The 68,969-nt window shown below is 31.5% G+C and overlaps 1 protein-coding gene and 2 long non-coding RNA genes across 3 annotated transcripts; 1 reads left to right on the forward strand and 2 right to left on the reverse strand.

Moving 5' to 3' along the window:
• Positions 1 to 28,014: 28,014 nt before the first annotated feature.
• Positions 28,015 to 33,976, reverse strand: LOC118205988 (uncharacterized). Its single transcript, XM_035378267.2, has one exon. It carries the CDS (start codon positions 33,164 to 33,166, stop codon positions 32,366 to 32,368), a length of 801 nt encoding a protein of 266 aa, XP_035234158.1. The 5' UTR covers positions 33,167 to 33,976; the 3' UTR covers positions 28,015 to 32,365.
• Positions 33,977 to 37,033: 3,057 nt separating this feature from the next.
• LOC146999351 (uncharacterized) lies at positions 37,034 to 47,530 on the forward strand. Its single transcript, XR_015042728.1, has 2 exons — positions 37,034 to 41,238; positions 47,311 to 47,530. It is a non-coding gene; the product is annotated as an uncharacterized LOC146999351 (long non-coding RNA).
• Positions 47,531 to 54,332: 6,802 nt separating this feature from the next.
• Positions 54,333 to 60,385, reverse strand: LOC146999352 (uncharacterized). The gene is made up of 2 exons (XR_015039647.1): positions 59,946 to 60,385; positions 54,333 to 54,495 (listed from the first exon to the last, which is right to left on the reverse strand). It is a non-coding gene; the product is annotated as an uncharacterized LOC146999352 (long non-coding RNA).
• Positions 60,386 to 68,969: the final 8,584 nt, after the last annotated feature.

Genomic DNA, 68,969 nt, shown 5'->3' on the forward strand with positions numbered 1-68,969 from the left:
AAATCATCGTACAAAATCTGTTCTTATCTTAGAGGACGCGTCTAATAGCAGAGAATGCCAGGCCGTCAACGGAGGCAGTTACAGCAGAATTTAAGAGGGGCATGGTGATCGGACTGAGAAAGGCAGGTTGGTCCATACGGCAAATCTCAGCTGACACACACCTTGATGCGTCCACAGTACCAGCTGTGGCAACGATGGTTGGAACAAGGAAATGTGCCAAGTTCGACGGGTGCCGGTGCAGCCAGAGTGACGTCAGCACGTATGGACCGACGCATTCGACGACAGGAGGTGGTGCACTCGCAAGTCACTTCTACCTCCATTCTGCAGCATGTTCAAGACAACCTGCATGCTCCAATATCGACCAGAGGTATTTGCCGTCGATTGGTGGCTAGTGGCCTGCATTCGTCGCGTCCGCTAAGAAACTGCAATTGACCCCACATCATACACTCCAACGTCTGCAATGGTGCCGTGCTCGAGTGATGTGGACGACGGAATGGCACAAAGGTCGTGTTCTCAGGACGAGACAAGCTTCTGTTTCTCCAATGATAGTCTCCGCGTACGAGTGTGGCGTCGATGTGGAGACAGGTTCAATGCCGGCAGCAATTGTGGAACGCTCCACTGCGCGACATCATATTTTGGGGCCAACTGCTTACGATTCTAGGTCACCTCTAGTTCGTATTCAAGGCACTATGACGGCCCAATGATACGTGGATCATGTGCTGCGGCTGCTGACACTTCTGTACCTTCAGGGAGTGGCCAATGCCCTCTGTCAGCAGTACAACGCCGGACCACACACTGCTCGCATGAGCCAACGTATTCTGGAAGGTATCTTTTTGTTAGTCAAATTGCGCTTTGCGACGCTGCCAACGGGCTCACAGGCCACAGAACAACCCTCTTTTCGGCCTGTGTTATTGAAGTAAATCCACTTTTCATCACAAGTGACGATCCGGTCCAGAATTTTGTCCTTGCGTTGATATTCGAGCAGATTAGTGCAGGCCCGAACACGTATATCCTTATCTTTTTTAGACAGTTCATGTGGCACCCAGCGATTGAACTTATACGTCAAGTTTATGCGACGTATAGCGCGGCTAATGGATATGGGACTAACGTCTAACTCCTTAGCAAGCTCTCGATGAGTTCTATACTGATTTTCTTCTACAAGTTCTCGCAAGTGGGCCTCATCAACGTCAGTAGGCCTGCCAGAGCGCTCTGCTTTTGAGCCCAGTCCTTGTGTTTGAACTTTCGGTTCCAAACCTTCACAGTGTCATATGTTACGACATTAGTACCTAAAGTTGTAGCACATGATTTGGTGACATTTTGTAGCTGATTTTTTGAAACAGAATTGGAAGTAAATGATGGTTCTAATCTGGTAGCGTGATAGTTTTATTTCAGACACCTTGTACTTAATAGTAACGATAATTTTTTACAAATTTCACATCACAGTGTATAAGCTAGTTCTCCCGCCTTATTAGCATGCATTCGCAGTTTAGTGGTCAGCACGCTGGGCGCGTATTCCATAGGTCCGTGGTTCGATTACCGGCGAAGGTGTTGCTCATTTTTAACTTCTTTTGCTCCCAAAACATACCTAATATCTCTACAGTGGCGCCCGAACTAAAAGGGTGGTTGATGATGATTCTCCACACCCAGGATTTGGCGATTGGGTCCCCTAAAACCCCAGACGCCCTTTAAAAGGGAGAGTATATAAAGAATTTCTCCTGCCTTCGTAGTGTAGTGGTCAGCACACTCGGCGAGTATTCTAGAGGTCTGTGGTTTGATTCCCGGCCAAGGTGCTTGCTAATTTTTCCCTTGTTCTGCTTCCAAAAAATACCTAATATCTCTATGAGTGTTCTAAAACAAATCTCTTTTTTTTCAAATGCCAAAAACCATTTGACAAAATATGATTAAACACGCCAGCGTATTATGTTTGCGAAGACGATATTTGCGGTGGCGGGAAAGTTTCGCTAAAACCCAATATATATGTATGTTATTATGATTCCCCTTAAAAAGTCGGGATCTGTCCATGGAATCAGCAATAATTCTTCTGCTTTACTCTACTATTTAGTTTTTATTTACACTGCTGTACCTTTATTTATAATCTGGTAGCTTATATTCAAATCTAAAAATGCTTTCTTAATTGCCAATTATTACCACAATAGCCCACTTTTGCATTCTAAATTTCATTTCGAATTTCCCAGGAGAAAATTTCCTTTATTTTGCTTTGTTATTCTTCCTCCTTTCAGCATGCCTTCGTGATGTAACGGTTAGCACACTCGTTTCGTATTCGAAAGGACGAGGTTCGAGTCCTGACGAGGGTATTTCTCATTTCCCATATCCTCTTGCTCGAAAATAACCTAATGACTCTACAGTGGCCCCGACCTAAAAGATGGTGCATGATGATTCTTCGCCATCAGGATTTGGCGATTGGGTTCCCTAAGGTATTTTCCCCCCTCATTTCTGCATGCTTTCGTGGTGTAATGGTAGTACACTCGGTGCGTATTCGAGAGGTCTAGGTTCGAGTCCCGGCGAAGGCATTGCTAATTTTTCACATCTCCCATATCAAAGAAATCCTGACAATCTACAACTGAATTGAATTATTTATATAAATATAAAAAAGAGGGATTGTCATTGATTAGAATGAAGACATAAAATTATTTCTGAAAACATTTTTTAGAAATTAGTTATTTAGCTTTAAATATAAGTAACCTAATCTGAAGAGAAGGTGAAAATGTAATAAATTGATAAAAGAACTAATTTTGTAGGGGGGGGGGGAATTCTCGTAGTAGAAATGAAAGAAGTAATATACGTTTTAATCTTACAACAACAACAAACAAAAAAAAAAAAAAAACTGAGATATGTAAATTTAACGAGTTATCTTTTGACTTTCATTTTCTAATCAGTAATAAAATTTAAGCTATCCAAGTGAAGAAGCTTATAATTTAGCATTTAAATACCTAAATGATATACAAATAAAAATTTCATCACAACTTTCTAGCTTTAAAAACCAGTTATTTGGACAGTAAGACTGCTTTAAATCTTTTGAAGATAATTCTCTAATTACAGCCTAGTTCAATCATAATGAAATTTGAAGCTGAAATAAGGCTAATATTCCCAGTTACTGTTGCTGATGGTAAGAGAAGCTTCTATAATATTAAAATAATAAAAAATTATGAAACATCTTCATCTATTCTCTGTATAGAATATGAATTAAGCTATCAAATTCCTTCTGGAAAAAATATTGATGCTTTTGTTCTATAAAGGTAACGAGAATTAAATTATATACAGTCAAAAGTCTTTATTCCGGACGCGTCGGGAATTCGGCGATTCCGGATTATCGATTTTTCCAGATTATAGATCATCAGTTTAAATCTGGTAAGATGGCATGCAGAAGTTATAAAATTAAAAATATGAAACCGTACTTTATGAAATAAAGAACAATTATGATCTAAAGGATATCAAAATTTACAAAAAAAAAAAAAAAGCTTAATATTTATTTGTTTTTTTTTTTTTTTATTAAACATTTCTTTCAATGTAAGTTGTTTAAGTTGCTTTGTTTTATGTGATAATACTTTCTCTTTAATTCTATAAACAGACATAATTTCTTCTTCAGTTACAAAGTTCCGCTGGTCAAGTCCTATAATAGCTGTGTCGAGAATACCGACTAATTTGTCAATCGAAATTTTTTCGTTTTCAATAACCTCTGTGTCACTTTCTTCACTATCGGAAGCGAATTATAACGAGGAGAAATTTGATTTAAATCATATCAAAGACGGAGTACATCGAGATAAAATACTACATTTAGTAAAGAATTATAAGACAAATAAAATAAAAACATCTGCCCTGAAGATAAGGATAGTGCTGACAGATAAACTTCTAATTCATTGCGCGCCGTGTCGTTTCCCTCCCCCGCAGAGCAGCGTGAAATTGATAAACATATTTCGGAATGATTAGATAATCAAAGGATATGCCTTTATCCATTTTTTGCAGCAATTCCACTTTTGGTTTAATGGACTTCGAAACATACTTTCGCTTTGTAGATCCTTTACATATTAGTAAATATATATCGGAAATTCTATTTGACATAATCGAAAGTTCAAGCTTACTTTTATAAAATTGCTGTCACAGTCTGCAAAAAATAATAAGCCGGATCCAATTCGAAGATTAAGGAACAACGCAATCTGCAACATTACCTGAATTAGACAATTTCAGCTTAGCTTATACCATCCGTTATACATTAAACGCGCTTGCGTAAACGTATTATGCGCATGCGCACACGCATATTCGCAGCCGTAAAGTCTTACGCGCATGCGTCAAAACGACGCATGCGCAGAAAGTTTGTAGATTTGAGGTCCGGATTATAGATCATTCCGGATTATGGGTGTCCGAATTAACGACTTTTGACTGTATTATCTAAAAATATGTCGCATTACTTAGCATTCCTGACTGCATAACTTTTCTTCTGTTTTATCTTCTCAGAAACAAAATAAATCATTATATTTTAATGCTTTTCTGCATAAATTATTTTCTTTTATTTAGTCCCAGAAATAAAATAAACCAACTTACTTTAATGTTTTTTTCTGAAATAATTTAAAGTAGTCTTTTAGATATTTTCAGTAACAATTTGGATATAAAAGTTCAGCTGAACTTTGGGAAGTGGCCATTACATGTTTTGCTATGCTTTTGTACACTAAAGCCTACATTTAATAATTTTATTCCATCGAATCTACTGTCTCTCATTTTAGATTACAAGTGAATCATTTCTTATGGGATTCACGATTAGGCCTTTTCAACACTAGATTTTTTTCCCACTTGTTGTAATCTCAACTATTTCTAAATGTTAGGTTAGGTTATTTAACTATGGCAAAGCCTTGAAGGCTATCTGCCTAAGGGGAGGGATGCCTTTGTGGAGGACTTTCTAAGGGAAACTGGCTCGTATACACGTTACACATGGGTAAAACCACGAATTCGGCCATGCAGCCAACCCATTTGCGGGATTCGAACCTTGGACCGAACTACCAGTGTTTAGCGACTTTACCGCTCGGCCGCTGGTGGGCCCCTATTTCTAAATAATGTCATCTGGTGTGACCGCACAGATTCTAGTGCCAGCTCTCATGAGGTTTCAGGTGGTTTATAGACGTCTTTTATTTCCTTTCAGAGGGAGATGTAAATGCTCCAAGTCCTTATATGCATCATAAGAGAGTGATTTTTTATTACTGAAAAACAGCTAAAACAGAAGCAAAATGCATGGTCTTTTTCTTCACTATGATTAATTAATTATGATCTCCATTGTTCAAGTCCCTGATGCAATGATTTGGTGAATATTTTCTAAAATAAAATAATTATCCCCTTTCTCTAGCAGATCTTTCAGTTCTTTAGCATCACTTACAGAAGGATTCTATCTTATCACATCAATGTTGAAGTACATTACTCAATTTCTTTTATGAAGAGAAAAATGCTAAAGCAATGCAATTATTGCTCTCATTATTACTAATGTCAAAATTACTAGGATAACACGTCCTGATTTTGGTGGGACAGTCCTGCTTTTTGGAGGACTATCCCGTGCCCCACAGATTTTTAAAAATGTCCCGCTTTTTTAGAAAACATCTGCATTTCTTATTTTAAATGCACTGTTGAAATATATTACCTATTATTTATTAATTATTATAGTAAATATAAAGAAATAAAAAATACATAAATAAAAAAAACACATAAAATGTATGCAGAGTACACTAAAATAGGCGATGTAACGAGTTAGATTTACTCAGTGGTGTTCGATCATTGTCGTTACGTCTCGTCAAGGAATATCTATTGTTAATGGAGGAACAGCTAGCATTAGCTCAAGGGCTATTTGCTTTCCACACTATAAACCACAATCAAAGTTTCAGATCAATTGATTGTACATCGTAAATGATCAAAACATTGTACGACAAAAAATTTGCAGAAGCAACGACAAAACCTGAAGCAATTATTTGTAATGTTTTTTCACTATATTCGTTTTCACATTTGCAGAAACAATTAGATTTTAAATGCACATTTATATCCATATATTATGATGCTTCCAACCACAAAAATTTAAAATTATTTTCCACAATTGTTAAACTTTTTGATCTAGAAACAGAAATTAAAATTAGAATATTAGATTTTATTTCACTGCCGGGTGAAACTTCAGAAATAATTTTTGATTCAATAAGTACTATTTTAAAAAATAATAATTTGAACTATAAAATCATTGCCTATTGTGAGGATAACACTAATGCAAATTTTGGTGGAAAAGCTAGAAGAAGCATCAATAACGTTTTTACGAACTTAACGAACATTTGAACCACAAAATTATTAGAGTAGCTTGTTGGAAAGAAGGAATGGAAGACACTCAGATGTATCCCCAGGGGTGTTCTCTATCAAAATTTGGATGGCTGCAGCATTAGCGCAGTGGAATTATACCTGTATGACCAACAGTTTAATTCGCATATTCCACCACATGATGAAATGATGCTTGGTACTGAATTTGGAAAGAAATGAAGGTCAGAAGATATGCTTCTAGTTCCATATAATATTAGTCTAACACTGACATACAGTGTGTTCATTTTAAAGCAGGTAAGAAACAAAATCATTATTTCAGTCTTGTATCTCTATTATTACAGTTGTTTTAAAGGGAGAATCAAGTAATAGAAAATAAAATAAAAAATAGAAATGCAAAACTCAAATAATGATTTTTTTAAATGATCTGTCTTATAATAAATGCACTGTGTTATGAATAACACAACATATTGCATTACACTTTACTCATATCTCATCACAAGCAACTTCAGTCCCGTCTTCCCTAGGATACTATGTTCAGCTGTTTCTTTGTAATATACATGTCAACAACCTTATATTTATGTTAGAAGATAGGGATGTAAATGTATTGATGTATGCTGAAAATTTGGTGACATGGTCTTCCATCCTCAAAAAAGGTACACAGAAATAGTTAATTAAATGATGTCATGAAGACTTGAGTACTTGGTGCCAATTAAATAACATGCATAGAAATAGAAAAGCCTGCCTGTATAACTTTTGTATTGTGTCACAAGCCTTTTGACTTGGAGTTTTATATAATAATATCCATGTGCCTCAATACTAAACTTTTAACTAAATGGGAATTGTCCTAAATAGAAATTTGTCTTGGAATTAATGGATTGGAGGAATTATGATTGAAATCATTGTTTCTAAACTTTTAACTACAATTAATTGTCTTAAATAGGAATTGGTCTTGGAATTAATAGGTAGAGGAACTAACGTTAAGGATAAATAATTTTTTCAATGTAATTAAACAACAGGAGTAAGGTGGGGATATGCGACTTCCACTTTATTTACAACTTACAAACCTACTTACTGTTATGAAATATTCCAGCACTCAATTAATAACTGCCTTTGAGGATTTGAAGAACAAATTGGAACAAATGCAAAATCAGATTCTTCGCCTTGACTGGCATTGAAAAAAACAACCCTAAGAGTTACTTTTATACTGAACTGGACAACTGTGCATGTCTCATGAGATACAAATTTCCAACTCAAGTTTCAACAACATTCTTAGACTTTCATAGATGTCTCAGATAAACTTTGAGCCACGAAGCTTAAAATTCAGCAGGGTTTTTTTTAATTTACATTGAGGGAAAAACAAGGATTTTGATGATTTACTAGACTGGTGCCCTTGTGAAGATACAATAGTTGTGTTTTGATTAGCAGTGGAATATCATTGCTGGGCTGTCCACATGAGTAAGACTGGAATTTTTAATAGTCTTGATTATCTCTGCCATTCTGGCTTTATGGATAGTGATCACTTCCTTCTTTGTCCTGCTCTAACAAAGAATTCTCTACTTAAACATAATTGGGAAGCTCGAAATAACATGAGACTTTTTTCACACTATTTTAAACTTTAGTAATTTAAATTTAGCATTTTAAACTTTAGTAATTTAAATTCTGGCTTGGCTATTGAATTCTAATTTTATGCTTATATGCTATATTTTAATATTGTTTTATCACCTAAGGACAAATTTTCAAAGGTTTTTCTTTTTAAGTATATAGTTTACGAAATTTAACTCATAATATCCTAAAATATGATTTCAACTAACAAGGAATAAATAACATTTTTATGACTTGAGTATCAAGTATAATAACTGAAATTCAAATATTTCTTATTCGTAACATATTTTACTTCTATTCACTATCAAACATGCCAAACTTGAATAACACTGAATCTTGAAGGATCTTAATATCCAGTACTGTAAGCCTGAATACAGATGATACTGTAAGCAGCTTCTGTTTTATTACTTGATAAATACAAAGTTCTACGATTAAAAACGAGGAAAAAAAAAAAAAAAAAAGATTAAAAACCTAGGAATTGAAATACCACAACATAGAGTTAAATAAGCATGTAACTAAAAAAATAAGAAAACTGTAGCATGTTTTTCTTTAGTACTACTACTTTAATACATTTTATTACCTGTTACAACAAGTTTGATTGTTATGGCATTTGGATTTACAAAGTAGATCAGCTGATTTGCACAAACAGATGTTCGTAGTACACTTTTTTTAACAGCTGCATTTTCTAAGTCCTTGTTCCCCAACTAAAGAATTTTTTTTTTTTTTCCTACTATTTCACATACACTTACTTCTTCTATACCAACTTCTTCAATGTTCAAAAAATTTTTCTTTATAAAAAATAAACTGCTTTCCTGTTTACAACGATTTTAATTTACCGAACTTACTATCAAAAACATAAAAACTCATCATCTTAAATATCTCTAATAATGGCTATTATTGATTTTGGATCCATTTTTGATCTATCAATATCAGGTACTTTTATTTTAACATTTTTCCAAAAGTATTTGTCCAAATGTAGGTTTCGGAAAGTTTTTAGTAGACACAGTCTTCATCTTCTTTGCCTGCTTCTGAAGTCCTTCCTTAACTGTCTCTCGAAACACTTTCACATTTTGAGTTTTCTTGATACTTGCACCCGTTGTGTCAGAGCATATATCTGGTTCTTTCATTTCAATTCAAACTTTAGTATCTGCTTCCATTGTTATGTCTGATTATTTTTCATATGCATTATTATTATCTTGCAATTCTAAATCAACTGTTGATTCGAGATTAGTTTTCCCATTTTCTGTATTAACCACACATTCATTAGTAATACATACTTATAACTTTTTTCTAAATCCTGTTCAGTGGTCATGTTACTAATCAAATTATGTGGCAAAACTGAGTTAGCAAGTCCTAGCTTCATAAGACAACTTTGCAGGACATCACAGGATAGCTTCATTAAGATGAACATTTGAATCCCTCCTGATATGCTTTGTTTTTTTATTTTTGAACAAATTTTAATCCTTCTGACCAATTTCCTATCTTATTTGTTTCCAACATGTTCTCAACATCTTGGTTCGACGACAGAACTTTGTGACTGACTGTGTCTCGGTTTTCAGTGAGCTATTTTTATATCACTCCACATTTCACATAAACTGTTTATGATTTGATTTGGTTGCAAAATTCCCTCCTATTATCAGAATGAAGAATGCTCAGGGCTTCAAAAGCTATGAAAATATCCAGAAAGTGATATGCTACTTCAACAATTCTTTTACTGTGTAAAATTCGGAGTAGGACAAATTGTGTAAGATGATCTTGATGCACTCAAATGAATTTCATATCATGATCAGTATTGGACTGCATATCTATTACGTTGACTTGGCATCGAGAATTCATTTCACTATAACATAACTGATTTAATTACAATCCCATCTTTCACAGTTTTTTTGTTTCTTCTGACATGGTTCGCATAGTCTTAAATATGTGAAAATAGGTTCTACTGTTACATTCTTGTACTTACAATTCAGTTCTTTAATCATGCAAGTTCTTTCACCATGGCCAATTGCAATATGAGTGCTGTGTTGAAGCCTTCATCACTTGTAACATAATATAGGATTTTTGCAAATAGTGATATTATAAGTTTGTCCTTTCCTCCAATTAGAATACGACAGTGTTTCAACCTTCTGTAATGAACTGTTTGTTTCTCCATCACATATTTCTCACTTGTTAAATAAAAGCAGTTATCAGGCTTATTTTTTACAAATTCAGACAAAATGTCATAATCTTTTTCCGCATAACATCACTCATTTCCCATCAGCAAAATAAAAAAAGCAAAGTATGTAAAAATGGAAACAAACTTCAGGGAAAGTGCAGAATCACCCCTGCTTAGCGCATTTCTCAAAATCGCCAACTTGAAAATAACAAGTCTAAGAATTGCACAAACTCAGTGTCCATGTACACAACGACCTATTTTTGCTTAAAATAACATCAGAGAATTACACAAACTTGGCACTACGCACTCCCTTGACTTTGTCCATGTGAACATCGATAAGTGGGCGATTCTGCACTTGCGCCCAAACTTCTTCTTTTTTAGATCGTAGCTGCTTACATTTGTTTAAATTATGTCCAAGTTAGACTGCGAATGGTGCAAATAAGGAGAGGCAGGAACAGAAAAGTGTCATGACGGAATTTGTGTGCGGAGGCTTATTCAAGGTTGATTTAAATCCCTCGTTTCAGGATTTTACCAGAAGGCATTGGTAGCTCCTCGGTTTTACCTCAAAGGCTGAAGTGGAATCATATTAAAGCATACTTCGAGCTTTTAACAAGCTACTTTGGTAAAAGCTAGGTTTTACTGGTAAAACCTAGGATTTACCAGACTTTAGGATCTTACAGTAACATATCTTCATTCATACTGCGTATAATATTTTACTTGTAAAATGTATACGATTCTTTTATATTCTTATATATATTGATTCAAATAATGAATAAAACGTAAATGCAATAATGAAAAACAAGTGCAAATGATTTTTTAAAAAGTACGTAGCTTTTTCATAATATTTAATACATTATAAAATGAACAAATATAATTTTTTCACAATTTTTATTTATTAAATTATAAAATGAACAAATATCATTATTTCACAATTCACAAAATTACACATATATACAATAGTTAATATATATTATTAGTAATCTTCCTTTTACTTACTGTTTATTCCTAACCTACTTTTTTTTCCCCTTTATTACAGATACTTTAATAATCCCATTAAAATATTCTCGTGCTTTCATGAAAAGCAGTATTCAGCAGAATTACTAGATTTTATTTTAAATGATTTTATTTTAAATGATGTTATGATCATCAGTTATGTTATGATCATGTTATCAAAAACAGCAGTAATATTAAAGAATATGAAGATTTAAAAATTCAGACAAAATGTCATAAAAAAAAATCTTCCGGATTCTACAATTCTGAAGTTTTAGTTACATGCTCCATTACATAACGCATTTGTAATCTATGTTTGTTTTATTTGGTTATTAATGCAGTTATATGTAATCATGTCGAAACATTTATCAATACGTAATGGATGTAGTTACCAAGTAATTTTTTGCCATCGGTGTTTGTTTACATCATGATATTAAGGATTTTCTATAAATTAAACTTCTCGAAATTCACATAAAAAAGTGGAAAACAGCCAATTATAGTAAAACCCAGACAAATAGTTTGTGACGTATTGTTGCCACCAGTCACGTGAGACCCGCTAACTTCCGTAAACCGTCAGCGTTTGTAGTCGCATAATTGTAACGGACTTAGTTACTGGTGGGGGAGTAGTGTAGTGGCCCAGTTAGTGCATGAGAAATAATTATTTTTTATTTCATATATTTGTTCATATATTTAATTATTTTATAAAATTAACTTTAATATTTTGTTAATATTCATATTTATATTTAAATTTATGCTGAATGGCAACTAGTTCTAGTTCTGATTCATGATTGCTAGGTTTTGGTTTCAAAACGTTGCTCGTAGCGTCGCATTTCGATAGCTGGAAAATAAAATGCAATAACTTAGCTATTTGTTTATAATTCATGCTGTTACTAGTCATAAATTAATTTTAAACATTAGTAGCCAAGGCTACAGCTTTCAGCATTGACAAACTTACCACATTCATTGATTCTTTTGTCGAGCAGTGGATGGAAAATCCAAATATGCCCATTAAAATACGGAATGTACATGGACAGCATCATAGGACAAGTAATTCTGTTGAAAGGTGGAATTCTAAATTAAACACAATCACTGGCAGAAACCAGCCTATTGTGCACTTATTAATTAAAATACTAAAAGAAGAAACACAAAAAAGTGTCTTTTAATTTGAAAGCCAGAGAATTAGGCTGAAATAACAAGGAAAAAAGCATATGTAAAATTGGATGAAAGAATTAAAAACATCCTAAAAGAATTCGAAACATCAAACAATTTAGAAAAATGTCTAAAATCTTTAAGTTTTGTAACTAGGTTGGACTAAATTGTAAATTATATTTATGCCTTTATAATAAAGGATAGCTAGTATTTATTTACTAGTATCTGTTTTGTATATTTTACTTCTAATATTTATTTTTACTTACATTAATGCAGCTAATTAATTTTATGGTAACTGCACCTGTTCTAATATTTGACTCTAAAATACAGTTTTCCACAAAATCCCTGAAATTTTTATTTTTATTACATTTTATATTTACACAAAAGTTTTTATTTTTATTACATTTCGCTATGTTTAAAATGCATTCGCACTATAATATCATAACAATTTAAATACATATAAATAATTAAATATTATTGGCAAAAATGTATTTATCATTGTAATTCGATAATCGAGTGCAAAAAGAGAAAACGTCGGTAAAAGAGATTTGCCACTTAAAATACTGTTTTAAATTATATTTGCGATTTTTAAAAGTATTTATTTATTTATTTATCTACACCCTTTATCTGTTCTAAGATGGGGAAAAGATGTGCAGCTCTAACCACGATGAGTTTCGAAGTGTCCGCTCTGATCGCGAAATTGTATGTGTTCGCTCTGGCAACGTCCGCTGTAGCCACACCACCTGTTCACAAATGTGACAATAGATTACTGGCGAAAACTCTAAACTGACTATTAGCTCATTAGTATAATATAGTTACTGAAAAATGTAAATATCATAGCAGATGTATCTTATATACTAAAAACTAATGGAATAAAAAAAGTATCTTTAAATTTACAAATATGCCTATACAGTAGATTAGTAAGAAATATGATACTTAATTTAACAATAAGAAAAACAATTACAAATATCAGGTTACTTAAATATAGATAATTAATCACTTTTATATAAATATTTAATATGCTGTTCATAAATACAAGAGAAAACAATTTACCATAATTTTAAATCAGGCAAAATATTAATCTTAGTTTCATCTAGATTTTGAATCACACTTCAGCATTTTCAAGGTCCCTCTTCTTCAAGAGAATTATCCAAATTTATATTAAAAGCAGTTGACAGAGAAACACAAACATTGCACCATTCAGATAAAACAGTAATGAAACAAATTAAGATATTAGAATTATAAATGTGTTAATTCCTTCATAACACATTTAGAATTATAATATCTTGGTTTTACATGCTTCATTATTATTTTCCACAGCAGACAGTGTTACTTTCAACTTTACTTTGCTCTACCCACTCCTTCCATTTTGCAAAAGTTTTGTACTCCTGAAGAGATACCTGTGTCTGTCCTCAAAGCTGATAATTTTATTTAAAATCTATGCAAATTAAGTCTGCTGTTAAGCCTAATTTTAAATTTCACACTCGCGTGTTTCTCTCCCAATCTGAATTTTCCATGAATGATTTTCATTATCAACTTCATTAATATTAAAATTCATTCACTTTTGGAATTTTGAACCACCTGTATATTAATGACAGCTGGAAAGGCTCCAACTGCATAAGTAATTATAGTTTTATTTAAGAGAAATTAATACAATCAAAATACGGTCTAATACATAACTTGCCAGCTATGCTTTGCTTTTCTTGTTTAGGAATAGGGAGATGACAAAGGGATTTTTCATGCTTGTAATGTTCTTTAAAATATACAGCTTCAAAACGATTGCCAAAATCTTTTAATATGACAGTAGCTGTGCAAGAGAAACCTGTTTTGGAAGTCCCTTGTGCTTTTAGCTGTCTTTCACCTTTGCCTTTTGCTTTGTATGTCCCACTTCTATTACAGCAAAACAGCGTCCTGGTGTAATTTTTATGTTTCTGCCCAGATGAATCTACCACAAAATGAGTCTTTGTTTTTCTTTCTCCATCCGATAGCCACGAATAAAAGTCTAATAAATAAATAAATGTATAAATTTTCATAATAAGGGCATCTAATTAGTAAATAAAAATATGCAGATTGCAGCCACACAGAAAAATAATCTTAATTGTTAAAACTATAGTGTTCTGAAATTATGTTTCAAAGTAATTAATTTGTTAATTTTTTTCAAATAAATGCATATTTGTGTGCTGAAACAGCTTAAATTAATACTACCATATATATGGTGTTTCTTCAAATAAATGTATTGCTGAACTAGCTTTAATGAAGCTATTTAATTTACAAATAAGTTATTTAATTTTAATGTAAAAAGATTAAGGGCTATATACAGAAGTTACGCAATATACTTTGCTTATTTATAATTGAACTAGGAAAACAAAATAATAAAATGTTCATTGCATATCTTGCTTTTTTCTTAAACTCCAGTTTTATACATTTGGTCATATTGCTGTAATTATGGCAAGTCTCTAAGTGAGATCTTAAATCTCCTGTAGTAGGAAATAGTTCCCGGCATTCGTCTTCGCCGCATTTAATATTACTTCGCCTTATATTATGGATCCTATGTTTAGCTAAAGAATTTTTTGTACAAAATTGCTTCGTACAATACGTACACGAAAATGGTGCAACTTTATTGTTTAAATTCGCGTATTCTTTGTGCATGCGCTTTCAAATATCTTTTCGCATAAAAAGATGAACTGCAAGATTTACATTTAAACATATCCATTTTGATAATAAAAAAAAAAAAAAAGCAATATCCTTGATTTAAACAAACCGCTAACAATTGGCGAGAAACACAATTGCAGTTGGCGAAAAACCAGAAATAGCGCCTAAAACGTTTCGGGAGTGTCACGTGGTATACAGCCAATGACAGTGAAGATGAGCATTTTCCTCTTCTGGACGCGTATTCTATGATCACTGGATCTGTCTACAACTTGAGCGAACAATATTGACTCAAAAAAACCGGTATGGACAGCCATCACAACTTACCGGAGAAAGCCATTCTGTGGTCCTCAGTTGGTGGGCGGGTGAGTCCATTTGACTTTACTGAAAGGGGACAAAGCTTCAAGGAGCTTTAGACCAATCGCAGTACAGACGAGTGACGAAATTTATAGCGCGCGCTGACTGAACTTCTAGGAATATTCTCCAATTATTTCACTAACTCACACGCTACATTTGTAGTTCGAAAAAAATTGCACAAAACAGTAATATGACCAACACGCAGCAGAATATGCTGCTGTGTTATGTGAAGGAAAATCCCGTTTTTTAAGGTGAAAATTAACGCAGGAATTTAGAGCTAAGAAATAAAGAGTGATATGGGATACCACGAAAGCAATGGTTAATAGATAAGAGTAAATGAATTAAGCTTACTTCAAATCCTTTTAGAAATAAAAAATTTTAATCATTTAAATTTATAATATGATTAATTTGCATTACAATCTAATAGCAAACTAATTTTTTTTTTTTTTTTTTTTTTTTTTTTTTTTTTTTCCCGATGCTTACATTAAAACTGTTTTTCCGCAATTTACAGTTACTATTGGAAAAATATTTTTTTAAATAAGAAATTACAAAGAAAATATTTCTTTCTTAATATTTCTTCTCTTTTTATATTTTGTTTTTCTATGAAAATTATTTCTTTCAGGAAAAGAAATAAAATTCATTCGCTATGGCCGATTGCTGCTGCATTAGACTATCACACACCATCAAAATGCTTTATTTTAAATAATTTATTCTATAATTAACACGAAAGAAAATATTTTTTCAATATAAAATATATAACCAAAATTAAACTGATCTATCCTGTATGTGTGATTAATTCGTTTTGCAATTTTTGTCACACAATTATTAATACCTTTTTTTTTAATATTACATTGCTGTTATTTTAATTTTATATATATATAAGAACTGCTCGGTTTAAATATTCTTCCTTCTCAAAAGATTTTATTCTGTGAAAATAATTAAAAGATAGTAATATTTTCACAATGCAAGTACTAAAGTCTCCTGCAGTTGAAGTCCTTGTCAAACCAGCTTTTCGACACATTTTAAATAGAAAACTAATAATAATCAATATCTTTTTTACAATATAAAAATGAGAATGCTATGAACAATTTTTTTTTTTTTTTTTAAGTTTGCAAAGAAACAATGGTTTTTTAACACTATAATAGGTTACAAAAGTACTATTCCATGAACAAACCCTCAGTCTTATAGCATTGTTACTAGTCTTATAGCATAATACAATACGTTTTGCGTGTTACCTTTATTTATTAAATATCATGTTTTTCTCACTTAAACCATAAAATTCAATTCAACAGCAATATCATATAATTTAAAAAAAGCATATCTTTAGAAGTTCCGATACATAGTCTCAAGCGCTAGAGATGAAAATGTATTTTTCCGTACAATGTTGCCATTGCTCGCTTTGAAATCGTTGGGTTTCTTAATCAAAAACTCATAAATGCTTTACAAAATATGAAATAGATAATAAAACAAATTCTCAGTTTCAAATTTGGGCCGTAATAAGAAACGATATTCCTTTTTCTGTTCACGGTATTACTCGTAAGGTATTCAACTGTTAGATTTTAAAGTAAACGTAATTCTTGCTGCACATAAATCGAGTAGAAGCTTATCGGATGTCTATATTTGTATTAAATGAAGAAGGTTTATGTGCTTGATAAACTTATTATCTTCTATATTTTTAAAGCATACAATTACAATTTATATCTATAATTTCAGGAATAGTATAACCTTTCTTTCAGTAGAAATTGCGTTCTTGTTTTCTGAATGTGGCTCCAAATACTCTCTCAGTTCGTCGCAAATTAAAATAACTATAAATTTTGGCAAACTGAAATGCGCAATGAAAACATTTTTTGGTAGAGCAAAAGCATCAACATATTTTCTATAAATTCGCAACCGATTCAGAGATCTACGACCGTATTCTTCGTTTAAATATGAAAAAATCAGCGGCGAAAACACATACAAAGCCATTGTCTACTTAGTACGTCAACTGCACAACCCTGATTGACGACGCGGCAACACTTTTTCACGCGCTTTCGACAACTTCTGTACTCAGAGAATATAGGATGTCGGGCAGACCTGTTTTTTACTAGCAGCGACATCTGGCGGCCCACAATTTGCTGTCGACTCTCGTAGCGTAGAATAACCGTCCTGGTCTTGAGACGCCTGTGTGGTTGAGTGTGGTATTAACCAGCGTTCATGCAATACATGTATGTAATATACCTGTAAATAGTATTTGATTCATAAAGTAGTTTTAGTTTAAAGAAGTGTTTTTATTTGCTTAAATACGACTTCAAGAAAAATCGATATGAGTAGGAATTATAAATATATTTATTCCAAACTTGTATTCAAATATTTACATCTGAAACCAAAACAAAAGGTACAACTAAAAAAAAAAAAAAAAGATGAAATACAGGTAACATTGCTACACACACACACACAAAAAAAAAAAAAAACTAATCATTAAAATTCTTTAGAATTAATTTTCGTTGTCAAGAGTGACGTCATATTTTATGGAGCTCGTAATAATTTTTCCTTACATCCCCCCTTACAATGAGAAATAAGGAATTGAACATTGCAACATAAATCTAATCTCTGGGTTTTCTTGACAGTCCTTCCATGTCTTATAATACGAGATACTCCGTCATTTGTAAAAGGGTATATTTTTCTGTTGGGGTTCTTTTACTGTATATTGCCTTTCCTTTATTCCTAAGTATCAAAGGTCCTGCAAAACCAATGCCGTAATCTGAAACACAGAAGCATCTTGAATCCGATCACTGGGCAGTGGTGGGGCTGGAGGATTGACCCTTTTGTTGGAATATCTTTGTTGTCTTTTGTTGGAATAATGCAAGATCTCAAGATGGATGAAACAGTTCTTCGTCCAGATATCAACCAGAATTTTTTCCGTGCAGAATTTAAGACGTGAGAAACTCCGACGTGTCTTTTAATTTGATGTTCTTCCATTACTATGCTTTTGATTAAAGGATGGTCACTCGATAGAATGGCAGTTCTAAACTCTGACTTATCATCTCTTTGATATACTGCTGTTTTCGTCCTAATGATTTCTTCATTTACAAATGGATTTATCAAATGAATTAGCACTTTCTCAGCTTCATTAAACTAGGAACAGTAAGTTCACCTTTCCTTTTCTTCTCATAAGTATAAAAAGAAAAGGAAAGATTGTAGATTCATTTACAACTGCAAGTGCACTCACAACTCATTCACAACTGCAAGTGCATTTGTCGATTCATTCACAACTAACTGCAAGTGCAGTTGTGAATGAATCGACAAATCCAAGCCATTATTCTAATAGTCCGGTGGTAAGTTGAGAACCGAAGAGTATTTATTAGACCAACGGAATTTATGTTAATCAAAAATGATACAATTTTCTTTTTCTTCTCCTTGGAGGACAAATCATCCTCTACTGGGAAAATCGGCAGAGTTCGTTGTTCCTAGGATGCGCCTCCAGACATCCCTTGGAGTAAGTTGTCTTGTTTCCATAACTTATAACTCTGTTATGAACAAACACATCCCATGCTACATTTCGCTGTATCTAGGCCAGTACTGTCGAAGAATCAGTCCAAAAACAAACATTCTCTATGTTAAACTTTTTTAAAATGGACGAAGCTGGACGAGAACAAATAGTAGTGTCCAGGAGTTCTAATTGGGCAACAGAAATCTCGTTCTTCCCAGTGGGAGCAACTCTTGTTTTAGCTTGCAGCAAACTAACTTTCACAGAGTCTCTGTTTTCAGCACGAATAAAAGCTGCAATTGAATATGCCAATTTACTTGCATCGCAAAAGAAATGAAGTCATATTACTTCAAATTCACAGTGCAAACCACCTAGATACTTTCAAACCTTTCAAGTAATTGAAATTCATCATTCATCCACTTATTTCGTTACAGAATCAGCTTCTTAATCCCAAGAAAATGTAGATGTCCAGACTCTGAAGCATAAGCTTAGAAAGCAAGGTAATAAATAATATTCCCAGAGGATCAAATACTTTCTTTACAAGCAGTTACTAAATTTGTCCTCTTAGTTACCTTTTCTGGCAATTTATTAATACACGCTTAGTGTGTCGCTATTACGTTCCCATTAAACTTTTTGGGGAAAATGCACAATCGCCCACTGCTTGGCGCGTTTTTAAGAATTGCACTAACTTCCATGTGCACATCGCCCTATTTTCACTTAGAAAACATCCCAGAATTGCACAAAAATGGCATTGCGCACTCCCTTGACTTTATCCATCGACCTATTTTCACTTAAAAAGTCAATGAAAATTGACAAAAATCCAATTCTTCTTACTCTTGTAAAAGGCGCCAAACAAACGCCAAATAAAGAAGTGGACGATTCTGCACTTTAGCCTTCAACCAATTCTGCTGAATATAATTTTCCTTCGAGAGCATCTTTCAGAATGGAATTTAAATTATATTGCATAATAACAGAATCGAGTAAAAGAGGACTACTGGAGAAGTTAAACCCAACTCTACAGTGTCTGTAATTAAGTTGGTCATCAATATAAGAATCTCACAAAAATTCTTGTCATTATGATTAAGGCTGATTTGCAAAAAAGCTTTTCATATGTCGGATGCAGGGCTTAATTTCTAAAATTAGAAGTACCGGAGCCCTATGGAAGAGCGTTAGCAAAGAGGAACAAGAGTAAATAAATAAATCAAATGACTATTAAACTCATTAATAATTTCAAAATTAAATAGGTGATTATTATCAAACTAATTAATTCTAATTTAATTGATAATTATTAGATACATAATTAACTATTATTTATTGAAATAATTAAAGATTAAAGTAATTAAATAATTAAAATTTAATAAGCGATTTTAAATATAATTTTATTGCTAAAAATAAAATTTTCGAGGTACAATTTCTACTGATTTTGTTATTCAGTTACATAAATAAAGCGCCGCAGCCTTCTTTTTTAGGGCTGCGGTGCTCTCCGACTAGAATTATGATTTATTACCAAAACTAAGAAGCATAGGAGCCGGGATCAGGTGAGCTCTGGCCCAATTTAAACTCTGATCGTAGGGGAAAATTATCACAAAAATTAAATATACTTAAAGTATAGCTGATGAAAATTAAGATAATGCTAAAACAGGGAGAAACAGAATGAGAGCGTGAGGGTATGAGTAGGTGGAAAGAAAAAATGAGGAGAATCTTGGTGAGAGAGAACATTTTCTTTGACCGCGGCTCTCTGCTGATATAATTATAGCCATCAAGCGGATGTGTGTCAGAGGTAAAATGAGTCCTGAATCTGACTCCTAAGGATGAATGTAAAGTTGCTGGTTATACTTTTCGGCCTCCCCCCATATTTGTTTACATTACTGGATACTGTGGGAAGACGATGTATAAGACGTGCTTGAGCAGTTTACCTCAGCATTTCACTCTTATTGTACTCGCTGTTACTTAATGCACATTTAAGAATACAAATTTTCCTTCCTGCGAGGATAACTAACCATCGATAACAATACACTAAATACGATGGCATGGCGTTCCTAAACAAACTCCCCCAAATTTATTGCCCTTTTTAAAGGGAAAGGTTTCCGCGTGTGAGTAAAGGGACTTTACTTGAACGTCTCATGTTCTCATGAGTTCGTATTTCTAGGGAAATAGAGTATTTATTGGAAAGTCTGCTTATTGTTAAACTGAAACGTTAGGAATTTAAATTTTTTCCCCTTGAAATTGTGGTTCAGTTTTATAAAAAGAAGTACCGGAGCTCATCTTATTTAGGGCTCCGGTGCGTTCCGGTTAGAATTGTAAATTACTTAAAAATTGAGAAGTTCCGGAGCCGGGCTCCGGCGCAATTTAAGCACTGGTCGGATGTAACTCCTCGTTCACCCGGAATCGATGGAGAACTGAAGGAATGAATTCAATACGATTTAACCCCCTTTTCAAGGCAGTCATTTAGACTAAGTGTTCCTTGGTTTTGCTGAAGCGTCAAATACTGGTCTAATCTTTGTTGTACTGTTTCCTTTGACTACTTTGTTTTCGTAACGATGAGGTAAGTAATGACAAGGTTTCATTTTTCGGTACAGATTCTATTATTCCTTCTTGTTGCCACTCACAGAAAACTTCGCCATATTTTTCATAAAGATTATCAGATTTCAATCGTTTAACAGTCCAATCTAATCTTTTAATAACCCAATTAAAATTTTCGGGCAAGGGCGGATGATCACTAAGCCACGGTAAGCATACTTGAAAACGACCTTCTTCATTTATTCTACCTGTAGATAAGAAATGTTTCCTTGCTTCTTCTTGAACTTCTAAATTATTTTTCTTTTTTAAAGGACCTAAAATTCCGATCGTGTAAGGAGCCCACTAATCGGATACCAATGTCTCTTTATTGAGCATTGAAGCGACAAGAAAAGTAGAATTATTTGAAATTTCAGACATTGCGTTTTTGCCCATAACTGTCCATCCTAATTTGGTCTCAATCAAAGACCCGAGTGAAAAAGTCTAAAGCCGCGAGTCATCAATTTTCCGCAAATATCAGCTCCATTTAATATTTCTATTGGTCCATCACTTTGATTATTCAGATAAATATTATTGGAAGCACTTCCGCAGAGAACCCGGTAAATGTAAACATCGCTGACTTTGGCGATAATAGTTCAAACCTGTAACCTAGCTAATTCATCCTATTCGCTTATGCGAAGGTTGTCGTTGTTCGCATTTGGAGATTTATATTATTCATTTGCATTTGGAGATTTATATTATTCTCTTATCTATTATTATTTTTTCTGAATTTTTTAACAACGAATAGATAGAAATATTTTCGCATAATTAAAAAAGTTTTCGTCGAAAGATGCGGGTTCTTGGGTCGTCAGTTCGGGATCAAAGGAAGAAATTATGGCGGGAGGGGTGAATGCTAATTTGTAACACGGCTGTTCACGTTATGTTCTTAATTATTAACAGCTGTAAGCACGCAGAACCATGAGGTTTCCAACCCCTATAATAATTTTAAAATGTATAAAGTTCTAGTTTTATTAAAATGCTACTGAAGAAAATTTGATTACTGTTGAAGGTTATTTGTATTGTGAAATATATTATGAAAAGGATAGGTATTTGTTTCAACGTAAAATGCTTTAAGCTGTATGCAAGTAACTTGAAAAACAAATACTGAAAACTATGTAAAATGGATGTATTAAAGGTCATGCATTTATTAATTTATTACATGGGCATGGCTCTTACCGAAATACATCAATCAACAGGCAAAGTACTTAATAATGAAAAAAGACACTTGTAATAGAAATATTAGTATTCTAAAGTTATGTTAGGATTTAAAAGTATTGTGCTTTTTTCATTTCAGGTAAGATTTGTGTCTGTGTTCTACTACATATTTATGTAACTATAGCACTGCATGTATCATTCATATATTCACTCTCACACATTAATTTGAGTATTAAAGGCAGGATTATTTCTTCAGAAAAGCTTATTGCATAATAAGACATAGTATTAGCAGTAAATGGTAAAAACAAACTCTCATTTCTTATAAAAAAATGACAATTATTTAATTTTGTGAATATGTCTTATTAAGCAGAAGAAGGTATTTCAACATTATTGATGTTAAGAGATACAATTTCAGTTAATTTTTCAGTCCGAACAATTTGATCTTAATGCATGTAATGTAATATAGTATGCTGAAATAGTGTGGAGTATTTAAATTAAATTCATGAGAAAATTATGAAGAGTGCGTTATGTGTACATAACAATTACCTACTGAAACTTTGTGCACATGAATTTTAATAGTTACTGATGGTTGCCTGATAAAAACTCACTAGACAAAAGTGTGAGACAAAAGTCATAGAGAATAACCCCACTATGATGAATGGCCACACTGATAAAAACCCACATAGTTTCTACCAGCATAAAATATATTTATGATTATTATTATTATAAACAGAATATTTTAGTCTTATTTCTGATATCTCAAAATTATGTCCGTTTACTCATTTTGTCACTTTCCCCCAATGTCAAAAACAAGCTTTTCTGCTTTCTGGTTAAATGGTTACCTTATCTTGTTTTGATGATAAATCTGTAAATTTATTTTTACTAAATTTATTATTGTTTTTTATTTCCATTTATTTATTTATTCTGTGCAGTATGAGAGGCAAAAATATCATTGCAAAGTTCTTCAATACTCTATATGGCTAAGAGCAATTATATGTATGTTTCAATATTAAAAAATGGGAGAGATGTTATTTAACCAAAGAACAGATTAAATTATTTTAATAGTTACAATGGCATATTTTAAGTCTCTTAATTCTTGAACTACAATGTAAAGCAGTATCCTGAAGGGCTTCGTCAAGCTAACTATAAAAAGCATTACCTTTACTTTAATGTTATTATTTTTAAATCAAATTAGACGCGCACATCAAAAATGAATAAAAGAAATCATTAATCTTCATTTGTGGGGCAGGCTATATAAGCTTCTGTGAAAGTGTTAATTTGCTGTCGGACATTCAGCATTCAGCTTTTCTTTTCTAGGGCCTAAATATGTTGACAGTACAACCAATATTTTTTAGCTTACACTTCAGTGTTAATGACCATTCTAGCAACTCATAAATAATAATGTTTACCACCTTTATTCCCGCATCTTATAAGTAATGATCATTAGGAAATTAGTTGAGAATTTTAGCTTTTGCAGCCAGCACTGGTGTTCATCTTTCTAAGATTTTTACCCAATTTCAATATAACTTGAGTTAAGTGATTATGCATTCTTTCAAATGAATTCATTCATTTAGAATTTAATTATTTGGTTAAGTACCAGAAAGATTTTTTACTGAAATAGCTGTTCTTAAGTAATGCAATAAAAAAAGGCAGAATTCTCAGAAATAATATAATCCTTAAAGCACAAAATATGTTTTATCTAAATATTTCAGGGCTGATTTAGAATTCCAACAACAAAAATCAGTTATTGTTTGAATTCTAAATTAATAATTGTTTGACGTGTTATTTTAGCTTGATTTCAGCGTTGATTTGAATTTCTGGAAAATGACTTTGAAGCAGTATGATATTGTGACAATTTTTAAAAATATAAGCAGTTTCCTGAAATTTGAATAGTATTACATACCACAAATAATTTTTAAATTACTAAATCAAGTAGGAATTTCATATTTATAACATGTACTTAGCATTAATAAGTATATTACTGTATGCAGCATACAAAATCAAGATTTTTATATTTCTAATTGCTTTAATGAGTAAACCAAACAACGGTTTCCTTTTAAATTTTGGTCTCAACAGTGGTTAAGATTACTGAATACTAATAGTTCAATCTGGATTTGAGCACAAGTGAGCAGGCTGGCTGCATGGTTGTTTTCAAGGATTTCTCCTTCTGTAACATGAATATGAACCAGTTTTCCTTAGACAGTTTTCCATGAAGGCATCCCTTTTCCCAGGCAGATAGTCCTCGTGCACTTTGCCCAAATTCAAAAACACTTGCAACTTTCTCCTAATACATACATGATTTTTCATTTTACTTTAACATACATTTATCACCACTTTATCTGTTGATAAAACGATTAGCTGCTAATTTTAATAATTTTTTATAAAAATAAATGTTGTCATGAAATATTCATAATTCTAATTCATATAATGCTTTTCACTCTATACAAAATTTACTCAAATCATATACTAGCTTTTAAGGAAACTGGAATGATATATTCAGCAGAACAATATGCTTGAAAAATAGCTTCATATATCAATTTTCAAAGAGTCAAAGTATATAATTTCGAAATAATTTAATGCATCAAAAAATAACCATGCTTAACCATTTGCGGCATGGTGGGTCAATATATGTCCCACCTAATTAATATTTATTTTCTCAGTTAGCAGTTTCCATTAGATATTTTCTAATCTTTTAAAAATAATCTACTTTAGTTATTATTTTTCTCAGTAGATGTTACTACTATACCAGGGCTTAAGTTTATAAGCAAAAAATATTCAAAATAGGATCACAAGAGTGATATCCATGTTTGTCGCATTTTTCAATATTTTAAAATTTTTGGTATACAATTTATGATACGTATGATTCTTTTTAATATTCAAAGGTATTTTATTTTCAAAAATCTTAATTGGATTCAATATTTTATAACATTAATTTTGCAGTTGAAATAAGTGGGTTAAAATTTGTCCCACCACACACTTGAATTTTCGCTCAATAGATGGCAGCACTCACGATTATTTTTTCTTTTCTTTTTTCCATCTACTTTTTTTGTGATTGCGCGTGTTTTTACATCCGTTGTATGCTCTGATGTGCTAAAATGTCTAGAAAAAAATTAAAAACTCAGGAAGCTTTGGATCTTTTTGTTGAACTGCCATCTGATTGCGACTCATATGCTTCAGATGTAAGTTCTGATTCAGATGAAATTGAAATCCAGGAGAGAATAACTGAGGTTGAATTTATTTCTGAAGAAGTAAGGGAAGTAGTTATAATTTGTTTCGCTTTTTAAAGACACAGACCCATCTATGCATGTGGCTGCCACCTATGTGGCACTGTAAATATGAATCGGAAGTATCTACCCAAAAATTTAAAAGACAAATGTATGTCAAGAGAATATATAGAATTTTCAGTTAGCGACGATTCAATTTATTGCATAAAATGGAAGGATAAAAGATCTGTTTCTATCCTGTCTTGCTTGGAAAAGACAACTGAAATGAAAGAAATTAATAGAAAAGAACGAGATGGAAAGACAAAAAAAGTACTGTGCCCAAACAGCATTATTTCATACAATAAGAATATGGGATATGTCTACTGATTGATCAACTGAAAGTACTATATGAAATAGACCGCAAAAGCAAGAAATGGTGGCACATGATTTTTTTTTTAACTTTTTAGATGCGAGTATAGTAAAAATTGTTCGTGAACCCGATCATGATGTAAAAACAATGAAAGATTTTCTTCTCTCATTTATAGAAGGTCTAATGGCACTTGCAGGCAAGAAAGAGCTGAAAAGAAAACTGAAATCCCCAGTTCAAATAAAAACTAAAAACCCGTTCGTACAACCAGAAAAGAGACTAAAAAATGTAATTCACATGCCAAAGAGAATGAGCAGGAGAAGATGTGCATATGGCAGCACATCGAAAGAAGAACGACGAACATTTTGGATGTGTGAAACATGTGAAGTGCCTCCATGCCTACAAAAGAATGAAACAACATGTTTTTCAAAGTTTCATGAAAAATGGCTTTTTTTTTTTCAATTTTAATTATATATAAATGTTTTTGAATCAAGTGCCAATTTTAATATTTTATTTAATATCATATGTACAAGTATCAAATTTTAATCTTAAAATAATATTCAAGAAAATATTTTCTTTTGTTCCTAAAATTTAAAAATATTAAATATATGTATGGAAAATGTGCATATGCAAAATTTTACAAGTCATGCATATATGCAATAAGTACAAAATGCATTTTAGTGTGTTTATTATGAATATTTTAGAATGCACGCTTTATTTTGTTTATTCATTCCATATATGATTTTTTTTTCCTGCTATACACCAATATGCTATAAGACATGTGCTAGTTGCATGGTGGGACAAACGGTATCCCACCTTGCCCCATAAAAAATAAAAGCGCAGAATTTTTTTCAAGCCTTAAAGGCACTTAAGTAAGTCCATCTGACTTATTCTAAGGCATTTTTTTAAAGATTAAAATATATTTTAAATATGCGTGTCGCAAAGGGTTAAAGGAATTTCTATAAAATTTCAAATAGATTAACATTCTAAAAATATTATTACCTGTGAAAAATCAAAAGTTATAGAGATATAAAATTTCAATAAGAAACAGCTGTATTCTTTAAGAAAACAGAAATTTTCTTCTTCAGGAAATTTACCACAAGTTTAAAAATTAGGATCTTAATTTAATACTTGGTAGAATAAGGTATAAACTACAATCATGAAATTACCAAATGTGTTTATTAATTATAAATGAAGATGATAAGTGCAAGAATAGCCTTAATTTATGATGGGGCACGTGTAAAATCAATAACCTTAACTTTATCACTGCTAAATTTAACTCTATCACCGCTACAACTTTTAACCTTCAAATTTTATTTTCGAAGATATTGCGTCATATCAGTTAAAGAATTAGAAGAGTCTATTAAAATATATATATATATATATATATATATAGTTTAATTTATAGAATAAATCACTTTTATAACTATAAATAAATTATTCTTATCTATTCTTTAATTAAATAATATCCACCACCCTCCCATTTTTTAATGTTGAAACATACATCTAATCAGTCTCAACCATATATGGTTAAAAATAGCTTTTCAGGAACTTCGCAATGATATTTCTCACTTTCACGCTAAAATAAATAAATTAAAATAATAAATAATAAAATTTTATTTAGATAAGATAGGATAAGAGATTTATCATCGAAATATGATAGCTAACCACTTAACAAGAGAGCAGAAAAGCTTATTTTCGACTTGATAAAATATACTCACCCCCAAAAAAATACAATAAAATAAATTTTGAGACATATACCATTTATTAAAATAACAATCACAAATGCATTTTATATTGATAGAAGTCATGTGTCCTTTTATTCATATGAGCTTTTATCAATGTGAGCTTATTAGCGTGGGTTTATATCTATGTGCACTTTTATCTGTGTGGGTATTTGTCACATGTGAGCAATTATCACAATAGAGTTCTTTATGCAGGCTTTTTTTTTTTTTTTTTTTTTTGTAGTAAGTTGTCAAGTGGGCTTTCATCTGATCACTGTAACTGATTTAATAAAAATATTAATGCTTGGTGCACTATATAATAAAAAAATTATGAAGTTTTTTCACTATCAGGTATTTGACAAGAATCTGTATTTAAGCATCAGTTATAACATTCATTCTAAAGCCTACTTTTTCCATATTTGCTTTTGACATTAATAAGCTTTTAAATAAGTAAAATCCATTGAAAACATACAATTTTACACAACTGTGCTAAAATGTTATAATCTTTAACCAAATAACTTGATAATTTCAATATATTTAACTCTCTGGTTTTTAAGATTGTAAATAATTTATAACATAATATTTATGTTTATAATTTTAAAAAATACACAGACATATATATAGAGAGAAATTTAACAAATACACCATCCACATCTCTTAGTTATCTAATGAAACCTACAAAATTAAATTTCGGTTAGAGTAGACCCTTGTATTATTGTGAAGTTGTTGTTTCATTTATGGTAACCTGAGTAGTTGAATGTTCCATAAATAAACTTTTACCTAGAATTGAGTGCTCCTTCGACTTTTTAAGTGAAAATATATTGATGTTTACATGGACAAAGTCAAAGAAGTGTGCAATGCCTACTCAAAGAACTGCAAAAACTCAGATATTTTGGGAATATCTGTTGGATATCCACAGTAGGGAACCCCTTGAATTAAAACCAACAAAACTGCAATAAAATGCCAAACGTGAACAGTTTCTGTTCATCTCTAAGACTGCATTATTAGAGGAATCATTCAGCCAACCCACCAACTTGAACTGAATTAAAAAAAAACTTTTAAGCTTGAACTTTTCACATTATCAATTTATGCTCGGATGCTGAGAATAAGTTGCAACTTCAGTATGTGACTTTTCTTTGGTACTTAAGTCTTTGCATTTATAAAGTAAGTACACATTATTGGAAGTTAATAAAACATGTTCCTTCTGCTAATGAATACATAAAAATAAATAAATAAATAAAAAACAGAACAATTTTCAAATAAATATCTAGTAAGCATGAGTTTATTACCTACAAGGAAAAGGCATTTGCTTACCGACTCATTCTTTCAATCTTGTGCCAGTGTTTGCGTAGTGATTCATTTAACACGTGGCTGCCATACACCTACAGTATACAAGAAGATATCTTTAGAAGTACCTTGTCATATACTATACAGATATGGTGTAGGCATCCAAGAATAATTTTTCAGTTTTAGTACACCATATCGCAATTTTCGTAAGCATTCTTTTTGTTTCATGCCAAGTTCTAACAAATTTTACAGCAAAAATTATGATCCTTCTTTTTTTTTTTTCTTTTAAATCTTAAAAACTTGCTTTTAAATATACACTAACAGGATTTGCCTGCAATGGAAGAAACTCTCATAAAATTTCTGGAAGTACACAATAATTTGCTGCAAAATCACAGAGAACAGCTGCTTTAAAATTGCTATAAAAGGAGCAATTGCTTTGCTGCTTTCTTTAAGACATCAGTTATAAGGTATTTTCTTCCTCCTTTCTGCATGCCTTTGTGGTGTAATGGTAGCACAATCGGCACATATTCCAAGTCCATGTTCGAGTCCCGGTGAGGGCATTGCACATCTTTCACACCTCCTACTTCAAAATAATCATAATGACTCAACAGTTGCATCTGAACTAAAAGGTGGTGGATGATGATTCTTCACCACCTGGATTTGGTGACAAGGGTCCCCTAATACCAATTTGCTCTTCAAAAGGGGGAGTATATATGGTATTTTCTCTCTCCTTTCTACTTGCCTTCGTGGTGCAACTGTAGCACACTTGGCACAAAAGGTTCAGGTTCGAGTCCTGGTGATGTCGTTGCACATTTATCATATCTCCTACTTCAAAATCATCCTAATGATTCTACACAGTGCAAAATTTCCATCAGAAAAATATAAACAAAAATCCACTTTAATAACTAGGTTTATTTATGGATTTTTAGGGTAAATACTTGATTGAAATGTAAAATATGATGTATGTACGCATATGTAATAACCAGTGTTTTACAAAATAAGGTAAACCACAAGGGGGGAAGAAAAAAATCTTTTGCTCAGTGGCGTAGCTAGGGTGGGGCAAGGGGGGACATCTGTCCCCGGGCGCAGCATTTAGGGGGCGCCAAATTGATGTTACGAAATTTTAGAATGAAATGTTTTCTGTTCTTGGCACAGAGAAAAGGGCGCAAAATCTTCAGTCGTCCCCAGGCTCTGAAAACCCTAGCTACGCTACTGCTTTTGCTCAAGGAAACTTTCATTTTCCTCAAAGACATTTAAGTGCATGATGCATAGATTACTGGTCACATTGTTAGCCTCACCAGTTAGAAATTGACATTTTAAACAAAGAATACTTCGCACATAAACTAGATTAGTAATATTTGATTTCAAAGGTAATTAGTTATGTTTCTGACGAGGATGCGAGATGTATCTAACTGAATTGCTAAATAAGATGTCACAAAACAGCATATATGTCATCTTTCCTGCTGTTTATAAAATAACTGTGGAAACAAACAAATGATTTATTAACAATTTAGATGAAATGACAATTGTATACATCACATAATGAGGCTTATTTGCTGCATGGGCCAGTCGTAAAAACACAGCTAAAGAAAGATTGGTACTATTCCGTTTTGAGGACCGTAAAAAAATTGCAGCAAAAGTACCAAATCTAGCAAACATGCCCATTTGATGCGTAAGTTTATATAGTTCTATATTTCTTAAGACGCCATTGAAATACTAGTTTAATTTTTTAATCCTTTTTTGATATCCTATGGATTTAACAATTTGGGAATTGCCCATGAAGAAAAGTCGGCTAATCTTTGGAATATGGTAACAGGTAGTTTGGCGACATTTTGGTAAGGCGATAAAGGTTACTAGCTAGGACTTTAGCAGTGTACATGGATAAAGTCAAGAGTGTGCGCAATGCCATTTTTGTGCAATTCTGGAATGTTTATTTAAGTGAAAATAGGTCGACGTGTACATGGATGATACTGTGTATGTGCAATTCTTAAAAACGCGGCAAGCAGTGGGTGATTCTGCACTTTCTCCCAATTTTGCACCTAATCTTCCTCAAGATTAAGCATTTTTGTTCCATAAAAGTTCTAGTATAAGCGTAATTTGGCTAGCAGATTGTTGGAAAAAATTTTGAGTAAAAAAAAAAAAAAAACTTGCCTCTACTTTGTGTAAACAAAGTGGCGTCCAAAACAAAACTAGCAGGTTGCTGTAGCAGGGTTGGTCGCCAAATTTTCGCCAAAAAAATGCTAAGTTACCATAATCCAAAGATTAACTGAAAAGTCTGCAATAGAATTTTGGGTAAAGAGCAGAATCACCCACTGCTTGACGCGTTTTTAAGAATTGCACTTACACAGTATCCATGTCAAGATTAAGCATTTTTGTTCCATAAAAGTTCTAGTATAAGCGTAATTTGGCTAGCAGATTGTTGGAAAAAATTTTGAGTAAAAAAAAAAAAAAAAACATGCCTCTACTTTGTGTAAACAAAGTGGCGTCCAAAACAAAACTAGCAGGTTGCTGTAGCAGGGTTGGTCGCCAAATTTTCGCCAAAAAAATGCTAAGTTACCATAATCCAAAGATTAACTGAAAAGTCTGCAATAGAATTTTGGGTAAAGAGCAGAATCACCCACTGCTTGACGTGTTTTTAAGAATTGCACTTACACAGTATCCATGTACACATCAACCTATTTTCACTTAAAAAAAAATCCCAGAATTACTCAAAAAGGGCTCTGCGCACATCCTCGACTCTATCTATGTACACAACGACCTATTTTCACTTAAACAGTAAAAGAAAATTTACCCTTATAAAAAGCGGCAAACAAATAATTGGGTGATTTTGCACTTTACCAAGAATTTTTCGGGGATTTTTCCATAAAAAATGCATCATTCAATATAGAAAATTATGTTTGAACAACCAACAAGATGAAATTATGCTTTAGAGGTAACTCGGTAGTGAAATAGCAATGCAGGCATCCACTCAGTTATGTTTAGCAATTTTTATATAAATTATAAAAATGATGTGGAATAGTTATTTACTCTTATGCTTCCATTCAGTCATGTTTAGCCATTTTTATATAAATTATAATAATAAAAACGTACTATATGAAATTAACTTTTTATCTAAATTAAAACATCAATCTTAGATAGTTATTTACTATTATACTTCCTTTCTTGCGTTAGGGTTGCTACAATTATTTTTGGCAGCACTGTCATTAACAATAGTTTGGGATTTTTTACGGCTCTCAAAACTGAAAGATTCTTACTAATGTAATTTTTCCTCACTACATGAAGCTTATCTAAACATAGGTTTATTCACATTATTTTTCCACCCAAATGATTTGTTGCCATGTAAAACCAATGATGATTATTTTCTGTGTGAATATGCATATGCTTGTTTAAACAACATTTTTGTCTAATTTCTTACATATTACACCCATGAGGTTCTTTTCTTATGTGAGTATGCATATGATTCTTTAAATGCTGCTTTTGCCTAAACGACTTGTTACATATTTCACACAAATGAGCTTTCTCTGCTGTGTGAATATGCATATGCCTTTTTAAATTTGTCTTTTGACTAAATGAACGGTTACATACCTCACATACATGAGGTTTCTCTGCCGTGTGAATAAGCACATGCACACTTAAACTCCTCTGTTCTCTAAATGGCTGATTACATATCTCACACCTATAGGGTTTTTCTCCTGTGTGAACAAGCATATGCTTGTTTAAATTACCCTTTAATCTAAAGGACTTGTTACATATATGGCACAGGTGAGGTTTCTCTGCTGTGTGAATAAGCACATGCCTGTATAATGCACACTTTTGTCTAAATGATTTACTACATACTTGACACATGTGAGGTTTCTCTCCCGAGTGAATAAGCATGTGCTTGTATAATGCACCCTTTTGCCTAAATGCTGTTTCACATACTTCACACACATGAGGTTTTTCTCCTGAGTGAATAAGCATGTGTCTGTCTAAAAAACACTTATGTCTAAATGGCTTATTACATACTTCACACACATAAGATTTCTCATCTGTGTGAGTAAACATATGCCTGTATAATGCACCCTGTTGATTAAATGACATTTCACATACTTCACACACATAAGGTTTTTCTCCTGTGTGAATAAGCATATGTCTATTTAAAAAACACTTATGTCTAAATGGTTTATTACATACTTCACATACATGAGGTTTCTCTCCTGTGTGAATAAACATACTTGTTTAAATCACTCTTTTGTCTAAATGACATACACACAAAGTGTCTCTGTGGTAGAACTATGCATGCGCTCTTTTGAAATATTCCCGTTTTTAAATCACTTATTACACAGCTGTTACTCAAGTTTTTTCTTCATAAAGTTCAACATTTGTTGCCCTTGATATGTGGTCATGTAGACCAGCTACATATTTCACATGAAGTTCGCGTTCTGCTTGTATGGAAAATGGGTGTTTAACAGAAATTTGAACAAAAGTTCCTAATGGTTCACTCGCAAACATACATGAGATTATTTTTATAAAAATATTAATGCATACCGTTAGGCTCATCTACTGCATGAAATAAGCCTCTCGTGGTTTTGAGTAATATTTCATTAAAAGTTAAGGGGGCATATTTTCAAATTATGCGTCAGCATATACAACTTTAATCGCAAATTTATGCAATTATACCACATATACTACAGTACATGAACATGAAGTTCTAATTTTCAGAAGTTTAGGAAGTGTTTAAGAATTTCAAGGGTAAAATCCTAGTATACGGTGCAGCCTTGGCGTGACTTTGAAAATTATTGCCAACACCAAAAATGATCCAAAGAACGTCCACATATATACTATACACACATAATATATGTATATTAGGAGTTTTACAGAATTCCGCAAATCGGAACCCGGAAGTGTGTTCTACGTCATCACCGGATATGTACCTTTGATATCTCCGTTGGCAACAAAGCTTGGCGAGCATTTGGCGTTATTTTTTTCCCGTAAATTTTTCCGCGAGGTCAAGAATTGGCGCTAATTTAGTTCAAGTGTTAATTAGCGAGTGTGAGGTGTGTATTTTTTGCGCCATTTTTCTCGCTTTCCTTCAGCTATTTATCTTCTTTTTTTCTATTAATAATTATTTGTATTTTGTTATATTTATGATTAGTGTTTGATTTTCATTTAATTTATAGTTGCATTTTATTTACAACATATATAATTATTGATCTGTGTTTCGATTTGTAGTTGTTTGTTTTGCCGATATGCAACCAAAAAAGATGAAATTACTTATAATTGGAGATTCAATGGTTAAATATTTGGATGAATATTTACCGGCGAATCTTCTGAATTATGAAGTAGATTAACATTCGGAAGCACTTCCGCAGAGAACCCGGTAAATGTAAACATCGCCAACTTTGGCGATAATAGTTCAAACCTGGTAACCTAGCTAATTCATCCTATTCGCTTGTGCGAAGGTTGTCGTTGTTCGCATTTGGAGATTTATATTATTCTCTTATTTATTGTTATTTTTTCCGAATTTTTTAACAACGAATAGATAGAAATATTTTCGCATAATTAAAGAAGTTTTCGTCGAAAGATGCCGGTTCTCGGCTCGTCAGTTCGGGATAAGTACGTAATAATGAAAAATGACACTTGTAAAAGAAATATTAGTATTCTATATGAATTAAAGAAAATACATATGCCAAGTATAACGTAAACGTAAGTATAAGAATACTAATTTTTATTTTTTAAATGAATTTCTATTTCCCGTTATGCTTAATACACTGTTTTCTGTGCTAACTTGAATTTAATACAAATTTATTTTCGTATATCACGTTTAACCTGTTAGTTTTACATCTACACACTTATTATCTGTGAATTTTTACTACCATTGTCTGCTAACTTGAATTTACATACACTAAAAACCACGTTTACGGCTCGGCTCATAGGAGCTTGGCGAGTAAAAATGCAACGGCGCCAACGGGTTCTCTGCGGATGAAAACCCTTACATTCTTTTCCTGGTGCAACAATAGAAAGGTTAAGACGTAAGATATCCTTTTTGGACAATCGATACCATTTGATTTTGGTACATGTTGGTACCAACAATTCGAACGACAGTGTTGAATAGAGCTGGAGCAAACCGCATGTATTCGTTACTGAGTAACGGGTACATCGGTTGACTCGAAGTACCGATTCGGTACTCACAAATTCATTTCGTTACTCGCATCTGTCGTACGATGCGGTTTGTTCGAGTACGAACGATGCGGTTGCTATACGAATACGAATGATGCGATTTCTATGCGAATGCGAATGATGCGGTTGCGTGACAATGTGCTCATATTTTTCATAGATAATTTTGAATTTTTTTGGGCATCGGGCAAACTCTTGTTTACATTATGTGTTTTAGTTGAAATACTATTTAGTTGTTGATATTTAAGAAGATGAGCAATTTTGATAGCGGGAAGCGTTATTTTGTATTTGCTTTTTACTATTGCTATTTATGTTTGTAATTTGAAAATTTAGATGGTTATTTATTTATTTTTTTTCTTGAACGTGCCATAGTGAGATTTTATTGATTTGAAATATTTATATACTGCACTTAGGTATTGTTTATATAAGAATATGTAGGTTAATATAGGTTCTTTACTTCCTTGTATCAAATAAAATGGTAGTAATTATTGTAATCGAGAAAACTTTGGGTATCATATTTTAACCGAAATATCCGTTTTTGACAATTACGGAATCCATGTGAATTATTTTTTGGGGTGACGTATGTACGTACGAACACAATGAAGGACTCTCTCTTTTTTTTTTCAAAAAAAACTTATTGTTAAATGTAATCCCATTTACTCTAAGCTCATACTTATGACTAATGATTATGACTCTAAGTTGATACTTGAAAGGGATTTTTTTCGTGATGTGCAAGTACGTATGTATGCATTTTGCATAACTCAAAAACGATTAGTTATAGAACGTTGAAATTTTGTATATGGGTCCGTTATAACATCTAGATGTGCACCTCCCTTTTTATTGCAATCGGTAATGCTACCAAACATAAATATGTATATATATATCAAATAAATTATAATTAAATGTAAAGTACATATATATATGTACTTATAATTAAATTTAAAGTACACACACACACATAAACATATATATATATATATATATAATAAAAGCTTTGGCTTTTATTTTATTTAATTATCACTAAATAAGTTACTTGACTTTTATTTTCGCAATCATTGGTTGTAGTCAGGACTTAATTTTTAAAATTAGAAGTGCTGGAGCTCTATGGAAGGCCATCAGGAAAGATGAATAAACAAATAAATAAATAAAAATAAATAAAATAACTATTACAATAATAAAATAATTAGCAACTAGAATATTAAATGAATATTATAATTCAATAAAAATTTAAAGACAAATGAAAATTTAGTTAATTCTTAAATTAATGATGAATAACTAAATAATGAAATAAAATACCAGACATCGTCTTGTTTGGGGGCTGTGGCTAAAATTGCAATTTAAGAACTAAGCCGAGCATTAGCTAAATTTAGGCTTTTGATGAGAAAATAATGTACTGTTTACCAGAGTATAGATAGAAATTTGGTTATGTAGCCCATTCTTCTAAAACGACGTTTCGTTGCTGCCTTCCACCACCAATTTTTTTTTTTTTTTTCCCCGGTTTCGGTTTGTTCGGTCAGCAAAGCACACTAGGGCTATTGCCCCTACGGGGAGGGAGGCCTTCGTGGAGGATTTTTTAAAGGGAACTGACTCATATGCAAGTTACACACGGGGAAAACCACGAAAACGCCCGTGCAGCTAGCCGTTAGCCGGGAATTGAACCCAGGACCGAACTATTAGTGCTCAGCGACTTCACCGCTCGAGCTCTGGTGGGCTCTTTTTTTCTTTTCATTCTCTGTTTGAAAAACGGGTGTTCACTTTACGATAAAGTAAGCACCTGTTTACTTCAATTAAAATGTGTGAGACGATATGACTCTTCCTACTTTAATCTCACTTAGCTTTTGATTTCTAATATTTATTCAATGTTTTCTGTAGACAAAGTATTCTGATTAGAATAATGGATATCAAACATGTTCAAAAGGTGTGTATCTGAATATAATTAGGTTTTTATAACATAGGGCCCATTTTATTAGTTTCACATAGTTCTAAAGCAATTGACCACAGTATCGTTGTTTTGAAAGAAAGTAAAAATGTGAGAAATGTATAATGAACATTAATATACAAGCTTTATTAAAAGTAGTCGGCCTTTTAAAACGTGACCGTCTATGCTTTTAGATGATTTTTGGAGCTCTGTGCATTTGCTCTGGCATCTTAAAAAAGTGATGTTCAATATCAACGTATGTTTATGTTCTCAAAAATACAGGTTTCTTTCAGAAAGCGACCTCTTAGAAGTCGTCAATAAATGATTCAGTATAGTTATTTTCTAATAGACCATAGAATAAATTTATTTTAACGTCAATTTTAAAATGGCTGCTTGTACTAAGAGTTAAGAGCAATAAGACTCTAATTTTTCTTTTGCAATTAGCTGTCATGCCAGCTGAATTGTTTTCTGCAGAATCGTATTGTGTATAATTGAAATATTTAGCTATGCATTCAACAAATATACAACAAATGGAAGACAAATCATTAAAAAAAATTAAAATTTGAACATTAATAATAATTTTTTTGTTATACATAAAATATTATTAATGAATGATGAATTTATATCATATTATATATAAATCAAAATTTAACTCCTATACCTTTATAAGAAATTGGAGAAAAGCTATAAAGTGAATTAATTTTTAAAAACAAAACGAAAATTTAAAAAAAAAAAAAAATTTTGTCATATACCTAGAATCTAAAATTGACGAATATTGAATTTTACGCCTCATGTGTGTATGCGTGTGTTTAATTATGGCAAAGCACACTATGGCTATCTGCCTAAGGGATGGATGCTTTCGTGGAGGACTTTCTAAGGAAAACTGGCTTGTATACACGTTACACATGGGGAAAACCACGAAAACACCCATATAGCCGGATCGTTAGCGGGATTTGAACCTCGAACCGAACTACCAGTGTTCAGCGACTTTACCACTCGGCCGGTGGTGGGCCGTTTTACGACTCATATAATAATAAATGCATATTCATATTGTAACAGAAATTTTGTTAGAAGTCTAGCATATGTATGGTTATTTGTGATCTTTTAAAACTGTCGTAACATGATGCATATTTATCATTATTGTGAACCAAAACAGTATGCTTTACATCTTTACAAATATACGTGATAGATTTTAATATTTATTTCTGCATATACTTACGTTTCCCAAAGACACGAAAGCAAGTTAAGCAGACTTAAGTTCTCTGTTAGCTAGTGTAACATAATTTCGGATTCTATGAGCCTTCCAGAATTATTAGCAAAATAGTGGAAATGTCTTTACAAAGTATTTTTATAAGCAAACAGCAGATGTACACTGAGCAGTGATCAACTGATATATTTCTTAAATGATTTGGTTTAGTTTATTATGACAAAACACACTGGGGCTATGTGCCTAGGAGGAAAAATGCCTTCGTAGAGCACTTTCTTAGGAAAGCTGGCTTGTATGGTACGTGGTAAGCTGGCTTGTAAGCTGGTACGGGAAAAAAACACAAAACGCTTATGAAGCCAGCCCGTTTGCCTGAGATCGAACTCAGGTCGGAACTACCAGTGTTCAGGGACTTTACCGCTCGACCGCTGATGAGCCATTTCTTAAATGAATAAAGGTATACTCATAGCATTATGAAATAACATTGATTGAAATATTTAGTGCTTCACTATTTTATCTATCTCTAATAAAGTAACATAAAAATGTCCTTACCTTTTATAGATTTCTAAATTTCTTTTAAGTTCTTTCTTAATTCGTACTTAACCTATGCATGTGCGAATGTTTTTATCGATTATATTGTTAAGTGTAAAAAGCAAGTTGACATTTATAACATTGCATTCCTTGTCTCAACAAATAACAGTCTCAACTAGGAGTTTTTGGAAAAGGGATGAATTGGGGAAATTTCACCTTTTCTTCATTAGCGGTTCTGATGAAGGGAATGGGGGAAGCAGCAAACAAAATAACGAATAACGGACAAATAACGAAAGCTAATCTTTAATGCGGTCTCCCAGTTTCTGTATTTTTATTTGGGAAAGTTTTATGGTCATTATGAAAAAGTGAAAATTTGATATGGATTCCGCATGACTTCCTTCTACGACTATTTAAATTATGCTCATTTTTGCTGCACTTCATTTAAACTTATTTCCTCGAATTATTCTAACTCAATTAAGCGATACCCGAAGGCAAGTTACAAATGGCACCAAACATTGCAAATTTTGAAACTAAATTTCCCGGTCAATCTTTGTCCTTGCATTTTTATTTTTTCATAACAAGTATAAAACTTTGCCAGATATAAATATAGAAACCAGAAGACGACATTAAAAGTTAGATTTCATAATTTGTCCAAAATTAATTCTTTTTTAAATTTGATATTGGCAAAATATGAATATTTTCGTCATTTAAAATACTTCTGTATTTTTGTTGCACCGTATTTAAACTTGCTTCCTCGAGTTATTGACATTAAATTACATTAATTCCATTATCTATTGCAAATCATCTATTTACAACATCTCTAAAAGGTCACCTTTTAAGAGATCTCTATTTTGGGGAACATAAACAAACATTGGTAGTGAACATCATCTTTTTAAGACCACCACATGTAAAATCCTCTAAAAGCATGAATGGTTGCATTTAATGAAGACCCATTACTTTTAATAAGGAATGTAACATTAATCTTAATTATACATGTTTTTGATGTGTGTGCCAAAATAGTGATACCGTACTTCCGTTGCTTTAGAAATGTGTGAAATTTAAAAAATGGATACTATACAACAAAAATGTTATTATATTCAGATACACACCTTTTGAACACGTCTGAAATTCATTATTCTGCTCAATATAATTTGTCTGCATAAAATATTAAATATTATTAAAAAATCAAAAGCTAAGTCGAAGTAGAAACAGTCATCTCCAAGGATAAATAAGTCCTGAAGTCTTCTAAGTCCTGAGTCATCTCTTCTAAACCATTTTAATTGAAGTAAACAGACGTTCGCCTTATCGTAAAGTAAACACTTATTTTTCAAACAGCGGATGAAACGGGAAAGAGGGAATTGGTGGGGTAAGGCAGCGAACGAAATAACACTTTTTCGAGCTGGGGATGAAATGAGAAAGGACGAAACGATACTAAGCCAGTAAGACAAGATCTGGTATTTTACTTTATTATTTAATTAATCATCATAAACTTAAAAATTATTTTAATTTTTATTTGTTTTTACATTTTTATTAAATTTTACTTATAAGTATTTTATACTTCAGTTGCTAATTATTATGTTACTTTAATTATTCATTATTTTAATCACTATTTTTTATTATTTTAATTATTAAGTTTTTTAATAAGTAATTTTTTGTTTTTTAATTATTAATTAATGTTATTATTGTAATATTTATTTCCTTTCTTTCTTTATTTTTTCCTATTTTCCCGACGGCCTTCCGTAGGCGCTTCTGACTTTAGAAACTGAGCCCTGACAGCAATAGAAAATTTAATAATGAATCATATCCAGTGCACCAAAAAATAATAGCCAAAATAAAGTGAATTATTTCTACTCAAAAATGCGACGCAAAACTCCCTATTGCAGCACTACCCAGTTCCCGCGGGGTAGAAAAGCTCACGTGATTCAATGCGATGCGACGTTTCAAGGCCCTTTTTAGGGCCGTAGACCGATAAAATAGGCTCAGGATACGGATACCGATGGATTTTACCGAAAGTAACGAGTAACGATACGATAGTAACGAGTACTGTTTCACCGAGTAACGAATACATACGGGTACACAATTTCTCGTTACTTCTACAGCACTAGTGTTGAAGATATTCTTAAAAAGTACGATTGCCTCTTTAAGGATATTAAACGTTTGAACCCGAATATCAATGTTATCATTTCAGATATCCTACCACGTGGTGAAGATTTTTTCACAACTTTAAATCAGCGAGTAGCAGCTTTGAACCGTTTACAGGTAATTAATAGAAAGATTGTAGAAATTAATTCTCAACTTGAAAAGTACTGCCAAAATCGAGAAGCGTTTTTTATTTGCAGGTCGTATCATCATTTTGGAGCTAAGTTATTGGCTAGGGATGGATTACATCTAAACCGTCTGGGGAACAAGAAACTTGCGGCAGTTTTCCTGGATAATATCAAGATTGTTTTGACTTCAAAGCCAGTTTCTACAAAGGTAAGTCCTTTTGTATTGCCTTGTGTTTCATTTACTACATTGGATTTTCCACCTCTGAGTGATTCTTTTGTTTCTGCAAGCCCTTCTTATCCTCTCTATTCAACTGTTTTAAAGCATGGTTGTGCTGTAGATGCTACTAAGAAGGCTAATTCTGATTTGAGAAATGCTGCTAAAGTTGCTTCTAGCTCTTGGCTGAAGAGGGTTGCTATTTCTGGTGCTGGATCTCGTTTTAAATGTGTTGTCCATGGTGGTGACTCTCATTCAAAGAATGCTGTTAACCACACAGATGGTTTTAGTTTGCATCTGCAAAATGATACCACCCCTGGCTCACATCCGAAAAACGTTGCCAACCCAGATGCTAGCTCTCGGTCTCTTTGCATTGCTGGCCATGGTGGTGGATCTCGCCCAAGGAACGCTTCTGTCCATAGAACTGGTTCTGGTTTGCATGTAAGGAATGGGACTAAACCTAGATGTCATCCTAGAAATGTTGCCATATGTAGTGTTGGCTCTCATTTTAAGTATGTCAATGGTTTTAGTTCACGTCCAAGGAATGCTGCCGTCCCTCGTTCTGGTTCTGATTTGCGTCCAAGGAACGTTGCTACCCCTGGCCTAAGTCCTGAGAATGTTGTCATTCCCGGTGTTGGCTGTCATCCGAAGAATGCTGCTTCTGGTTTGCATTCAAGGAATAACGTCACTCCCAGAATGGAATAATATCCAGAATGGAAGAATAGAAATGATATCCTTGCTGATGTTGACTCCTCCAGGCGTGTTGCAGTCCATGGTTCTGGCCGTTTTCTGAGGAGCAGTGCTAGTTCCACTGTTAATTCTTCTACGAACACTACTGTCCCAATTGCTAGTTTTCAGAAGAAACCAATTCGTGCTTTTGGTGATGGTTTGTGTCCAAGGAGGGATTTGACTGTTAGTGGCAGTTTGCATCTGAAGAATGCTGCTTCAGCTGTTTTGCGCCTAAGAAGTGTAATGGCCTACATGGGATCATCACTAAAGAATGCAGTCACTGCTGCTGGTTGTAGTGTACAGCAGGCAAGTGCTGTTTCTTTCAGTGATTGTTATCCATTGTATTGTGCTTCTGTTAGTGGCAAAGGGAGTTTAAAAAATGATTCAACAAATTTTGATATTTCACAACCTAAATTGTGTACAACAAAAGATGATTTTTACTCTGACTTTGCCTCTAGTTATGTTTTGCAGCAAAAGAACATTTCTATGACCAGAAAAAGCACTTCTTGTAGTTCAGGCCTAAGTTTCTTTCACTTTAATAAATTTTGTTTACTAAAAGATCATGTAGAAAGCAGTGAAATTAATTGTCAAGTGAGGAAAAATAAGTCTATGTGTCCTATTCTGACTGGAGGGGGGTCCGAAATTGACTGTAATGCACCATCGCTTTATCCTAGAAAATGTGATATTTGTAAAAAAAACTATAAAACTAAAAATTCTTTTAATAATCATAAAAAAAAATTGCAAAGAAAAACTTGAAACTGAAAATTTTAAACTTTCAATAACTTCTCCTCAGAGTAATATTCTTATAAACATTGATAATGTATTGAGTGCTAAAAAATTAGAAACCAAAGAATGTATTAGTGATAAAATAGAAATGGCTTATCTTCGTAAATGTGAAATATGCTTGAAAACTTATAAATTGAAGAATTCATTTTATAACCACAAAAAAAAAAAAAAAAAAAAGTTCAAATAAACAAGTAGCTGATTTAAAACAAAATTTTTCATCTGTTTACCCTCGGAAATGTCTAAATTGTAATAAATGTTATCCTTGCAAATTATCATTTTTTAAACATAAGAAATTTTGTACAGAAGTTAATAAATTGTATGTATGCTTCATACCTGATTGCCATAAGTCTTTTACATATGTTTTAAATTTTAATAAGCATTTAGCAGATGAACATAATTTAAATAACTTAAAAGAATATTCATTTGAAACAATGAGTTATTTTCAAGATTGGCTAGAACTGGAAGGAACCTCAGCATTTACTTCATTCAGAAAGTTTTCTAATGTAACGAAAAATTCTAAAACTTATCATTATTATTGCTGTCAGTTTACCACGCAAGGTTATTCTGATTTTGAAAAAAAAACTAGTCGGAAAAATGAAAAAGGTACAGTTTCAAAAAGTGTATGTTGTCCGGTCAGAATATGGGCTTGTGAAGAAATGAATAAAATCTCTGTTTTTTACTTTCCTAAACATAATCATGAGCAAAAGTTTGAAAATTGTAAATATCAGCCATTGAAACAAAGTACGCGGTGTTTGATAAAAGCAAATTTACGTTTGTCTGTGCCTCCACAAAAAATAAGGGATATCTTACAAGATGGATCAGGAAATCGCGAGAATAGAAATAATTTCCCTGTAAAGGAAAGCTTTGTCTCCCGTAAAACTATTTCTGCTTATTCTAGATATTTAAACAATTCATTGCGTCCAAGTAGTGATGCAGTTTCTGTTAATTCAATCATTGAAACTTTAAAATGTGAAGCATACAATCCTGTGTTATTATATAAGCCTCAGAATAATTCAACTTTGTACGGTCCAACTGATCTAGATAATCTTCCAAATCATAAAGTATCGTTTGCTCTTGGTCTTCAGACGCGTGAACAGAAAGAAATGATGATAAAAGGTTGTACAGAGATTTTATGTATCGAATCTACACATAAGACTAACCAGTATGATTTTTACCTTCTTAATCTTATAGTACCTGATGAATTTGGTTGTGGCTATCCAGTTGCTCATTTTATTACTAATTTTCTAGATGCTGACACTCTTTATTGTTTATTTAATAGTTTAAAGTGTCGTGTACCAAATTTATATGTAAACTGTGTAATGACAGATGATGACAAAGTTACATATCCTGCATTTTCAAAGGTTTTTGGTCAAGATATTAAGCATCTTTTATGTTCGTGGCACATACGCCAAAAAATGCTAGGAGAATTAACAAATATATTACATGAAAGAAACCAGATCACTTTTCATGATCAAATAAGTAAGTTTTTGAATGACTATTCTAGGAAAAGTAGAGATTTTATTGAATATTTTTCTGAAAATTATAAAAACAGATTAGAGGAATGGGCTTTGTGTTATCGGAACTTTCCACATGCATTTACTGATACTAACATGTACTGTGAATCTTTTCACAATCAGTTGAAAACTGTTTATTTTAAGCGGAGACATAATAGACGATTAGATATTTTAATTTCTACACTTCTGACAATTGAGAAAGATAAATATTTAAATCATACCTATAAATTATACACTAATGTATCTCCCAGAAATTCCATTTCTTGTTTAAGTAGGCATCAGAGAGGACTTAAAATTAGGAACAGTGATGTAAATAAATGCTCTGATACTTCTTGGACTGTTTGTTCTCAGACAAAAAATAAAATATATACTGTGCAGCGTCTTTTTGAAATTTGTCCGTGTCAGGATTTTTGCTTTTATAGATGCCCTAAAGTATCATGTGTCTCATTGTGTAGTCACTTGTATCACTGCAATTGCTTAGATAAATTGCTGTGCAAACATATACATAAAGTGCATTCATTCCTTAATAAACAAAATGATTGGGTGTTTAATCCCTCGGGGATTAATCTTGAATCGAATCAGAAATGCAATGAAAGTATGAAATCAATAAATGTGTATTCTGTTAATCATTACAATCCACAAAGTATTGAACAGAGAGTAAATGCATGTGAAAAGCTTGTAGAAGAATTACTGCAATTAATAAGACAACCAAAAGTCCAAAATGTCATGTTAAAGTGTGTTCATACAACATTAAATTCATTAGTTTCAGAATGTAGAGGAATTTTAAACTCGAATGAAAATTCAAGAGCAGTTTCAAGTGCATCATGTCCAGTTTCACCAAATCAAAAACTTAACCCACAATTGTTTAAAACTTCTAAAAAGAGAAAATTACAGAAATGTCAGCAGAATAAGAATCAAGATTTTAATGATAATGTAGATGACCCAGAAATAAATGAATGTGTGGAAAAGAAAATTAAATTTAAAGCCGTAGCATTTGATTTAAATAACAGTGATAAATATCTATGTGATTTAACCAGTGTTGATCAAAATAAATCATTTTCCCTTCCATTAAAATCTAGCGAAAATATTTCTGAAAGAATTTTACAAATTGGCTGCTATAGTATCAATCGTATTGCTTTAAAGTCTTTAGATTCTTATATCAGTAAAAGTGAAGAATTTTTTATAAAATCGGTTTGTACAGATTTTGTTAGGGCGTGGTTATTTGATGTAATCATAAATGCATTTTTAAACAAAATTTTAGAAAGTGATGATCAATATACTTTTGCTGATTCCTCGATTACCCAGCTTATCTTATCTGATGCATTATCACTTGGAAATGTTTTTCCTGTTTCTTTGAAATTTTTCAAATATTTATTGATTCCTGCTTGCATTGATTCTCATTGGGTTCTGATCATAGCAGATTTAAAGAAAAATACCTTTTATTTATATGACTCGTTAATAAATTCATGCAATCCAAAATACATAAACTTAACTAATAAATGGTCTAATGTAATTAACAGTGAGTTACAAATTAACGGTTCATGGGATATTCAATGTCTACCGCATGCTTTACAAAATGATGAAAGCAGTTGTGGGGTCTTCATCTGTTATTATGCATTTCAACATGTAAATACATTAGCCTTAAATCTTCCTTTAGATACCCTTCAATTTAGAAAATATATTTATAATATTTTAACCGAGAATGTTCCACCTTGTACACAGGAAAAGATAAATTTATCATCAGCAGAGCAAAACTTTTCAGTAAATGTTAGAATGAATAAAGATTTGACCAAATCATGTTTAAAAATACATGATATTGAAATTACACCATATATGTTAAAATCTATAGATCCTTTTATAAGTAATGAAGAAGAACACTTGTTTAAATCTGTATCTTCACGTTTTCGAAAAAGATGGCTCTATAATACTATAATTGATGCTTTTTTATTTAAAATATTAAACAGTTATGAAGATTTTGCCTTTGTTAAGTCTAATTTACAAATTCCTAAACCAAATTTTTGTATTAAAGATCCATTACTAACAAGATTGAAATCAGCGAAATTATTTTTTATCCGTGCAAATTTAAATTGTCATTGGATATTAATAATAGTAAATATTCCAGATATGGCTTTTGAATTTTATGATCCACAAAATAAATCATGTGGGCAAGAGTATCAAATTTTAATTCATACATGGTGTGAGGTTTTAGCTAAAATATTTGCTACTAGCACTAAATGGAAAATAATTTGTCCTTCACATATTTTGCAAACTGATAATATGAGCTGTGGTGTTTTAGTATGCTACTATGCTTATCAGAGGATTAAAAATCAAAGTTTAAATACGCCAGTTAATATAACTGAATTCCGGAAATTGATATACAAGCATATAATTTTAAGTGATTGATATTTTTAAAGAAATTTAAATTAAGAAATGTTTTTCAATTCCATTCCTTTGGTGATGCTTGAAAAATATAAAGTATAATGGACAAATATTTTGCAATTCATCTGTTGCCATACAGTTTCTATAAAAACACTTTTTTTTTTTTTTAGTTTGCTTTATTTTGTAATGATGTTATATGGCCAATAAACAAATAAAAATGCTTATGTTTATACGTAACTTGGTAGTATAAGAGAAAATTGTTAAAGTAGGCAACAATGAACCCTTTTGGCCAGGGTGATACCCCCAATTGTGGATAATAGAGAATAGTTCATTTTATGTTAACAATGCATTCTCGGGGGACCTACATGCCAAAATTTTCTCTAATTTTTAAAGAGGAATCAGAGAATTTGTACTTAACACTTCATCCCATTGACTGTGAAGGATTTCCTCAGGAATGATTAGTGGTTCTGCACCAATTTTCATGGCCAATGGGACAGTATGCAAGTACTGCAAATTTTTCTGTTCATAAATAATCTCATATCTGATCTCAATCTGATCATTTTTAATATTTCAGGCTTATGTTTGCAAAATGAATAGTGCATTGTTTTCAGTGATCTTGGCTGTTTCCCAATTGAATTTAGTCTTCTTTATTTTTCAGTAAACGATTGGCAGGAATCTGGTATGTATTTAAAAGTCAAGAGCAAGCTCTGCCAGGAGAATTTTCTGATAAATTTTTGAGTAATATGGTTGAATAATAATATTTATACTCTAGTCAAGGAATTTTATCTGATATGTCTTTATTTTCAGAAATAAAAGTTGAATAAAAACTTTGTAAAATAATTATTATGTATTCTGAATAAAGTCTGGGGAAAAAATTATCCATTGTTGAATTATTTTTTACTGAAAATTACTCCACATATTAGGAATTAGTCATATCTATGAAGCATAATATAAGTAGTGTTTCTTACAAGACATTGACTAATACATTATCCCAATTTCTTCTTAAATAAAATATATTTTCATTCTTTATTTCATCATCCATGATATCAATTGATTTTCATTGATTAAGATTAAAAAACACTATAGTCACTTAAAAATGTGGACACTTTTTTTTTTCGCTGGTTAATAAGAGTACTTGCATATTTGTTAAGTTTCAGTACGTAAAGCTGTATACAAATTAAACTTTCACACATTCCAATATCAAAAGAGCTACCAATAATTAGATATTTTAATTTTTCAACATTCAAAAACAAAGAAATAGGAGTGAACTTGCTGCTAATCAAAAAGATGAATATACTGGTCTTATAATAATTATGAAAAATGAGTGCTAAAGTTACAGCCCATTTTTTAATTTTTAACTATTTATTGCAAAATAAGGAGGCTTAAAAGTTTGTGTGTCAGGCAAAGGGCTTGTGGTCTTTCACACAGAAGAGTGTAGCCAGACTTATATTAAAGCATTCAGGAAATTAAATAATTTTAATTCTAGAATAAGTCTTATCGTTACTTAATAGTTAGATAATGCCTATTATTATTTCCTGTCATTACAGAAGTACTTGCTGAAATTTCTTTGTTTCCCATTTGCATGGATAGTTTCAAAGAGTTGAATTTTCTGCAGAACTCTTAATATCCATAAATTGTTTGACACATTAAAAATAAGTGAATATTTGCTCTAAGCATATACATGTATTTCATTTAAATTTAATAATAATAGCATATACATAAAATCCAGATTTGATTTAAACATTCATAACTAAAGAACAAACACTGCTTTTACAAAGATCATGTTTTCTCCCATTTTGCATCAGTTACAGTTATTTTCATGCACATGAGTATATTTTGAAGTATTAAATTAATTATCATTTCTATTCTTGGATGCTCTATGACTCAGAAAATAAAACTTAATGCTAATCTGATATCTAATTATTAATCTACTAAACCAAAATAATGAGGTTCTATAGTGCATGAATTGGGCAAAAGTGTGCAGTTAAATTCAAACTTGTAATATTCTGTAGCAACCATTTGCAGTCACATTTCCTAATGTTTTCATTAAACAGAAAACTTTACAATTCTAACACATTCATAAATCTCTTAAATTTGTATCATAATATAGTAGGAATGGTTCTTGGAATTAAGTGTTAATTATTTCATCAATGTTGAACTGTGCTGTTTTTCTCTCACAGCATGAATAAATGTGACTGATTATAACAGCAACTAATATTGTGATATGCAGAATAGGGGTGTAAAAAGCCTACAACAAGCAATTTTAAATATTGGGTCTAGTTGAGCACTATTACAGATTGAAAACGTCAAAGTGTCAAAAGTATATGGAATAAAACCTGCATTTTTAGAAAATGAGAGGTTTCATAAATGAATACTGTAATGATATACGTAAGGAACCAAAAAATATTTTTTAGATACGAGATACTGTTCTGTATTGGTGTGTATGATTTATACTGAGAAACATGACACAAAAATTTAGATCATTTCAGATAGGATTTCACCAGAATATTTTGTGTTATGGTATATCATTTGTGTATGTGGAAGTGATCTGTTCAAGATATAACTGTATTTTCATGCCAAAGATTACACCTGCAAAACATGAAACATATCCTATGAACTTTGCAAGGTATTAGCGAAACAAAAATAAGAATTGGTTTTGTTGGTGCAAATTAAATGCATTATACAGTATCAAGTATATACCAAACATTTTCCAGATTTTCTAAACTGGTAAGTAAAGACAAGAATACGTCCAAGTACAGTTTTAAAATACTACTACATATAAATAAAATTGTTGTGAACTGTTGAAAAAACTACAAAAAAAATTTAGATTTTACTATGTTAAACCACGTTGTGTTTATGGAGTATAAAAATTAACCGTGGCTTCATCACAAATTTAATATATCTATAAAAAAGATTTTGTACTTTTTAAAAACGTTACCATAGGTTCAATGCCATATAAGGTATTTAAAGTAGTGTTGTATTATACATAACAGCCAAACAGATGTGATTAGGGAACCTAGAAACATTTGTATAGATATAATTATTATATTCTTGTCTGTATTCATAAAAATGCTACAGTTAAGAACATGACTGTTATCTTTAATAAAATTCTGAAATAATTTAAAAGTTTCATATGTGCAGAGGGATATTTCTAGATCATCTATTCAGGCATAATAATAGTTGTGTTACCTTTTGGACATGAGATCCGAAGGCAGGAGTGCAGAATGGATGCATTTTGTACCAAGAATGGTTACTAAGCACTGGACGATCAGATTTCTAAAAAATTTTGAAATCAAAGAGAACTTTTTGTACCTTACGTGCAGTGACTGCTAGAAGCAAACCACGTAGTCTGTGAATAGATGTTCCAAATATTCAGTTAATGTGAGGCTGTTTCCATGAGAAAGGTAGCCCCTACATAATTTATAACATCCGATCCAAAAAAAAGTTAAAGCTTGGTTGTCATTTATTAACAAACAGATTCACTAGTACAGAGTAGTGCACTAAATTTAAATAGCATTTTTAATTAAAATTATATTGAAGAACATGGATGCCTGCCAATGTTGTTCATCGCCAGAGACCTACAAGTTAAAGATCCCTGATATGTGATATTGCAGTAAATTTAGATACTTTTTTAAATTAAATCCAAGAATACTTGTACCCATGAAGATCACTACTGGCCTATGAATTGGCAGCCAGTGGAGATGAACGCCTACCTGGTTTACCCCGCGAATGGGCTGGCTGCATGGGCGTTTTCGTGGTTTTCCCCATGTGTAACGTGTATACGAGCCAGTTTCCCTTAGAAAGTCCTCCACGAAGGCATTCCTCCCCATAGGCAGATAGCCCTCGAGGCTTTGCCATAATCACACACACTACCTAGTTTACCGGTGAAAAAAGGACTGAACAGATTTTAAAACTAAACTAAAGAACAGCAGTGCCCATTAAAAATATTGATGGTTATTGGCAGTTAGCCAAAAGGTTTCAGATACTGCAGATAATTTAATAACCTAATAACATAACACTCCAAAAATTTTGGAAAAAGTTAATGACTTAAAACAACAAAGTACCAGTTTTTATGAGAAACAACCAGTTCTTTGAGAAATTTTTGTTTAAAAATTGGAAGGTCTCTGCAAACAACAATGAAGAGATTTTAGAAAACTCTAATTCATACACTTTTTTCTTTGTCACAAAAATATTGACATCAAGTGATTCCTCTTAAAAAAAGCAGAAAATATAGCTCTGAACAGAAGTACATTTTCAGTATTGATCTCCTTTTCTAGAAAACCATTGTGATTAGGAAAGGTATTATCATTTTCTTCTAAATAATGATCAAGGCTGCAGTATGCCATCCTCCCCCAGAAGTTTGCGTAGGTGATTCGTTAGTGCAAAATTCTGGCGATTTCGTTCGTTTTGTTTGATTGCAGCTAAACACATTCAAGGGCTATCTGACTAAAGGGAGGGATGCCTTCTTGGAGGACTCTTTAAAGGGAACTGCCACGTATATACGTTACACATGGGGAAAATCAAGAAAACACCCATGCAGCCAGCCCATTCTCAGAGATTCGAACCACAGGCCGAACTATCAGTGTTCAGTGATTTTACCGCTCGGCTGCTGATGGGCAAACATAGTAAAAAGCATTTTTTAATAGTCAACGAATGCTTCAGCATGGAATTGCTAATATTCTGAGACTAGGGTTTCCCTTATATGTCTTAACTAAAGTTCTCTTCATAGGGTTCTGTTATGATTTTAGATATGTATCTAGGAAGTCTGTCTGATGACGTAGGAATACAGATTTGTGGTTTCTGAACGCCTGGACAACAGATCAGTAACGGCCTTCACAGTATCATCTATTTTTACACACCTTACTTTTTCATTCGTAAGAAAAGCTAGAGAGGGAAACAAGTTTAAGTCTCTCACTCTTAAAGAAACCTTGGAACTCTAAATATGTCCAACATTCATATTCCTTTAAAAGACGCAAATATTGGGAATGAATCACTCTAGATTCTAAATGTATAAAATGATAGATGTAATGGCGTACATATAACCAGATCAGTGCTGTGAAGTAGCCTTTTAAGTTTGTAGATATGGGTTTGCTATTTATCATTATGGAGGCATACGCAGTGACATACTTAGTAGCTCTGTTTATATATTTAAGTTCTTATCCTTACTTCCTCAAAGAGTCATTAAAATCATCGGTTAGAACGAATGATGCAGATAAGTGCTATCTTAAGCGTTTTCGGTTGATATTATCTATGAGTCCATTAGAAGGCAGGTAAAATCGATACCAGATATATAATATCAGTCTGTACAGGTTGAAGACAGTAGTGAGCCAAACACATAGATGTTCCAGAAGGAAAGCATTTTTCGTCGGACATCGAAATGCACAATGTACTGGCAGTCAGCCTGTCCAGTTCTGCAAGAATTGATAGGTAGTGTATCTGTGGAGCCTGCCTTAGCAACCATACAGAATATAGTAAATTAAATAATTCGGGAATTTACAATGAATAAAATTCATTTATTTTTCAAATAATTCTTATACGTGAGTAGTACCGTCTTCGCGAGATGTCAGAAGACAGAGAGGGACGGTGAGGATGTCAAAAGGATTTGGAGTAGACATCTCATCTCGGAAACTGCACCACTATGAAAAGGAAAGCAAAGGCGATGAACATAGGTCAATGAGAAAAAGGGAGCAGGCAAAGAGGTAATTAGGATACGTGTAATTCCTAGACTGATCCGTTCTATCTTTTGAAAAGCGATTTGCTGTGTGTCACAATCACGTGATGTTTATGCAGTTCAACTACCTGAGCAGTTTAAGATAGATAAATACAGATTTCGGAAGCTTTTTGTACACTGTAAAAAAAAATCTGTAAAGTTACTAAGAAAACTCATGGAAACTGGGATGCCATGGGTTATTTGAGTAACAGAAACAGGTGTTTTCTTTGTAACATTACAAGAGTTTTGCCTGTAATGGTTACAGATCTTTTTCTTGTAATATCACAGCATATAGTTATGTAAGTAGAACATATTTTTCTCATGTAAATTCCCAAACGATATATCTGTAATGGTTACAGATTATTTGCGTGTAATATTACAGCAAATAATTATGTAAAAAGAACATGTTTTTCTCATGTAAAATCCCAAACGATATATCTGTAATGGTTACAGATTATTTGCGTGTAATATTACAGCAAATAATTATGTAGAAAGAACATGTTTTTCTCATGTAAAATCTCAACAGATATATCTGTAACCGTTACAGGTTACTTACTTGTATTATTATAGCAAGTTATTATGTGGGTAGAAGATACTTTTCTTACGTAAAATTCCAATGGTTGTATCTGTAAAAGTTTCAGATTATTTCCTTCTAATATCCCATTAAGTAATTATGTGTGTAGAATATATTTTTCATAGATAATACTAAAGGATATGTTTATAAAAGTAGTAGATTTTTTTTGTCTAAAATGATGCTTATTATAATAAAATATATTGAAATCAAGATGTTTTGAGTAAAACAACATCTTCATGTGTATATCATTATACAGATACATGCAAGTGAAGCATAATAGTTTGGCTTTTTAAATTAGTCAATTTGACCTCAGAATAGCATTAATTTAAAAGATGTGCTTTCAACAGCAATGTTCTTTTTTCAAAAAATAACATTAGTCTGTTGCAGAGTATTTTTGCTTTATGAAGAGAAACTTATGTCTGATATTATTGAAAGGCCTTTCATATTATCATTTTGATTAATTTAAAAGTTCAGATTGATATGCTACTCCTTATATTTGCCCTGTAAAATAGCTGAAAAAAATAGTATGTTTTATTTGCATGTTAGTGTCAGTTAATAAGATATGTTCTAGAACTTTCTTTTTAGTAATTTTAGCTAAAATAGATACATGTTGCTTTAGATTTAACTTATATGAGTAAACGTGTTGCATGTTGATATGATCATATTATTACAGTAAAAGACATTTTGTGAAATATTTCTATGAAGAACTCAGAACAGCTGTTCTTCATATTTCAAAAATATATTCTCTCCTTCTAAAAAATGACATTTTCAGTAAATTAAAGAATTCAACATAGCAATGAACTTCATTTTGTTACTACAAGGAATTCAAATTTTGTTCATACGCTTGAATTACAACGTCTAACTAATTTTTTTATTCTTATCTGCACTCAGTGTTTGTCAACAGTCTGCTATTGTTTGAAATAATGCATAACTTTTTTACTTACCTTCAAATAATTTCCTTTGCATTAACAGATAGAAGTCTTTCATTAAAAACCTAATGCTTTTTGAATAAGCATAAAACTTTGCCAACTGACCTTAATTTTTAAAGCCTTGTTTCCCTTAAAATTCTTAATACAATTATGCCTTTAAGAAATTTATTTCTAAAATTAATACTTCAGTTTAGCTTAAAATTTAATGCATTTTAATTTTACCTATAATTTTTTACAAACATAATATGTAATAAATCTAAGCTTAATATTTACCATTTCGAAAGTGATACTAAAAAAGTATTCCTAGATATTATAAATTTCGAGATTCGCATACAAAATTGTGAAATAAACATGTGACAACAGAAAACAAACTTTATGCTCTTTCTATATTACAGCATGTTAAGAAGTTTATTGAATTTATAATTTTATTGTGAAACACTATGAAGCAAATAATATGCTAATTAAAATACAGAAGTAAAAATAATTTATTACTTAATTCATAAACTTTACATAAAATCTGAAAAAAAGAATGAATTAAATAATAACATAATTTAATAAACATTTCATAAAATTTGTTTCGACTGCTTGGAAAAAATGAATAGTTTTTCTCCTCTTTGTAAACCATGTCTCCTAAATAAAGAAAAAAACATTTCTTTTAAAATCATAATCATGCTCTTAAAAAGCTTATAAAAATTATTTTAATAGATGTTTTAAACATGTGCTTATATAACACTTTTAATCATATTTCTTTATAATATCTTAATTAATTAAGAACAGCTTAAATTCTTTAAAAAATTGGATTACAGTGAACCGTCTCGTTACGACAAGCTACCTCAGTCAATCACTTTTTAAATTTAATCAGCATCCCTCGTAAAATAACTAATTAGTAAACATAACTTCGCTAGGATGCCCACCATCATTTAAAGATCAAAATTTTCAGGAATCACGTAGCTTAGAGAAGGTTCATTGTACAAAAACAGCCAATATTCAAATATTTTCATAAATGAAGCCACCATAGTTATTAAATATAATATACAGTATACTTATATTCAGAATTCAGAACTTGAATAAATTTCTCGAACTGTTTAAGCATTCGAAAAATATTATATTTATTACCTTAAATTTCTAAAACAATATTACATATTCGTCCAAAGGAATCACTGGGACTCGGACAACATTTTCCCCCTAGCTTTCTTTTAGCACAGGATTCTGAATATGTTTTAAAGATTTAGGTAATGTTTGTCTTCCTTAAGGCGCTCACAAAACAAGTTACCCTAAATGTTTTGTCCGCATAGTGGTCATTTTCATCTTACTAACTGATTTGCTAGTGGATTTTGGATGTATGGCCTATCATTGATGAAACAATAATAGTGAACAGCTTCAAGAAAATGGGGATATCTAATGCTCTTGATGCCATATTCCCACTTATTTTTACTAATTTTATCTTCCGAAAATTAATAGGGAAAAATTAAACGAATAATTTAATTTCCAAAGGACACAGTCACAGTAGGAATATAACAAATGAAAAGTAATCATGGATAAACTACTACTATCACAATATTATTTATTTAAAAGAAACCTCTATTTCAATAAGAATACACATAATTGCAACATCTAATAAGTTATCTCATTTCTTCTTTATAATTTGAACTTCTGTCATTCTCATTGTTGTTCTTGCAAATCCTTAGGCCTCAGATCATACATAAATAATTAGAGAAGGTTGTGGTCCGATGCTTGCTAGGGTGAACATTCAGCTGATATGGCAAAATTGCACAGTGAATGGCAGTTGGTATTTGCTTTCACTATCATAGATCATTGTTTGTATTAGGCTGACATAATATTCAACAGTTAGAAGAGAAAGATTCAACGGGGCCTTAAGTGTGCAAAAGTTTGCCTTTGTTAGTATGACGAAAACAATCATTATGTTGATAAATCCATTTTAAAATCTTGGAATATTCATTTTCTGAATGCATTAAAAGGGGAAAAATTATGTAAATATTTTTTTAATTTTCAGAATCTGGTTCTAAAGCTGGGTGGGGTGGAATATGCAACGCAATACGATAATTCTGAAGATCATTGCTCGTGGCAGTACAAACTAAACGGTGATAACTTGCATGCTGTAGAAAAAGACACAAATTGCAGTTCCAGATGCATTAAATGCTTTGAGGTCTAGGGAGTAGCAGTGGGCAATACTAAGAGTGAAATTCAATGTATAGGGAAGCAGGAATGAAAATTACTTTTATTAGATAACTTAAATGGTTATGTTACTAAGCGTTCTTATTGGAATGTAGGTTTCTTTTAAATAATAATACTATGATAGTTACCAGTAGTTCATTCATGAATATTTTTGATTGGTTATGATCTTATTGTAATCACATCCTTCAAAATTAAATTGATTGCTTAATTTCCCCCTTGATTTTCATACTATAATATAAAAGGAGGAAAATAGTCTGGAAGTAAACATAACTCCTCTTTCTCTCTCTATATATAGACATGTATCTTCGTGTGCAACTAAACAAAACAAATGTGACTTTTTCTTCTTTAAAAAAATTGTGTAAATAAATAGAATTAAGTTCATTTCAAAGACTTATGACACATGAAATATACATGATCAAAATAAATTAGAAAATTAAGTTCAAATAAATTTTAAGCTAAATTACGTGTTGCAATGTAAGTTGCAATAATTCAGTTGTAATAATTAATACTAACAAAACCAAACATCATATTCCCATTCTGCAAAGTATAAAAATTCTTCTGCAAAACTGAAAAAATGACCAACACTTTGGCTTATTTGATAACTTTCAAATTCACTCCTTTGTTTGCATTTAGAATTTATAACTTTAATTTTCCACAAAAATTTGTTTTTGATTTTAAAAAATTTCACTGGCATAATTTCATTCACTTCAGCATATATTAATAGATGCAGAAGGTTTTTGTACCTTACATAATTTTAAATCTTATGTAAACTAACGTAATTAATAACAAAATCAAAACATAGATCAGAAACAGCATAAAATTTAATGGTTGATCTTTACATTATGGTAACTTGGCGTTTTTTTGTCGAAAATTTGGCGCCCAACTCTTCTACAGCAACCCTCTATTTTTTTTTCCCGTCGCCATTTTGTCTTCACGAAGTAAAGACATGTTTCTTTTCTTTTTATCTACTCAACACTTCTTCCAACAATCTACTAGCCGAAATACACTTATGCTCGAAATTTTATCTAACAAAACTGCTTAATCATGACAAATATTCACTGCAAAATTGGGAAAAAGTGCACAATACCATACTCCTTACGCGTTTTTCAAAATAACACATACACATAAACCATGTACACGCCGACTCATTTTTACTTAAAAAAAATCCCAGAATTGCACAAAAATGGCATTGCGCACACTCTTCACTATATCCATGTACACTGCTTTTTTCTCATAAATTCGAAAAATTTCACGAAAATACATGACAATTTTCTCAATCTTTAAACCCGGTAAAAAGAACATATACGAAATTACCTGATCGCGAAAAAGTAATGAACATTTCCACATATAAAATAAATAAAATATCCAAAAACTTTTACCTCTAAATCATCTATTACATTATACACGTCACCAACGAATTCATACCGCAACCATTACAAATACTTATTGTCAGATATTTAAATTATTTCCATGCACGTTTACTTCAACTAAAACGTATACCAAATTCCTACAAACATAAAATTCACAAAATAACTATCATTTAATTAAAATATAATTAAATTCAAAAACACTACTTAAAATATAAATGAGCACATACATTAAATTAATACATATATAAATACCCATTTCGAATTCACTTTAGTTACGGCCATGGGATCCAAAAATTCACGAACACTGTTTCACACAACACAGAATAAAGCCAAATACAAAATTTCCAGATTTTTTCCCGATTTCCCCCCTTTTCCGATTAAAGAACCGTAATTCGTCCATTAATATCATATGACATATCCCATGATCTCTCATTTCCCTCACAGAAAATAATGCGTAATCGGAACTGAGTACTGCTCACATTATTACCAAAGTAGCAGGTAGTAACCTTTATCGCCTCCAAAATGTCGCCAAAATACCAGTTACCATATTGTAAAGATCAACCAATTTAATTAATAATTACTACTAGTGTCACACAAAATGCTATGAAATTAATTAATAAAATAAGAATGAGATAAAATATATAGAATTAATATTCCACATGTGTGAAGTTTGGAAGTTTTACGTTAAATATTTTTTTTTTAATTAAGTAATTTTAAAAATGACCCCTTAAAGCATGGGAACTTTCTTAATTAGAACTTGCAAATCTGCTTCGCTAGTCTTTCATAACATTGCTTTTCTTTTATTAACAAGAAATATTGCATTCAGTTATTTAATTTAAGATATCAAAAATAATGCTACTGAAAGGCATGAATACTTACTTAAATTTGAAATTAATTTGGTTGACTTAAAATAATATTTAAAAAAAATAAATCTTCATATATAGGTCTAAAAATCAGACCTTATTAATTTTCTTTTATTTGAACGATATCTGAATTCTGCCTTAGTTTGGACTAGTAAATCATTGGGCAATTAAATGCCAAGCTATAAGAGAACTAATGTAGTTTACAAATGCACTGAATTTTATTTCCGGTATTAACTTTCAAAGAAAGTAAAATTTTTGCATATTTGCATCATTTGGATTGATAGAATATGGCAAAGCATGCAAAGGCTATCAGCCTAAAGGAAAGTATATATTCATAGGCGGTTTTGTAAGGAAAAGTAGCTTGCATTTCCATTTATTCATGTATATATATATATATATTGTTAATGCTAAAATCAATGCTTCATTAAAAATTCATTATTATTTTATTTTTAATACAACATACAGATACAGAATTGTTTTAAATTCCAATAAACAATAATAATTTATTTTTAAGAAAACTTATTTTATGATTTATATATTATATTACATGAATAAGAGAAACATTTGTCAAGAAATGTATTAAACTTGTATTAGCAGATTCATGCTATCCTAGTAACAAGACTATCATACTTCAAAACTGTATTAAAACTGGGCAAAATAAAATCAACATAAATTCTACATTAAATGTTTAAAAACTTATAAGTATGCAATGGTAGTTATATATACAATATAATATATGTTGTCATTTATAAAATATTAATGAAATGATAGTTTTGGAAATAATGCACAAAATTTTAGTTTTGTTTTATAATTAGTTTAACGAATTGTTAGAAAAATATTTTAGGTCATTTCCATTTTTTCCCTGTTGATATTGGTATATTAAAATATATGGAATAATTAAGTTGCATCTAGTTAGTAAAACAAAACATTACGAAAAGTATGATACGGCATATTTTTAATCAATATAATTACTTCATTTTGGAATTATAATATTTTCGTAAGAAATTAATACCACTGAAAAAAATATTATTACACTAAAGGAATAAACGTGATTCTCGACCGCGTTGTTCAAGTTTTTGTAATTAAAACTTCATAACACACTCGTAGATAAACATATTAGACTGAATTATAAACCAGGTATAACTAATTAGATACTCCTAGAAAAAGAATAAACTAAACCTAGTAAGCAAAAAAATATATACATTACATTCAGAATTCTAAATGTTTATATAAACGTTTCTCGCAAGACCTGCCGGGAAAAAGATGTCAAACGTTCTTTGGTCAGACGATTGGAAAAGAACGCTAAAATGATTAGTTTTGTTTTCAACAACCACATTATCATTTCAATTATATACCACAAACAGTGATTAAATTTTGGAATAATTAGTTTTAAATAATAATAAGGGCAGTTGAAGGCGTAATTTATCGGATGCACAATGACAAAATACTACTATTAGATCTGCATTTGGAATAAATATTTTGCACTCTTTCAACTCATTAGACATTACGAACACCGATATTAATTAATCGCAAAGCTTAAACGTTTAAATACTTACTCACTACATATAACAGTGCAAAGTGCATGAGAATAATCTGCATAAAATGAACAAAAAATATTTCAAGTAGTAATTGTAAACAATTTCTTACTTACCTGCGCTATACAACCAACATCCATTCAGCCATGTTTTTTTCTGCAACTAGCTTTCAGACAGACAGACAGACAAAGTAGACAGATGTCTTTTGTTGCACCCGCTAAGTCTTTCTGCACCGATGGGCGAAAAATCAAGCATAGGTGCGAAGGAAAGGTATATAGAAAGGGGGCAATTTCGTATTTCAGAGGAGAGTAAAAAGGAACTTCGTATATTTTATACGAGTTCGAAAGGCCAGGAAGAAAAGATGGGACAAAATAAAGTAAAAAATAAATGGCCCAAAAGTAATGGAGAGGAAAAAAAAAATTTATTTCTAATTAAAAAAAAAAAGGGCATATAGAAAGAAAAGGAAAGGAAGTAAGAGAATTTTGTTAAAAAAAAAAAAAAACACGATTGTGTTCATGAGTGTAGTCAAAGTTGTTATCATTTACATTAAATACAGTCTTCCAGGTGTGTGTAATGAGTGTGTTTTGTAAAGCTGAATAGAGGTAAAGATGGGGAAAATTAATAATAAAATAATAAATTTTGGGGGTACAGTCACATAACAGTATAAGTCAAGTTTAGAAGCTAACTTTTGCTATAACAGGGAAACTAAAATTTAAAATTTTTTAAATTTAAACTTTTATTTTTTTACATGGAAACCAATATTAGCCTCTACCTTGAGACACAGAAGTCCGTTACAATTGAGGTTTGCAGATATATGCGACGACAAACGCTGAGAGTTTACGGAAGTTAGCGGGTCTCACGTGACAGATGGCAACACTAAGAGGTTACCGTAATTTGCGCCAAAATTGAAAAATGAAGCCAAATGTAATTTTTCGAAGTAAGCAATACACGTTTTCGCCATTTTGCTTGCACGTGCTGCTGTGGGGGAAGCAAGGAACGTAGTATTAGCGCTGATATTTTGTGTTTTAATTATCTTATTTTAGTTATGTGTTTGTCTAACCAATCTGAAAAGATGAAAATACTCATAATCGGGGATTCTATGATTAAATATTTACAAGAATATTTTGTCTGCGAATTTACCTGATTACGAAGTTGATTTTCGTTGCTTTTCAGGAGCTAGGATTGAAAGGTTGACACGTGAGATTGCCTTTATGAACAACCATTTTCATTTAGTTTTTGTCCACGTTGGTACCAATAATTCAGATGAAATTCATCGTAAATATGGTTGTCTATATAAGGGAATTGAACGATTAAACCCGAAGGTCATTCTGTTTTCAGGTGTTCTCCCACGATGCCCGGATTTATATCGAGATTGTAACACGTATCCCTACAAGAACTTAATAGGAAGATACTAAACATAAATTCAAGATTTCTCGCAACATACGAAGGTAAAGATGGGTTTTTCTTTTGCAGCTCTTTTGACTATTCTTGGAGTACTTGTTTATCCAGAGACGGTTTACACCTAAATCGGAGAGGTAATCAGCAGCTGGGGAAAATTTTTGTAAAAGATATCAGGATAAGTTTGACTGTTGCAGAGGTAAGTGCACCATTTTGTTCTACATCCCTTAGCAGTTTCCCAGCATTAACCAGTATTCCTTCTGTTCTGAGTACTCATTTGGGTAGTAATCTTGGTGCTTCTGTTTCCAAACCACTCTTTTCAGATGTTGTGAAACGTTCTTTAGTTTCCAGTGTTCGGGTTTGTAATTCTAGAGATTTTTTGTGCCATGTTTCTTCTTCTAAACAGCTTTATTCAGATGTTTTACTAGCTGTGTTTTGAATACTAATCCCAGTATTCCGAGTTTATCAGATTTTCCACTTCTTGAATATTCACTTGGCACTAGTGTAAACTTTTTGATCCACCTCCTAAGCCACTTTACTCAGATGTTTTAAAACATGGATTTTCTAGTATTATCATCTCAACCTGCAGGCTCTTTGGATTCCAATTCATCATCATCTCATCTTGGTATCAATTTCAATTCTTGTACTTCCATGTTGAATTTTCCAGTTTTTAAGGTTTCATTTGTTTGCTCTGATTCAGATTTGCAGAAGGCTACTATATCTGTATCTAAATTTTCTTTTATGTCGTTAGTCACTTCTCAGCCTACTGGCTTTTGAGGCTCTGTTTCATCTACTCAGCTTGTCACCAATTCCAATACTTGACCATCAGTTGTTGGTTCTTGTGCAAATTTTAATTCTTACCATCCATATTTTCATTTTAACAAGTTTTCTATTCTTAAAAATTATTCAGAATGTTCTAACATTAAGTTTGGGGGTGCAAATGATTCTAATCAGGGTGAAAGTAATGTACAGAAATCTGAAAATGGGTATGTTGAAGAAAACTGCAAAGTTATTACCTCTGTTAACCCAAATATAAAGACTATAATTTGTCCATGTTGTAAGAAAGATTTCTCTTGTAAAGAAACTTTATCAAGACACAAACGTAACTGTAAAATTTTAAATAAGGATAATTTATGTACTACCATAAAGAATGATGAAATAGAAAATAAATATCCAAGAACGTGCGAGGTATGCATGAAATCATATGCTTCAAGACGGTCATTTTTTAATCATAAAAAAAGGTGTAAATCTGTGTCTTCTGAAATTGATTCAAAATCATATATTTGTGACAACTGTGAAATAGACTGTAAAACCCGCAGTAACCTTTTCATCATAAGAAGTTTTGCTGTTCTAAAAATAATTTAAATATTCGTAAACCGTGTGTTTTTCCTGATTGCAAGGCATCCTTCCAGTTTATTAGTGATCATAATAAACATTTGGCTGAATTTCACAATTCTGAGATGGATGTGAAGGAGCTTACATTTTCATCAATGGTGGAGTTTCAGCTGTGGTTAGAATGTCATTCTAAGGAAACATTCAGTTCTTTTAAGAAGTGTTCTGGAAGTAAACATAAAGTTAATAAAGCATACCATTATTATTGTTGTCACTTCACTGTAACACAAAAAAAAAAAAAAAAAACCAGTGCCAATTTCAAGTAGAAAAAATCTTAAAGGTTCTTTACCATTAGGCTTCAGATGTCCATCCAGAATTTTAGTTTCTGAGGAACAAGATCTTGCGACAGCTATTTTTTATTCAGGTCACAATCATGAGCTGTCGTTTGAAAATACCAAATTTCAACAGCTTAGTCAGAATTGTCGTGATCAAATCAAAACTTATGCTCAGTTAGGTGTTTCTACCAATCAAATTCAAGAATTTATCTGAGATGGAAGTGGATCACGTGATAATAGAGAGAGCTTAAGTATTAAAGATAATTTTCTAACATGTAGGACTATAAATTACTATGTAAAGCGTGTAATGATTTCTTCTCTTAGTGATGATTCACTTTCTGTTGCTGCCATAGTTGAGAAATTTAGGCAGGAATCGTATGACCCTATTCTTATTTACAAACCTCAAGGAAAACCAACATTGTATGGTCCGAAAGGCCTTGACACACTGTCTTTTGCACTAGGATTGCAGACAAAGGAGCAAAAAGAAATGATGATTAAAGGTTGTAGCAGGATTTTATGTATAGATTCTACTCACAAAATAAATCAGTATGATTTTTTTTTATTTGCTAAATTTAATTGTCCCAGATGAATTTGGTAGTGGTTACCCCGTAGCACATTTTATTTCAAATCAGTTGGATCAAGTTATTTCTTAGTATCAAATGTGTAATACCTGAGCTTAATATTAATTGTTTAATGACAGATGATGATAAAACTACACATCCTGCATTTGAAAAATCATTTGGTCCAGGTATTAAACATATACTATGTAAATGGCATGTACATCGTGCATGGCAACGTAGTTTATTTCGAATGATTTCAAGTCAAAAACTTAGGGATGAAATTTATTTTAATTTAGTTATATTGCTTGAAGAAACTAATTCTTTATTTATTTCTATGATGGATAATTTCCTTCAAAAGTTTCGAGCTGTTGCACCATCGTTCGTAAATTATTTTGAGGAGTATTATTATCTGTGGTCAATGGCATGCAGAAACTTCTCTCATGCATTCACAGATACTAACATGTATTGCGAGTCATTTCACAATAAATTGAAAACTATACTTAAAACGTAAATTTAACAGACGCCTCGATAATTTAATTAATGTGCTTTTAAAAATTGAAGAAGATATTTACATGGCTTATAAGTATAAAGTTGAAATTAACTGTAAAGAGAGCATCTACCCGCCAACTTATAATAAATGACATGAATCTGGAATGAAAATACCTGATAGTGATGTAACAGAAACACATCCTTGTTTGTGGTCTATAAAATTACAGACACGTAAAAATATTCAATATACAGTTAAGCGGTTGCATGAACTGTTCAGAAACAGATCATTGTTATTCAAAGTGTATTAACCTCTCCTGTCTAAATCTGTGTCATCATTTATATAATTGTAATTGTCCAGACTTCAGCACACTATGTAAACACATACATAAAATACACTCAATTACATGCAGGCAACCAAGTCCTTCTGTAATTGCAACAGATATCCTTAAAGAAGAAAACTCCTCCCCTCTAGAATTGATTAAAAAATCTAATGCTATTTCAGATACTGTTGTGTGTAACACTGAACCTAAAATTAACACTTGTAAGACTTTAATGTCTGAATTATTAGTTATGTTGCCGCATCCAACAATCCAAAAGATATTAATACCTAGTATAACAAAGAATTTAAAAGATATAGTTTCTAATTGTAAAGGTGCAATAAAATCAAACCATTTGAAAGATTTTTCTGATAAAATGCCATTTACTCAGGTTGCTCCAAATTTAAAATTATCACGTCAAACTCTGTTTCGTACAACATCTGTGAAAGGTATAAAACGTAAAATTCTAGATTATCCCGATACTTATAATAAAAAAAAATGTCACGGAAGGTTTGTTAGGGTTATCAAATAATATTAATGTGAATGATCATAAATCATCACAGGATACCACAATTAAGGTTAAGGGTAGCAATTTACTTAAATATAATTCTTTTACCTCTGAGCTTAATGTATCTGATATTTCAAAATGTGTTCTGCGAGCTGGGGAAACACTTCTAACATTTCTCGATATAAAATCTCTTGATCCTTATATTTCAAATGAAGAAATTTTAGCCCTGAAGGCTGTAAATAATAATTTTCAGCTTGGCTGCCTTAGTGACAATATTATTGATGCTTTTTGTTTTTACTATTCTTCATAATACTTCTTCCATAGCTGTCAAATGTTACCATACACCATTTTTTCAGTCAGGTAATAAAACTCAAAATGTATGGAAAAAAGCTGATTTTGCATCTGTTGATTTCTTTTTTATTCCAGCTCTTATCAATAATAATCATGGGGTTTTACTTGTTGCAAAGATTAGAGATAGAATGTTTAAGTTTTATGATCCACTTGGTTTTAATGCCATTCAAAATTCTGTGTATTCATTAATTCATTTGTGGCAAAGTATCCTTAATAATGTTTTAGATAATGTGATAATTGGTATTGTTCGTTTCCCAATCACGCTATTCAGAATGATGGCATGAGTTGTGGAGTATTCATTTGTTATTATGCCTATCAGATTAGCAGAAATTTAGATGTTAAACAGGCTTTCAATTCATATGAATTTAGGAAGTTTATTTTTACACAATTAGGTGGAGAGATTGTGAAAATATAGATGTTAAATATATAATTCATTTGTTTTAAATATTATTTAATTTTTGTTTTCTGACCTATTGATATGGCATTAAACTCACGTAGGTAGTATTTTATCTTGTGTTTCCTGTGCCCTAAGCTTTTTTATATATTTTACTGTCGTAACTTGTAAATTCAAAGACTGCATTTAGTATGAATTTTCTTTTTTCTTGCTTTAAACCTTGAATTGAGTGTTTGTAAAATTTAATTCCGAAATGTATTTCCCGTATTAAATTGGTCTTGTCTTGTTATTTTTAGTAACACTTGATGGTACTTAGCTTCAAAATTGGCTGTTTAAAGCCTTGTAACATAGTTTTTATATAGGCCTTAAATTATCATTTTTCTTTCAACTAGCTGATATAATTTTCTTTGAATGTTCAGAATTGACGTTACCAAAAGAGCAGCTATGTAAAAATGTTAGTTTAGGGGAACCAGCATGGTAACGAGCTTGCACAGTACCTCTTGGGTGGCATGGAAACCTGTGTATTTTTATATTGTCTCAATGGATTTGAAAAAAAAAAATTTAAGTATTCTTTATAGTTAATGCTTAAGTTAGATTTTCACAATGCGTTATGTGTTAAAATACTGTTTTTATGCTTTTCTAGTACTATAACCTTTTAACAGTGACAGGAGGATAAAAGCACCAAAAATAAACCCACTGTGGTTATTGCCTATGCGACAAAAGTAAATTCTTCTAGCTATTGCCTATGATCTAAAGTGATACTTCGGTTCCTTTGCAAAGTAGTATAAACACAAAGTAAAGATCCAATTGTAATTCAAAAAGTAAAAACTCAAAATATATGAAATACTAATTAAGAAAGTTAGAAAATGGTGAAAGCTTAACTTGATTCAAAGTTAAAAGTTTATATGTATGTAGAATAAAGTTTAAGCTATCTCAAAACATATTAGAAAAAATACTACAAAAAATGTTAAAAAAACAAAAACTACTATTAAAGCAGCGGTAAATGGGAAAATGCAAGGCGACGCTGCTTAGCTGTAGTTTTTTTGGGAGGGTAGTATTTTTTCTAATGTGTTTTGAGATAGCTTAAACTTTATTCTACATATTAACTTTTAAGTTTAAATCAAGTTAAGCTTTCTAATTTTCCTAACTATTATTTCATATATTTTATGTTTTTACTTTTTAAATTAGAATTGAATCTTTACTTAGAATTCTATTAAAAGGAATGAATTTACTCATTAACATATTTAAAATGGAATTAAAAGCGAAGTGCAATCAACACACCAAGTAATTATTGTCCTGATCAGAAATTAGTTGACTTTTATAATTAATAGATGCGAAAGAGTTTCGTCTTTTTCTCCAGTAAAAATCAAGATTTAAAAAGCTGTTTAATAAAATTATTCAAATTGCTCATAAAAAAACAGAAACTGGTCATTCTATCAAACTTGAAATGCAATCTTCAAATCGGAATATATAATTCTTATAAGAGCAAGTTTTATTTTCTTACCTGAAAAAATTGCTTTATGACACTTCTGCCTTTGATTATTTAAAAACAATGCAAACTTTGTAAAAACAAGTGTACAAAAACATATTCTCATAAGACAAAAATGAAAATTTAACATTAAGAATGTATGAAAAAGAAATTTTACATGTACATTAAATATATTTATGTATATAAAATTTAAAAAGTAAATTCTTCTAGCTATTGCCTATGTGCTAAAGTGATACTTTGGTTCCTTTGCTAAGTAGTATAAACACAAAGTAAAGATTCAATTCTAATTTAAAAAGTAAAAACATAAAATATATGAAATAATAGTTAAGAAAATTAAAAAGCTTAACTTGATTTAAACTTAAAAGTTAATATGTAGAATAAAGTTTAAGCTATCTCGAAACACATTAGAAAAAATACTACCCCCCCCAAAAAACTACAGCTAAGCAGCGTCGCCTTGCATTTTTCCATTTACCGCTGCTTAGTAGTAGTTTTTGTTTTTCAACATTTTTTGTAGTATTTTTTCTAATATGTTTTGAGATAGCTTAAACTTTATTCTACATACATATAAACTTTAAACTTTGAATCAAGTTAAGCTTTCACCATTTTCTAACTTTCTTAATTAGTATTTCATATATTTTGAGTTTTTACTTTTTGAATTACAATTGGATCTTTACTTTGTGTTTATACTACTTAGCAAAGGAACCAAAGTATCACTTTAGCTCATAGGCAATAGCTAGAAGAATTTACTTTTTAAATTTTATTTACATAAATATATTTAATGTACATGTAAAATTTCTTTTTCATACATTCTTAATGTTAAATTTTCATTTTTGTCTTATGAGAATATGTTTTTGTACACTTGTTTTTACAAAGTTTGCATTGTTTTTAAATAATCAAAGGCAGAAGTGTCATAAAGCAATTTTTTCAGGTAAGAAAATAAAACTTGCTCTTATAAGAATTATATATTCCGATTTGAAGATTGCATTTCAAGTTTGATAGAATGACCAGTTTCTGTTTTTTTATGAGCAATTTGAATAATTTTATTAAACAGCTTTTTAAATCTTGATTTTTACTGGAGAAAAAGACGAAACTCTTTCGCATCTATTAATTATAAAAGTCAACTAATTTCTGATCAGGACAATAATTACTTGGTGTGTTGATTGCACTTCGCTTTTAATTCCATTTTAAATATGTTAATGAGTAAATTCATTCCTTTTAATAGAATTCTATTTTTATTTCTCAAAGAAGAAAATGTATTCAATAATACCCCTGAGAAAATTCGTAATATCTCAATTTAATTTTTATTATTACTAATATTGGGAGAGTCAGTGGTGGTCCTAAACTGACTGAGTAGTCTTAATTTTTCACTTGTCAGATATACTTTCTTTACTCATTAGCAGATGTTATTTCGTTGACATTTTAAAATTAAGACAAGTTGTTAATCAAATCTATTATTTATAGCTATATATCAGAAGTGCATATACTAGTTTCAATTTTTTTTTTTTTTTTTTTTTTTTTTTTTTTTTTTTTTAATGAACCATTAAAACCCAGCAGGTAATCGAATATATGTTTATCAGTAGCTATCTGTAGAGTGAAACAGTAACTGCGTGTGAAGCTAAAACACAACTTTTAAATGTTTTAATTTTAATAAAATATAATAAGGTATTCGTATTTGCATAGAGTTGGGGATTATCATCAAGATAAAAAAATTGGCAATTAGGGCATTAATGTTTTAGAGCTTAGGATAAAAATGCAGATTTAAAATAGTTAATTTTCATGGTGTTCCAAATGGAGGAAATGTAGATTGTATTTATAAAACTACCTTTTAATACATTTTTGAATTGCCACAAGAAGGCATGCAGCTTCTCTTAAAAGATCACAAGATAAACTATTTCGTATTTCAAAATTTCACAAAGGACATTATATGACCTCTAATGCAAAAGGATATTGTCTGATTTTAACTTAGC

The sequence above is a fragment of the Stegodyphus dumicola genome, chromosome 1 (assembly GCF_044657685.1).
Source record: "Stegodyphus dumicola isolate Sdum_Otavi_A_Nest chromosome 1, ASM4465768v1".
NCBI classification, from domain to species: Eukaryota; Metazoa; Arthropoda; class Arachnida; order Araneae; family Eresidae; genus Stegodyphus; species Stegodyphus dumicola.

What these genes read in the sequence shown, in the direction of transcription:
- LOC118205988 (XM_035378267.2), bottom strand. Translation starts at nt 33,166, where the DNA reads ATGTTTATTCACACAGGAGAGAAACCTCATGTATGTGAAGTATGTAAT.